The sequence below is a fragment of the Triticum aestivum genome, chromosome 7B (genome assembly GCF_018294505.1).
Source record: "Triticum aestivum cultivar Chinese Spring chromosome 7B, IWGSC CS RefSeq v2.1, whole genome shotgun sequence".
In the NCBI taxonomy this organism is placed as follows: Eukaryota; Viridiplantae; Streptophyta; class Magnoliopsida; order Poales; family Poaceae; genus Triticum; species Triticum aestivum.
In genome coordinates, this window is record NC_057813.1 from 170,267,365 (window position 1) to 170,339,453 (window position 72,089).

Genomic DNA, 72,089 nt, shown 5'->3' on the forward strand with positions numbered 1-72,089 from the left:
ATGTTCACCATTAATGACTACTCCATCTCACGTGATGATCGGACATGGTTTAGTTTATTTGGATCAGGTATCATTTAGATGACTTGAGGGGTGTCAATCTAAGTGGGAGTTCTTAAGTAATATGATTAATTGAACTTTAATTTATCATGAACTTAGTCCTGATAGTATTTGACAATTATGTGGAGATGAATAGCTCGCGTTGTTGATCCCCTATGTTTTTGATATGTTCCTAGAGAAAACTAAGTTGAAAGATGAAAGTAGCTATGATGCGGACTAGGTCCATGATCTGAGGTTTATCCTCATTGCTGCACAGAAGAATTATGTCTTTCATGCATCGCTAGGTGACAGACCTGTTGCATGAGCTGATGGAGACGTTATGAATGTTTGACAAGCTCGGTATGATGACTACTTTAGTGCACCATGCTTTACAACTTAGAACCAAGACTTCAAAAATGTTTTGAACGCCACAGAGCATATGAGATGTTCCAAGAGATAAAATTGGTATTTCAGACTCATGCCCGTGTCGAGAGGTATGAGACCTCTGACTAGTACTTCGCCTAAAAGATGAAGGAGAATAACTCAGCTAGTGAGAATGTGCTCAGAATGTCTGGGTACTACAATCACTTGAATCAAGTGGGAGTTAATCTTCCAGATAAGATAGTGATTGATAGAGTTCTCTAGTAACCATCACCAAGTTATTGGAACTTCGTGATGAACTATAATATGCAAGGGATGACGAAAGCGATTCTCGAGCTCTTCATGATGCTGAAATCAATGAAGGTAGAAATCAAGAAAAAGCATCAAGTGTTGATGATTAAACAAGAACACTAGTTTCAAGAAAAGGGCAAAGGGAAAGAAAGGGAACTTCAAGAAGAATGGGAAGCAAGTTGTCACTCCCGTGAAGAAGCCCAAAGCTGGACCTAAGCCTGAAACTGAGTGCTTCTACTACAAAGGAAATGGTCACTGAAAGCGAAACTACGCCAAATATTTGATGGATAAGAAGGATGGCAAAGTGAACAAAGGTATATTACTAGTGCTCATAGTAGCCCCTGGGTATATCATGCCTGTTCGATTGCTAAGTTAGTAACTCAAAATAGGAGTTGCAGAATAAATGGAGACTAGTTGAGGGTGAAGTGACGATGTGTGTTGGAAGTGGTTCCAAGATTGATATGATCATCATCACACACTCCCTATAGTTTTAGGATTAGTGTTGAACCTAAACAAATGTTATTTGGTGTTTGCGTTGAGCATGAACAAGATAGGATCGTGTTTATTGCAATACAGTTATTCACTTAAGACAGAGAATAATTGTTGTTCAGTTTACATGAATGAAACCTTCTATGGTCATACACCCAATGTGGATGGTTTATTGAATCTCGATCGTAGTGATACACATAATCATAATATTGATGCCAAACGATGCAAAGTTAATAGCAATAGTGCAACATACTTGTGGCATTGTCGTTTAGGTCATATTGGTGTAAAACGCATGAAGAAACTCCATGCAGATGGGCTTTTGGAATCACTTGATTATGAATCATTTGATACTTGCGAACCGTGCCTTATGGGCAAGATGACTAAAACTCCGTTCTCTAGAACAATGGAACAAGCCAATGACTTATTGGAAATAATACATACCGATGTATGCGATCCGATGAGTGTTGAGGCTCGTAGTGGGTATCGTTATTTTCTCACCTTCACAGATGATTTAAGCAGATATGGGTATGTCTACTTAATGAAACACAAGTCTGAAACATTTGAAAAGTTCAAACAATTTCAGAGTGAAGTGGAGAATCATCGTAACAAGAAAATAAAGTTTCTACGATCTGATTGTGGAGGTGAATATTTGAGTTACGAGTTTGTCCTTCATTTAAAACAATGTGGAATAGTTTCACAACTCACGCCACCTGGAACACCACAGCGTAATGGTGTGTCCGAACGTCATAACCGCACTTTATTAGATATGGTGCGATCTATGATGTCTCTTACCGATTTACCACTATCGTTTTGGGGTTATGCATTAGAGATAGTTGCATTCACATTAAACATGGCACCAACAAAGTCCGTTGAGACGACACTGTCTGAACTGTGGTTTGGCAACAAACCTAAGTTGTCATTTCTTAAAGTTTGGGGATGCGATGCTTATGTCAAAAGGCTTCAGCCTGATAAGCTCAAACCCAAATCGAAAAAGTGCATCTTCATAGGATACCCAAAGGAGACAATTGGGTACACCTTCTACCACAGATCCGAAGGCAATATTGTTGTTGCTAAGAATAGAACCTTTCTAGAGAAGGAGTTTCTCTCGAAACAAGTGAGTGGGAGGAAAGTAGAACTTGATGAGGTAGTTGTACCTTCTCTCAATTTGGAAAGTAGCTCATCCAAGAAATCCATTCCCGTGATGCCTACACCAACTTGAGAGGAAACTAATGATAATGATCATGAAACTTCAGATCAAGTTGCTACAGAACCTCGTAGGTCAACCAGAGTACGATCCGCACCAGAGTGGTACGGTAATCCTGTTCTGGAAGTCATGTTACTTGACCATGACGAACCTACGAACTATGAAGAAGATATGATGAGCCCAGATTCTGAAAAATGGCTTGAGACCATGAAATCTGAAATAGGATCCATGTATAAGAACAAAGTGTGGACTTTGGTGGACTTGTCCGATGATCGGCAAGCCATTGAGAATAAATGGATCTTCAAGAAGAAGACGAACGTTGATGGTAGTGTTACTATCTACAAAGCTCGACTAGTCGCAAAAGGGTTTTTCGACAAGTTCAAGGTGTTGACTACAATGAGATTTTCTCAACCGTAGCGATGCTTAAGTCCGTTCGAATCATGTTAGCAATTGCCATATTTTGTGAAATATGGCAAATGGATGTCAAAACTGCATTCCTTAAATGGATGTCTCTAAGGAGAGTTGTATATGATGCAACCAAAAGGTTTTGTCGATCCTAAAGGTACTAACAAAGTGTGCAAGCTCCAGCAATCCATCTATGGACTGGTGCAAGCATCTCAGAGTTGGAACATACGCTTTAATGAGTTGTTCAAAGCATATAGTTTTACACAGACTTGCGATGAAGCCTGTATTTACAAGAAAGTGAGTGGGAGCACGACAACCTTCCTGATAATTATATGTGAATGACATATTATTGATCAGAAATGATGTAGAATTTTCTGGAAAGCATGAAGGAGAGTTTGAAAGGAGTTTTTTCAAAGAAAAACCTCGGTGAAGCTGCTTACATATTGGGCATCAAGATCTATAGAGATAGATCAAGACGCTTGATAAGATTTTTCAATGAGTACATACCTTGACAAGATTTTGTTGTAGTTCAAAATGAAACAGTCAAAGAAGGAGTTTTTACCTGTGTTGCAAGGTGTAAAGTTGAGTAAGACTCAAAACCTGACCACAACAGAAAATAGAAAGAGAATGAAAGTCATTCCCTATGCCTCAGCCATAGGTTCTATAAAGTATGCTATGCTGTGTACTAGACCTATTGTGTACCTTATCATGAGTTTGGCAAGGGGGTACGATACTGATCCAGGAGTGGATCACTGGACAACGGTCAAAGTTATCCTTAGTTACCTAAGAGGACTAAGGAAATATTTCTCGGTTATGGAGATGTAAAGAGTTTGTTGTAAAGAGTTACGTCGATGCAAGCTTTTACACCGATCCAGATGACTCTGAGTCTCAATCTGGATACATATTGAAAGTGGGAGCAATTAGCTAAAGTAGCTCCGTGCAGAGCATTGTAGACATAGAAATTTGCAAAATACATACGGATCTGAATGTGGCAGCACGTTGACTAAACTTCTCCCACAAGAAAAACATGATCACACCTTAGTACTCTTTGGGTGTTAATCACATGGCGATGTGAACTAGATTATTGACTCTAGTAAACCCTTTGGGTGTTGGTCACATGGCGATGTGAACTATGGGTGTAATCACATAACGATGTGATGTATTGGCGTTAAATCACATGGCGATGTGAACTAGATTGTTGACTCTAGTGCAAGTGGGAGACTGAAGGAAATATGCCCTAGAGGCAATAATAAAGTTGTTATTTTATATTTCCTTATATCATGATGAATGTTTATTATTCATGCTAGAATTGTATTAACCGGAAACTTGATACATGTTTGAATACATAGACAAAACACTGTGTCCCTAGTATGCCTCTACTTGACTAGCTCATTGATCAAAGATGGTTAAGATTCCTAGCCATAGACATGTGTTGTCATTTGATGAACGAGATCACATCATTAGGAGAATGATGTGATGGACAAGACCCATTCGTTAGCTTAGCATAATGATCGTTCAGTTTTATTGCTATTGCTTTCTTCATATCAAATAAATATTCCTCCGACAATGAGATTATGCAACTCCCGGACACCAGAGGAATGCCTTATGTGCTATCAGACGTCACAACGTAACTAGGTGATTATAAAGATGCTCTATAGGTCTCTCCGAAGGTGTTTGTTGGGTTGGCATAGATCGAGATTAGGATTTGTCACTCCGAGTATCAGAGAGGTATCTCTGGGCCCTCTCAGTAATGCACATCATATGAAGCCTTGCAAGCAATGTGAATAATGAGTTAGTTACGGGGTGATGCATTACAGAATGAGTAAAGATACTTGCTGGTAACGAGATTGAACTAGGTATGAAGATATCGACGATCGAATCTTGGGCAAGTAACATACCGATGACAAAGGGAATAACGTATGTTGACATTGCGGTTCGACCGGTAAAGATCTTCATAGAATATGTGGGAACCAATATGAGCATCCAGGTTCCGCTATTGGTTATTGATCGGAGAGGTGTCTCGGTCATGTCTACATAGTTCTCGAACCCATAGGGTCCGCACGCTTAACGTTTGATGACGATATGTATTAAATGAGTTATGTGTTTTGGTGAATGAAGGTTGTTCGGAGTCCCGGATGAGATCACAGACATGACGAGGAGTCTTGAAATGGTTGAGAGGTAAAGATTGATATATTGGAAGGAAGTATTCGGATACCAGAAGGGTTTCGGAGTGCACCGGGTACATACCGGAGTACCGGAGGGGTTACCGGGGGAAGGATATGGGCATATGGGCCATATGAGGGAGGCTAACCAGCCCACAAGGGGCTGGTGCGCGCCCCACAAGGAAGGGATCCGAATTGGAGTGGGGAAGGGGGCGGCGCCTCCCTTTCCTTCTCCTTCTCCCTCTCCTTTCCCCTTTCCCTCTCCGGTAAAAGGAAGGGAGGGTCCGAATTGGACTTGGAGTCCTAGTAGGACTCCTTCCCACTTGGGGGTGCTCCCTAGGCCGGCCTCCTCGCCTCTCCCTCCTTTATATACGGGGGCATGGGGGCACCTCTAGGCACATCAATTGTTTAGCCGTGTGCGGTGCCCCCCTCCACCGTTTACTCCTCCGATCATATTGTCGTAGTGCTTAGGCGAAGCCCTGCGCGGATCACTTCATCAACACCGTCATCACGCCGTCATGCTGACGAAACTGATCGACTCCTTCGTACCTCTACTGGATCAAGAGTTCGAGGGACGTCATCAAGCTGAACGTGTGCAGAACTCGGAGGTGCCATACGTTCGGTACTTGATCGGTTGATTCGAGAAGACGTTCCACTACATCAACAACATTAAGTTAACACTTCCGCTTTTAGTCTATGAGGGCACATGGACACACTTTCCCCCTCTCGTTGCTATGCATCTCCTAGATAGATCTTGCGTGAGCGTAGGATTTTTTTTAAAATTGCATGCTACATCTCCCAACAATTTTACTACAAACTCTAGGGCTGTTTGTGACACTTATAGGAATAGCTCAATGGATTGATCGGAAAGAATAACTTTGAGCTGGTTTCGTACCCTACACGCAATTTCATCTTATGTTGTCTGTGATAGGAACTTTGGAGTGACTCTTTGTCGCATGTTGAGGGATTGTCATTTGATTTAATTATGTTATCATTGTTGAGAGAACTTGCACTAGTGAAAGTATGAACCCTAGGCCTTGTTTTCAAGCATTGCAATACCGTTTTTGCTCACTTTTGTTACTAGTGACCTTGCTGTTTTTATATTTTCATATTACAAAAACCTATATCTACTATCCATATTAAACTTGTATCACCATCTCTTCGCCGAACTAGTGCACCTATACAATTTACCATTGTATTGGGTATGTTGAGGACACAAGAGACGCTTTGTTATTTGGTTGCAAGGTTGTTCGGGAGATACCATCTTCATCCTACGCCTCCCACGGATTGATAAACCTTCGGTTATCCACTTGAGGGAAAATTGCTACTGTCCTACAAAACTCTGTGCTTGGAGGCCCAACACGAGTCTACAAGAAGAAAGTTGTGTAGTAGACATCAGGCTACTCTCCCACCGAGTGCCAAAGTACCATTGACCGTCTTAATTGTCAGTTGGGTTCCTTCCCCACGACTTACCTAGGGTACCCATTAGTGATTCTTGGATGACCGTGGCGGATTTGCGGCCAACCGTGAATAAGCTCCAACATTGTATCGAGCCATGGCATGGCAGGTGGTTGTCTAAGGCAACACGGACGGTCCTCATCAACTCGTCCTCGTCCAGACTACTCCTATTCATCATGAGCTTCTACAGCCTGCCGGAGATGCTCCGTCATGAGATCGCCAAGGTACAGGCGAGATTCTTCTGGGTCGGTGAGGGTGATAAGCAGAAATACCATATGTTTCACTGGCCCGACATTGGCAAAATACATGACCAGGGCGGGCTTGGCATCATGTCCTCCAAGCGCATGAACATTGCTTTGCTGACCCGCTGGCTATGGCGGATTGCGAATGGGAAGGGCGGCCTTTGGCTCGTCATCATTCGAAACAAATACCTCTGAGGCTAGCCGCTCGCCTTTTGTCAGCACTCTAGCGGCTCTCAGTTTTGGCAATCCGTCATACAGTTCCTCCCGACCCTCCGCATCGGGACCTCCATTGCGGTTCGATCCAGAGCATCCACCCTGCTCTGGTTCGACCAGTGGGCTGGGGATCTCCCTTTTGTGGCCCGATTCCCGGACTTGTTCTCCATTGTTGTGGAGCCTAGGATCTCTGTCGAGGTGGACCTTATTGATTTAGGGCGCCTCGCGTTATGGAGGCCTTTTGGTCCTCCGGATCACATCGCCTAGCACGAACTGCTTGAGTGAATCGCCCTCCATGAGCCACATGTCGATCAAGCGAGCGACCGCATTTCTCGGCATTTAGAGCTGTCGGGTGGCTTCTCCACCAAATCCCTATACCAGGCCATCGCGGCCACGCCTGGACCTGAGCCTCTTGGGCTAATTTGGTCCATCCGACTGCCACTAAAGATTCAGATCTTCTTGTAGCAGTGGATCCGAGGCCGGGTGCCTTCCGTTATGGAGGTGCTCAAACGGAATGGCCTGGTGATGGGATTTGCCCTTTATGTGGGACGAACGAAGACTCAACCACATCTTTTTCTTTTGCGTGTCCGCTCAATTCCTATGGAGTTGCCTCCACTAAGTGGTGAGTGGTCGTTGATGTCACAACAACTTCCCAGATCTCTTCGCCGAGCTCCAGGCCTCGCCACAGTCGGTCCGCCACATTAGGTGGCTGACTATTGGGGTCCTGGCTTGGACGCTTTGGACGATCCGCAATAAGCTTGTGATACAGCATGTGCCTCTTCGACGTGCTACTGATGTGGTGTTCAAAATGTGTGGCTATTTGCAGCTTTGGCGGCCGCTTAGCCGCCCTCGGGACCGAGATGCCATCAACATCATCATTGTCGATCTTCCCACAATGGCTCTCCATTTGGCGCTGCCGCTCCCTCCTCCACCACTAGAGCCGGATTAACTTCTTCACCTACATCACCGCCGCCTTTGTTTCTTTTTTTCTCGGCTTGTTGAGCTGTGTCCTCAGCAAAACTTTTTCGTACTTCGTGTTGTGCTACCTTGTGTGCGGATGTGTGTGTGTTTGTGCGGTGTGAACTCTTGTTGGACCTTTTGGCTTGGTGGTTTGCTTTATATATATAAAGCGGGACAAAAGACTTTTTTGCTATGTGATTCTTAATATATGTTCTTTGTCATTTCCGCAAAAAGAATAAAACACTAGCATTCTTGTGTGTGTGCGCGAAGGTCATCATGATTAGGTTGGAGTCTCTTGAGGTTATCCATTTGTGTTCTAGTATTCGCAAGCCTTCTCTGGCCTACATTTTGGCGCTCTGTTGAACGTGGTGATATAAGAGATGAGGGATAGGCCAAACGGCCGTTTGTTTTCTCATATTATTTGTCCTTAAGCTAGAGACAGTTCTATCGGGCACTACACATTTCCGTTAGTTCTTTAGTCCGTCAGTACAAAGTACTTCACAACTGTACTCTAACAGGAACTATTATTTATGGTGTGTCGATCTGTCCAAGAAATATACAGATGTGTGGGTCTGTCAGCGACCAAACTACGGGGCTTTGCAATTGTCACATGGGTTAACATGTGTTCGTTCGGAGTTTACAACGACATTCCTCCCTGTCTAGGACAGCAGAGGACATTCACATTTTCTTTTACTAAAATACTCCAAGATTACTGAGTAATTCTGTAAGAAGCGGCCGGATTATGTCTTGAGAATTAAGACATTAGGACAGTCATATTGCAGCGAAAGAAGGGGATTATGAACAGAGCAAAATAAGATGTGAGAACAAATGTAAGAATATTAATAAAATTACAATTAATTGTATGAGCGTCGGTTTGATCAAATTGCTCCGAGGGTTAGTTTTCTAAGATCAATGAGCAAACGGTCGGTCAATGGTTATACTTGTGAGGCAGAGGCCCAGAGGCAGCACCGAGCCATGCTCACGGCATGCGGTTGGTGGATGCAAGGGAAGAAGATTTCAACAGTTTCAAGGATTTAATTATAGTTTTATCTTTTTGTATTGGCGTTTTTGTAAAGACTTGTGATTTTTAATATATCGTCATCAACCTTTTCACAAAAAATAAAGAGTTTAAAATCTACCTCATGAGGGTTGATCACTTGGGTCATCTTCCTCCTCACCTAGATGTGCTCTCGTCCTTCGTGGTGCTATGGTCTTTCTACGCACGTGGCATATAAAGAACAAAAATCACAATTTGTACTCGGGAGTAGCTACATTCTGGACCCTCTAAAGTGTACCTAGTTGTAACATCACCCAAAATCGACATGTTAGTACACCCTTTTTATTCATCCAAGAAAACAACTAGAAGGTTGAGACGTCTAAACTTGAAAGCACAATGGTGCCTAATTAACACCAAAAGTTGGTACTATTAGTCAAAATTTTGGATAATCTTTGCTAGCTAACCAACCAAGGATACATTCTTCTCATTTTGTAAACAGAATGCACGTGGGAGAGGCAAAGAGAAGAGGACTTCTCATTCTTGCATTTTTTCGAGAAAGGAGGAAGCCCCCCAACCACCTCATTGAGTGATGACCTAGACATATTCTTGCACACATTTTTGTTGCTACATGTAGCAAACGGACGGTAGAGAAGTACATTTATTTTAAAGTGTGCGTGCACCTATTAGCATGACATGACAATTCAGTAATGGGGATAAATGTGATCAATGTTGGCGAATTCTTGAGATATTTCTTATTGAAAAGTACGCATTTACATGTTCGGAAGTGTAAAGTCTGCATGTTGTTACAACGAGGACATTTTTTTGAAGCAACACACATGGTGTTCGAAACCTTAGCATTAAAACGTCACAAAAATCAAGCCTCACAACATTTTTTTCTCTAAAATGCGTCTTGTTTATATGAGTAGTCTATTATTCCTGTTAAGCCAGGATGTCACACGATCTTTATTGAAAACACTTAAAATATTTATGTTCCTATCAAATTGCCTTTTTTCATAAAATGTTTCTCCTTTTTCCATTTAAGCCAATTTATCTGAATCTTTTCCTGGTTATTCAAATTTATACTTTTCCCGTCTTCTAAAAGTTCCTTCTATTATCCTAAACATACTCGCCTGCGTTAGACCAGTTAAACTGAAAAACAATTTTCAGCCATAGTATCTCTTAAAATAGGGCAACCAATGGAGCTATTGCAATATTGATGCATTTAGTTATTTCATTAGTCGGTATATTTTGAATGAGCATCTAGTGGAAAGATAAATATCACATTTCACACTATTAAATGAGATGAGTAATTACGGTGGTACCGACTGTGGTGCAAAACAAAATTAAACTCCTCAATTTAACCAAAAGCATTTGTGTAGAAGCCAGGTAAATAAATGCAACTATGCAGAATAGTCAAAGGGTGCCCTATATTTCAATAAATATCTAGTTGTTGCTTATTTATTTACCATCAGAAGAGGTTTGGAGAAGGAGCTAACCACAGCCAAATTTGAAAGGCTCATGGCTTTTGAAGTCTCATAGGCTAAGATACCAAGTAATTAGACTAGTTAAGAATATGAAATAGTAGTAACTATGAATGCACATCCATGTTTGACTAAAATAACACAAATTCATTTTCCCTAACATTTACACATTTTTTAAAACATATTTGCTTACCTTGAATAATGTTGATGTGGAAGAAAACTAGAAGGAACGTCTAGTTCATGCTTTTCGAGCGAATACTAATATTAGAATAAACATGTTTAACCCATGGCAGAGTTTCAGGTTAAAGCACACATTCAGTTCAAAATCTAGAACACAAAAGGCAGCAAAAAAATTGAACACGGTACAAGCAGATGCTCACATACACACACATACACTCACATAGACTCACCCCTATGAACGCACACACGCACACCCTACCTCTATGAGCACCTCTGAAATATCAAGCCGACACTACATCTTGAGATTGACAAAGTCACCATATATACATCATAGTCGATGGGAACATCTCCTTTCACTAAACGAACATCGTCGAAATGTCAGAAGTAAATTCAGGAAAATGTGAGCATGAGTACCAAGTCTAGAACTTGACCCCTGATGGGCAGGTTCCACCACAAGGAACCTAACCATCGGAGGTACGCTCGGTTTGCAAAAAAACCAACAGTTGCACACAAAATGAAAAGAGAAAATAACTAGAGACAATAAGTATAATCAAATAGGCTATACATATATGGGTGACTGCGTGAGGTTGTAACGTTCATTTACACCTTTAAATATATGTTTAATGTTTTTCGTTGACGGAAGCGGTGCTGAAATTAAATGTGTTTCGTGGTAAATTGGAAGTTTTGATATGGGCTTTCTCAAAAATAAAGCTTTGCTATTAATTTAATTATGAAATCATGATATCTAATCAACAGCGAGAACGATATATTACCATGCCAAATCGTAATTTTCTGAGAAATTCGTCTAACCGCCTTGGTAAATATAGCAATACTGTACAAAGTAAGGCTGGTTAAAAAATAACAATAAATATGATACAAGGTAAGGGATAATGTAGGAGCAGTACACACAAGGAAAGAGCAAAATCATACATTCATAAACAAATGGAAAGATACAAGTAAAATCTACTCTACTAGACAACACACGTTTTACCCACCCCCAAAGAGCTGGGCAACACAGTCAGGACATGCACAATAGTAGCAGCAGCGCCAACAACCAAACTGGCCAGCCCAAGAACCCCTCCCCCTCCCCCACCCCCACCCCACGCACACGCCCACGACTCTACCTCTCCCCTCCATTCTCGCATCCCCCGTCCATCCCCTACTCCCTTCAGTAACATCCAAATTTCCAATTTGGAATGTTATACTTAGATCATTCATGCATATCATATTTTATTGCATTTCGTTTCGCGATCCTCGAAATTCTAAGCAACTCAAGGACCCACGAAGAGAGTTGGGGATTTCATCGTCTCCATATTTGAATTTCCTCAAATATCAAAACCAGGATCATTTTGGTCTTAATTATTTTTTCCCTTCAAAAATATTTCATATAAAAAAATATGAGAGGAGATAATATGACTTCTCCAAAATAAATGAAATATTCGAGGAAAATATTAAAATCAAATAAATAGTTGTATTTGGATTTTATTGCAATTTTATTTGAATTAGAAAAATTGCACGTTTTCAAAATTGCATTTTTAGGCCAAAAAATGTTCATCTTGTTCTAAATATTTTATTTAGACGGTGAAAATTTGTTTTGGCATTTTTAGATTTTTTTTATTTTATTTTCTAGGATTTGTTTTGTTCGGCGAGATCAATTTTAAAAAAATGTTCGCGCGCCCGACTGGGCCAACGGCCCAGCCGAGCCGGGCCGGCCTCGCCCAGCGCCGCCGCCTCGCCCCGCCGTGCAGCCGCTGGACTCGGGGAGTCCGACCCCGAGTCGACGTCGCCGTCGCCCCCTTGCCCAAGTCGGCCACCCTCCCCGCCTCCTATAAATACCGCCGCCCCGCCGCCTCTCCGCCACCCACCACCGCGCAGCACCGCACCCGCAACCGTCGCCGCCCGACGTCGCCGTCGCCCCCTCGCTGCCCTGTCGCCCAAGCCGAGCCCCGCCGGAGCCTCGCTGAAGGTAGAAACCGCCGCCACCGCCATTTCTTTTTTTTTTGAAAAAACGCGCGTTTTTTTAGAAACCTAGATTTTTTTTATTTTTTTATTTTTTTTATATTAGATCGGTTCGGTTTTCTCGGTTTACCTAAATAGCGGACGTCTGTCCGTACGTTCGTTTTAACGAACGGTGTTCACCCGTTAGCCGCAGACAGCGAACATTCGTTCGTTAGCCTGTTTGTGAGTTTTCTTTTTCCAAGGTTTTTCCGTGATTATTTTCAATCGCGATTTCTGCCCAGATTTTCGTTTTAGTTTATATTTTCACTCGTTTATCAGAATCAGGCGATTTAAGCGCCTAGATCTTCGTCTCGAAGCCCTATTTCTGTTTAACCAACTTGAACAAGATTTTGGTACTGTAAAATTGACCTTAGTCCAGATTAGTAAACGGATCTTGTTTTTTCGCAGTTTGAGTTTCGTTGTTTGGTTTGTTTTGATTCTTTTTGCAAACCGGAGTTCTTAAGTTGAACTTTCTGGTTAGTTCTCTTATTTGAGTTTTACCCGTGCTTCTAGTTGAGTGCTCATTGTATGCTTGTTTGTTTGTGATAGAGTACCCGTAGTGCGAAGCGTGCTACTACGAGTCGCTAGGTTTCACGGATCATCAGCAAGGCAAGTAACACTTTGATCATACCCCTTTACTACCCAGTTTTTATCGCATTAGATCAACCCTCAACATTGCATGGTTAGGATCTGTTTAACATGTGGGTTTTGGAAAGTAGATGATGAGGTAGAACCTATTGCCATGTTTACTTATCAAACTTTTGGGAGTTACTTCTACGTTATGCTTATATTGCTATGCTATCCTCGTAGACGTGGTTTGGTTTGAGTGATTCATGACAGATGTGAGTGTTGTTACTTAAGGTTAACTTAAGGCGGCTACTTAAATACACATCTCGGTGGATTGCTTGAGGCACCCTGGAGTACCCAGTGGTTGTCAGGGCACCTAGAGAATCCAGTGTTGTCCTAGGATATCCCGGAGTACCCGTGTGATCATCCTACGGTCCGCCACCCAGGCTCAAAGGGATCATAAGATTATTCATGCTAGAAACTTCCGTGTGCAGCCACAAGCTATTATGGTCTCTAGCATAGTTGAGTGTGTTGCAAGACCTCTTTCAGTGGTGGGCTAGCAGATGTAGGGGAAAGTAGGTGTAACTGTCCACCCAGAGTAAAGAGTTATTCTTTCAGAAAGACTGTGTCTCGTTTCTCCGATCATGGATGTATTCGAGTCTTGCGGGGAAGAGTGCACAAACCTCTGCAGAGTGTACAAACTAATCATGGTTAGCCGTGTCCCCGGTTATGGACATTTTGAGTATCTAGTTCTTGGATTATCATGTTGATCTCATCACTCTAAATATAATTTGATTGGGTTTAATGATGATGTTTAATTGAGATTGAGTTGGAGGAACCTTCTCAATGTTTAACAACCGCCATGACAGTTAAATAAATTTATTCCTTTGTTGTACGGGAAAATTGGCTTTATGCAAAACTGTAACCATAGATATTTCCACCAGCCATATATGCATGTAGTGATAGCAATTATTCTGTTCATTATTCTATGTGTTACATTGCCAACATATTCCATGTGTTGACCCGTTTCGGGCTGCAACGTTTCATGTTGCAGACTTTTCAGACGACGAGTAAGGTGCCATAGGTCGTTGTCTTTCACTCAGCTATGCAGTTGGAGTTGTTGGACTCATTTTATCTTCCAAGCCTTCCACTGTTATTGTTTTTAGATGGCCTTAAGCCATATTATTGTAATAAGTTCTCTTTTGAGACATTCGATGTAATAAGTGTGTGATTGCTACTCTGTTATAAATCCTCGAGTACTGTGTGTGTCAGCATTACCGATCCAGGGATGACACTGATGCACATAGATCAGACTGTTTGAGGTCTGGTCGCTACACCTTCTCCCTTCCATTTGGCCCCCTCCCTCTCTCTCTTGGTCGACAAAGCTTCGAAGTTTCCTCCTTCCCCTATCCCAAGCCTTCCGCTTCCATGTCAATGTCTTGGATCCGTTCGCCGCGCAACAAAGAAACCGCGTGCGTGCGCGTTGGTTCGGTCCGGTCTCGTCCCGCCCTTGTTCCTTCCTTGCCGGCCGCTGCTTTGCGCGCATTGCTGACGAAGAGATAGAGGGAGGGGGTAAAATGAAAGAGACGGAGAGATGTCGGTTCAATTAGGTCCCGACCCGCCCTTCCTTCACATTATTAAATTAGATGAGCAATTACGCTGGTACCAATTGTGGTGCAAAACAAAACAAAACTCCTCAATTTTACCAAAGCATTTGTGTGGAAGCCAAGTGAATAAGTGCAGCTATGCAGAATAATCAAACAACGCTCTATTTTCATCTGATCTAGTTGTTGCTTGCTTGTTTATCATATATGACACTAATATAACTACAGAGAGACAATTTTAGAGATTTGAAGAAGGAGCTAATGGGAGCCAAATTTGAAAAGCTCATGGTTCTTGAAGTCTCATAGGCTAAGATGCCAAGTAACTAGCCTAATTAAGAATATGAAAATGGTGGTAACTACGAATGCACATGCATATTTAACTAAAATAGCGAACATTCATTTCCCCTAACATTTACACATTATTGTTTTTACATATTAGCTTACTTTGAACATCGCTGGTATGGAAGAAACTAGAAGGAGCTTGTAGTTCATGCTTTTCATGAAAATACTAATATTAGAACAAACATGCTTAGCCCATGGTAGAGTTTTCAGATTAAAGTACACATTCCATTCAAAATATAGAACACAAAAAACAACATTTTTTTAACAGAGTACAGTCGCAGATGCTAACATTCATGCACAAAGACTCATCCCTATGAACGCACACACGCACACCCTACCCCTATGAGCACCTCCAAGATACCGAGTCGAACACAATATCTTGAGACTGACGAAGTCACCATAGGCTACCCCTATGAGCACCTCCAAGATACCGAGTCGAACACAACATCTTGAGATTGACGAAGTCACCATAGGCTACCCCTATGAGCACCCCCAAGATACCGAGCCGAACACAACATCTTGAGATTGACGAAGTCACCATAGGCTACCCCTACGCGCACCTCCAAGATACCGAGCCGAACACAATATCTTGAGACTGAAGAAGTCACCATATGTTACTCCTATGAGCACCTCCAAGATACCGAGCCAAACACAACTTCTTGAAATTGACAAAGTCACCATAGGCTACCCCTACAAGCACCTCCAAGATACCGAGCCGAACACAACATCTTGAAATTTACGAAGTCACCATAGGCTACCCCTACGAGCACCTTCAAGATATCAAGCCGAACACAACATCTTGAGATTGACGAAGTCACCATAGGCTACCCCTACGAGCACCTCCAAGATACCGAGCTGAACACAACATCTTAAGATTGACGAAGTCACCATAGGCTGCCCCTGCGAGCACCTCCAAGATACCGAGCCAAACACAACATCTTGAATTGGCAAAGTCACCATAGGCTATCCCTATGAGCACCTCCAAGATATCGAGTCGAACACAACATCTTGAGATTGACAAAATCATCATAGATGCCTCATTGTTGGTGGGAACGTCTCCTCTCACTGAACAAACATGGTAGGAAAGTCTGAAATAAATCAAGAAATATGTGAGCATCAATGCCAAGTCTAGGATTTAAACCCTGGTGGACACGTTCCATCACAAGGAACCTAACCATCTGAGCTACACTCAGTTTGCGAAAAACTAACAATTGCACACAAAATGAAATTAGAAAAAACTATAGAGAATAAGTATAATCAATGGGCTATAAATATACAAGTGACTACGCGAGGTTGTAACGTTCGTTTACGCCTTTAAATGTATGTTTACGGTTTTTCGTTGAGGGAAGGGGTTATGAAAGTAAATGTGTTTCATGGTGAACATGAAGTTTCGATGCTATGGATTTTCTTAAAAAGAGAAGATTTGATTTTTTTTATGCAATCATGATATCTAATCAACACGGAGGAACGATATATTGCCATGCCAAACCGTAATCTCCTGAGAGATTCATTAAACCGCCGTGGTAAATATAGCAATACCTAATATACAAGGCAAGGTTTGTTCAAAAGAATAACAATGTAAGTATACAAGGTAAGGAATAATGTAGGAGTAGTACACACAAGGAAAGGAAAGAGTAAAATCATTTCATAAATGGAAAGATACAAGTAAAATCCACATCTTACTACCGGACAGCACACGTTTTACCCACCCCCAAAGGGCAAAGCGCCAGGCAGCACACAGTCACGACAGGCACAGCAGTAGCAGCAGCGGCGCCAACAACCAAACCGGCCAGCCCAAGAACCCCTCCCCCACCCCGCGCACACGCACACGCACACGCCCACGACTCTGCCTCTCTCTCCCCACCTCCGTTCTCTCATCCCCCGTCCGTCCCCTACTCCTCCACCCTTCTCCCTTCTTCCATTTGACCCCGCTCCCCCGTCTCTTCCTCGGCAAAGCTTCGAATTTTCCTCCCTCCCCCTATCCCAAGCCTTCCGCTTCCGTGTCCGCGTCCCGTCTTGGATTCGTCCGCCGCGCAACAAAGAAACCGCGTGCGTGCGTTCGTGCGCGTCGGTTCGGTCCCGTCCCGCCCTTGTTCCTTCCTTGCCGGCCGCTGCTTCGCGCGCATTGCCGCCCCTCCCCCACCCGCCGGATTCCTCCGCCCAATAAGTTGCTTTCCCGGGGACGTTTCTCGGAGGACGGACGGACGGACAGAAACAAGAAACGCCCGCTGCCTCGCCGCATGGATCAGGGTCCCCCGCGCTGCCGCCTGGAGCTGGGATTCCGGGACGCGGGAGTTCAGGGGCGGAGGGGGTTCCGGCCGGACGCCGCCGTCGCCGCGCCGCGGCAGGGCGGGATCTCGGAGCTCTGTTGAGGCGTTCCCGGTCAGGTGATTTAGTCCAGTGCTGTCCAGTTCCTCGTGTGGCTGCCTCGCCTGCTTTTTTTAGGTAGGTGGGGGCGGTGGAGCCTTTCTTGGTGGGTGGGAGCGCGCCCCGAATTTATTGCGAGGCGTTTCTTGGGTTCACACCTGAAATCTGACTTCTTCTCGCTCAGAGGGGGGGGGGGGGGGGTCCAGTGATTTGTTCCTGATTCATTCACTGGTCCTTGAGGGCTGAATTTTCAGATTCAGCTCAGTAAGTTTGAGGCCAAAAGTTCAGTAATCTCGGCAGTAACCAAGAGAGCTGAGCCTGGTGAGCCCTGGGCAGTACTAGTCTGGTGTGGTGATCTGGTTCTTGTGTCAAAATGGCACGGGTAAGGAGGAGGCTGGAGAAGCTGAAGCTGAGCACGTTGTACAGCTTCGCGCTCTGCGCCAAGGGCGCCACCGAAGATCACTCCAAGATTGGCACGGCGGGGTTCTCCCGAGTCGTCTACGTCAATGATCCAGACAAGCATGAAGAGGAGGGCTTCAGTTACCCAAGAAATGAGGTGTCCACTACCAAGTACTCGTTGGTCACCTTCGTGCCCAAGTCCCTCTTTGAGCAGTTCCGGAGGGTGGCCAACTTCTACTTCCTCGTCTCAGGGATCCTCACTTTGACCCCACTCGCGCCCTACTCGGCGGTAAGCGCGCTACTGCCATTGTCGTTCGTGATTACGGCGACCATGTTGAAAGAGGGGGTTGAGGATTGGAGGAGGAAACAACAGGTATCGTTTCTGTTATCTTCTGTTCAAATCCTACCACAAATGAATCATATTTAACGAGCTTTCTTTCGACTCATGAATAGTATGTTGTGATTCACAAGAACTTAACATGCCTGCACATAATCTGACCTTTCCACTGGTTTCATGAACTGCTTAACAAGGACGTACGGGTTTTCCTTTTTCTTGATGATGAGGTGTTTTTTTTATTCAGTTGCATATCTGGGCTTGCATCTTGAAAGGATTTTTTTGTATGATAAGACAAAGTAGGGAGGAACCTAAATCTACTGGAGCTTTCTTTCTGGATCAACCAATAAAAGGTCGTAAATCGACAGGAAGTAAAAAAATATGGTCTTTTACTATTAAACTGTTAATTTTGAAGTATGTAAGAAACCACAAATAACTGAAGGTCAGATCACTATCACAAAAGAAGTAAAGGAGTATGGATACGTTGGATGTTAACATAATATGCGATGCTTTTTATTTTTACCTTTTTAGGGTAATATTATGTGTCACTTAGTTAAAACCAACCTATGAGCTTCCTATCTGAACAATGCCATGAACTATGTCACAAATTACTTTCGTCTCAGCACATTAAATTTTCAGTTATTTCACTTTGCATGAGATCTAATCATACAATGTCATTGTGAGTTTTACTGGGTCTGTTCTATCCTAGGCAGCTGATAAACTATTTTAGGAAGAATTTATAATCTCGGTTGTAGAACATGGTTTCGTTGTATCAACTTTTTTTCTGTGAATAGATAAATGCCAGTTTTTCTGGATATTAGGGTAGACCATAGCTAAATTTGTTATGAATTTCCATTCATCGACGCGATACACATCTTTGTGATGGACTAGTTGCACAAATATTAATCTTTAAATTTTGCTGCTTTATCTCTACCATTTAGTTGGTTTGTATGTCTATGCATATTCACATGAAGTTAATATATGCAATTCTTCATTCAGGACATTGAGCTCAACAATCGAATAGTAAAAGTACATAGAGGGAATGGCAGTTTTGAAGAGACAAAATGGAAGTATATCAAAATTGGAGATGTGATAAAGGTGGAGAAGGATAATTTCTTTCCTGCTGACTTGATTCTACTTTCATCTAACTATCCGGATGGAATCTGCTATGTAGAGACTATGAACCTTGATGGTGAAACAAATTTGAAAATTAAACAAGCTCTTGAGGTGACATCGGATTTACAAGAGGATGGTGATTTCACAAACCTTAGACAAATAATCAAATGCGAAGATCCGAATGCGAATCTTTATTCTTTTGTTGGTACTATGGATTATAAAGGCATGCAGCATCCTCTGTCACCCCAACAACTCCTTCTTCGGGACTCAAAGCTCCGGAACACTGATTACATATATGGGGCTGTCATCTTCACAGGTCACGATACAAAAGTGATGCAAAATGCAACTGAGCCACCATCTAAAAGAAGCAAGATTGAGAAGAAAATGGATTACATCATTTACCTGCTGCTGTGTTTTTTACTTGGAATTGCTTTACTTGGTTCAGTCTTTTTTGGTATATGGACTAAAGCTGACTTAAGGAATGGTGAGCTAAAACGGTGGTATCTTCGCCCAGATGATTCGACCGTCTTCTATGACCCGAAACGAGCACCTCTGGCATCCTTTTGTCATCTGTTGACAGCCTTAATGTTGTACAACTACTTTATCCCAATTTCTCTGTACATATCCATTGAGATGGTCAAGATCTTACAGGCTGTATTCATCAACCAGGACATTGACATGTATGATGAAGAATCAGATAAGCCAACTCATGCTCGAACCTCAAATCTAAACGAAGAACTAGGTCAAGTTGACACAATTCTCTCTGATAAGACTGGAACCTTGACCTGCAACATGATGGAGTTTATCAAGTGTTCGATTGCTGGCACTGCATATGGTCAGTCTGTCACAGAAGTTGAGAAAGCTATGGCCCTGAGGAAAGGGGTGCCGCTAGGTGACGAGATAGAAGCTGGAGGGCACAAGGAGAAACAAATCGAGGAGAGTCCTCATGTCAAAGGTTTTAATTTGAAGGATCCACGTATAATGGATGGAAATTGGATACATGAACCTAATAAAGATATAATCAGGGATTTTTTCCGTCTGCTAGCCATCTGTCATACATGCATACCTGAAGTAGATGAAACTGATAAAGTTTCATACGAAGCTGAGTCTCCTGATGAAGCTGCATTTGTTATCGCAGCAAGAGAATTAGGGTTTGAGTTTTACAAGAGGACACAGACAAGTATAGTTATTCGTGAACGCGATCCTAACCAGAATGTTGCAGATTATCAGTATAGGTATGCAAATTTCTTTTTTTCATTAAAGGGTATTGTTTATTACGTAAATTTGACTTTTAGCACCCTCATACAGAAAATATGAGCTCCTAAATGTCTTGGAATTCAGTAGCTCACGAAGACGGATGTCTGTAATAGTGAAGGAACCAGAGGGGAGGATATTACTGTTTAGCAAGGGCGCTGATAGGTAAGTACTCCACATGTTCTAAATTTCGGTGTCGTTTCACAATTAACGGGCGAACTTGTGTATGCCTATGGCTTCTTATCTGTCTTCTCCATGTGAACAGTGTGATGTTCACGAGGCTTGCACCAGATGGAAGAGAATTTGAGGAAGAGACTAAAAGGCACATAAACGAGTATTCTGATTCTGGTCTAAGAACATTAGTTCTCGCATACCGCGTCTTGGATGAGAAAGAGTACAAGAACTTCGCTGAAAAATTCAGGACTGCCAAAATATCTGGAAGTGTCGACAGAGATGAACAAATTGGGGAGGCTGCTGATAGCATTGAGCGGGACTTGATTCTTCTTGGTGCTACTGCTGTTGAAGACAAGCTCCAGAAAGGGGTATGTTTTTTATGAGAAGGCTATGCTTTACAGTCTAATTCATTTTAAATATTGAATTGTCATTTTTCATTTGCGTGGATGTGCATTTGTAATCAGGTACCAGAATGCATTGACAAGCTTGCACAAGCAGGAATTAAGATATGGGTGTTGACGGGTGACAAAATGGAGACAGCTATCAATATTGGGTACTTACTGTATTTTTGCATGGAAATGGTCTTTTTAGTATGACTGGATTCTAGAAGTTCAAGCTGACTATTTCTTTTTCTGATTTATCATTCATGTGCTTCTTCAGCTTTGCATGTAGCCTACTTAGACAAGGAATGACACAGATAATCATCGCCCTGGAAGCACCTGACATCATTGCATTGGAGAAAAACGGAGACAAAGATTCCATTGCCAAGGTGAATAAATGACTGATGCATCTACTGAATCACTGCCTATGTAATTGTTATTTTTAGATGAGTATATTCACAACAATCACTCGTAAATGTTTACCAAAAGGAGTTAACAAAACAGGCATCTAACATTTAGAATTCTACTCTGTACATTCAAAACTGCAATAGTTACTTTCTATTTGTTGGCTCTTCAGGCATCAAAGCGAAGTGTTATGGGTCAGATAGAGGATGGAATAAAACAAGTCCCAACCTTGGGGCAGTCCAGCACGGAATCTTTTGCGCTGATAATTGATGGTAAATCATTAACTTATGCTTTGGAAGATGATGTCAAGTTTAAGTTCTTGGATCTTGCTGTCAAGTGTGCATCAGTCATATGTTGTCGATCTTCACCGAAGCAGAAGGCATTGGTGAGCTTTTTTCTTGTTTTGGAAGTCATATTTATCTTTTCTATTTATTTTCCGAGTGTTATTTCTGAAAGCATACATGCAGAGTTATTAATCTGTCGCAACTATTGCAGGTTACAAGGCTTGTTAAACATTCACATAAAGTTACCTTAGCAATTGGTGATGGGGCAAATGATGTTGGCATGCTTCAGGAAGCTGACATAGGGGTTGGGATTAGTGGTGTTGAAGGGATGCAGGTTGCTTATTTTGATGCTTTGTAAATTTTTGTGAATGTGCTTGTGATCACTAGAATCTTTTTTAATTGTTAGTTGTTTCTCTTCACAATGTCTTAGGCTGTCATGGCAAGTGATATTGCCATCGCCCAGTTCCGCTTTCTGGAACGGTTGCTTTTGGTGCATGGACATTGGTGTTACCGACGTATTTCAGTGATGGTATACTCTATGTTCCTTTGCACAAATAATCAACTTTCAAAATTCAAGTATTATGTTGATATTCTCTTTCTGATGCAGATATGCTATTTCTTCTACAAGAATGTGACTTTTGGAGTCACCATCTTTCTGTATGAAGCGTTTGCATCCTTTTCAGGGAAGCCAGCTTATAATGATTGGTTCTTGTCACTGTATAATGTATTTTTCACCTCCCTTCCTGTCATTGCGTTGGGCGTATTTGATCAGGATGTTTCTTCACGGCTGTGTTTACAGGTACGTCTATGCAAACCCGTTTGAAAAAGACGCAATCTTTCGTGATAGCAGATCGAATTAGGGAAAGTCCATCTCAAATTCCAAATTCTCTTGAAACATGTTCTACTTCATCTTTATGAGAAAGTACAGTGTCTATGTCACTCTACTCCATATACTCCCTCTGTTCCTAAATATATCAAAACGTCATATATTTAGGAACGGAGGGAGTAGAAGCTGCATGGTTATGTTTTGTTTAAGACAAGTTCAAAATTTTACATGTTTTGTATACTTGCTCCATTTGATTAGGTAAAAGTTTGATGATTTCATGCAGTATTTGCTTTTCATATATTCAATAATTTCCTACTTAATTTAAGCAGTCCTCTTGCCCAAAAGGGCAAAAGGCGTCTCAAGGCTCAGTTATCCTATTCATGCCGTTTTAAGTTCCCTTTTCACTGTTTTCTTGGACAAATAAAGATATCATTCTATCTTTCATACTGCACAGAATGCAGAAGCTATGCACATTAATTTCAACTCCATTGACCTAGCTGTTTTTAAGAAAGTGCCTGTTTGCATGTTACTTGACAGTATCCGGAGCTATACCAAGAAGGTGTGCAGAATGTATTATTCAGCTGGCGTCGGATACTTGGCTGGATGTTTAATGGTGTCGTGAATGCCATCTTAATATTTTTCTTCTGCACTACCGCCCTGAAGGACCAAGCATTTCGTCAAGATGGCCAAGTTGCGGGCTTGGATGCCCTAGGTGCTACCATGTACACTTGTGTCGTATGGGTCGTCAACTGCCAAATGGCCCTCTCGGTGAACTACTTCACCATAATCCAGCACATATTCATATGGGGTAGCATTGCTGTGTGGTACATCTTCCTCATGGTTTATGGTGCTATAGACCCAAAGTACTCCAAGACAGCATACATGGTCTTCATTGAACAGTTGGCCCCAGCGCTATCATATTGGTTGGTGACACTTTTCGTGGTGACGGCCACACTCGTCCCGTACTTCTGCTATGCCGCGATTCAGATCCGTTTCTTTCCAATGTTCCATAACAAGATTCAGTGGAAAAGGTACTTGGGGAAGGCCGAAGACCCGGAGGTGGCAAGGCAGCTATCGTCACGGCACCGGACATCATCGCACCCAAGGATGGTTGGGATATCTGCTCGTCGCGACGGCAAGGCCATGCAAGTTAAAAAGGGAACTGATGTAGAGGTTGAAGGATGACATTCTCTCAGTAGATTTTGTGTTTTGTACAGATTATAGAATGTCATCTCCTGAAAGATGACAGAAGATGGACTGGCTAGAACTTGTGAATATTCTTGGATTGTTGCTTCTATGGTTCCATGCAGTTCTTCCAGTTCAGAGGATAGAGCTAGACCACAGAATTTCGTAGATAGGCCACAAGAGGAACAAGAGAAGACCTGCTGTAAAGTTCATTTAGCTTTAAGGCTGTGTGTGTGTGTGTGTGTGTGTGTGTGTGTGTGTGTGTGTGTTTCCCCCCCTTCTCTTTTGCTCTTACCCCTGTTTATGCTTGTGCTCTGATGGCAGAATTTCACCTTGTTTCATGGCTTTTGCGTTTTGCCACGTAACTGTTGTTCCTCTGTTTTACTGTAAACTAATAATGCTATGGTTTATATATAATGAGATGATTGCACTGCATTTCGCAGAAACAGATTCTTTCAGTGCTTAAATGCAACCGTCTGATATGGAAGTGTTTGAAGACAACCTCATGATATTTTACAACTGATCTACCATGACACTATATATTCTTTGCTGCGACAAGAAAAGAGAACATTAAGTGTGACAATAAATTAATAAGCGGTAGGATTTCAGGCACCTCATTTGCTTTGATGGCAGGAAATTTCCATGTTAATTCGGATGAAAGGAATACATCCACAAAATCTCTTCACTAATAAAGAGAAAAGGAGATTCTGCTAATTAGTAGAAGAAATTAATTATTATGATGTTACAATCGTGTATAGTATCTTTTTCTTTATTGGTCTCTCCTATCATACTAACCTGCAAACAGCAGCAAAGAGAAGAGCGGGAGACTGAGGCGGACCGATCATTCACGGCTCAGGCAACGGCATCGCCGGCGGCGGCTTGGCCTCCTCCTCGGCCGGCCTGACCGGCCGCCGAGGCGCCCGCCACCACCAGCATCGCCGGCGGCCGGCGAGCCTGGTGCAGTCGTACCACTCGTCAGGCCCCTGCGCGTGCGCCGCGCACACCCGGCCGAAGAAGCAGGACAGGGCGGTGAGCAGCAGCACGGCCGCGAGCACCCCGACGAACGGGCCGACGGAGCCCCGCTGGTGGGCCGCGGCCGCCCCGCCGGACACCTGGTATTCCGGCAACGGTATCGCCGTCGTCCCCGCCGGCGTGGCGGTCGCCATTGCAGAACGGAGATACGGTGGTGGTGGTGGAGCAGTGGCGAGCACTTCTGCACTTGTTGGACTTGGACGGGGCGAGGGGAGCATGGGTGGAGTGCAAGGAATGGAATGGGCGAAAGCGTCACTTGCTTTCGAAACTTGTATACAGAGGATAGTGCCGGACGTTCGAGGGGGAGAGGATAGGAAAATAATAAAGGCCAGGAGAAAAGAAGGAAAGGGCTGAGGGCTGGCTTTGTGGAAGATTTAAGTGGACGCCAACATGGAAAAGAATGGAGGAGAAAGCAAAGAGTATGTTACTAGATGGTGTATGTATCCGCAGAAAAGAGATAGGAACTGTTCTCTTGTGATGCTGATCTGATCATCTACTAATGATTGTGGAGCATGCCGGGAAGAACCTCCCTCTTTGGATGTATGGCCATGGATTTGAAGGATAAAGAAACATGAGAGGAAAAAATAAAGGAAAAAGGAGTACTTGTTAACAGTTGAAGTTGCTTTGCTTGTAAACGTTGCCACTCTTGATCCTTCCAAAGCACTGCTTTTGACAGAATTTAAGCTAATGGTATCTCATTCAAATATGAATTATTCTTCCCCTTGGTTTTTTGAAGCTAATGGAGTATCATCTTCAGATGTGGATTATTGATGAGTGACAGATGTACTACATCCCGTTTCTTTGTTGGCTTGTCCACAATGTTTGTGTCTTTCTTGCTCGGCCTGGAAGACGGCATGGTACGTATTTGTCTGATTGGCGGGGTAGGGACGCTGCCTGCACGATTGGCATTTTTGAAGCTTTCTCGCCATGGGATGGGGTATCCTAAGGCGTAAAAAGCTGACTCAGAGAGGTCATCATGTTGTTTGCTTAACGGGCAAGGTTACTCGCCTTTGTTCAGCTCCCCAGCTTCTTACATCATTTCTCAACTTACGGTGCTGTACGTCAGCTTTAAAAAGTACTCCTCATGCACTAACATGTACTCCCTCCGTTCTAAATATAAGTCTTTTTAGAGATTTCCAATGGACTACCACATACGGATATATATATAGACATGTTATAGAATATAGATTCACCCATTTTGCTCCGTATGTAGTCATTTATTGAAATTTCTAGAAAGACCTATCCGTTCCTAAATATAAGTTTTTTTAAGAGATTCCACTATAGACTACTCCCTCCGTTTCAAAATAGATGACTCAACTTTGTACTAAGTTGAGTCATCTATTTTGAAATGGAGGGAGTACATACGAAGCAAAATAAGTGAATCTACACTCTCAACTATGTCTATATACATCCGTATATAGTCCATATTGAAATCTCTACCAAGACTTATATTTAGGCTACAAAGACTTATATTTAGGAACAGAGGAAGTAGCATCCTCATGCACTAAATGAATTTATATTTCTTATAAGTCATAATACAAAAATGTATCCGAGTCAGCAACAGCGATTGTGATATGATCATGGGCGAAGAAGCCCTTGCTCCAACACCAACAAATGTCCTTTCGACAGCTATGAAAACCAATCACAGTCGTACATTTTTTTGTACCCCCTCTGTAAACTAATATAAGTGATCTAAATGCTCTTCTATTAGTTTAGGAGGGAGTAAAATATAATCTACTCCCTCCGTTCCATAAAGTAAGTGTCAAAAAACATCTTACCTTATGGGACAGAGAAGTAACATGCAAGATTATATGTCCAAAGGTTATGACATGGAGTAAATAAATATATAGATGAATATCCCATCAACCATCCCCTTCGTCGAGTAAATGATGCTCTTGTCACATTCACATATATATGGCCGCAGTGCTCCACATGGCAAGAAACACTGTTTTCTTCTACTCACAACTGTTGGAACCCACATGAAAGATGAGGAGGAAACTAAGAAAGATGTATATAGAATAATGAGAATATGAGACATCGGGAAGGAAGCAACCATTATTCGTAAGATCTAGCAGGCTTTAGCCCGTCACTTCTCTCCAGACTGTCCAAATATCACTTACCGATCTAGTTGCTCCGTCGCAAGAAATGCACGATCTTCTCTTCCTAGGTTGTGAGAGTTACTACAATTTCAGCCCCAACCGTTGAAAAGTGCCAACCCTTTGGTTGTATAAGTTTCTTCCTTCATACTCGGGCAGATAAACTGCTCCTTCAAACTCTTCTTTTGTTTTTTTGGAATAAACTCCTTTAAACTGGAGCCAATAAGTTGCTCAATTGGATGGTGCTTTGGTTGGTGTTAATTGCGACAGATCCTTCCACAACATGTTGAGACCTTGTATTGTTCAACTTATACATCCAATATACTCTTTGCACATATTGAATGAATGCTATATTGCAGTTATTTAAGAGACATCATTACCTAAATTTTATGATTCATTACATTTTTGTTACTGATGAAACTATTGAGAACTAGGAAATCATTGAAACATGTGCTAAAGTAACTAAAACAAGAAATAAATAATGAAAGCAAATATAGATGATGAAAACAATGAGAAAGAGCACTAATGTACGGCCCATTCCTCCTTTTCTTTGTGTAAGGTTGCCTCCATTATGGGGGTAAAGTTAATAAAAAAGGGGAGATTGTCGACAAACTGGAAAGGCAACTTCAGTATTATTTTTATTGGAAATATGCCCTAGAAGCAATACTAAATGTTACTTTTATTTTTATATTGATAATTGAAAGGGCTAGTTATCGACTAGAGGGGGGGGGGTGAATAGGCGATTTTTATGAAAGTCTTCAAAACATTGGAGTTTCAAAGACAAACAATAGAAATGACACTATTCGTATGCAGCAGAAGGTAGACTACCCTAGACAAGCCATAGTCAAGTATTCAATGAAGTGAAAGCACGAAGACTATTAGCAACTAGGTAGTGAGGATCAGGATGGAAGATAGTATGAAGTTAATCAGGACAAGTAGTCACACAGTGAAGTCAAACAGATAATGCAAGCAGGCAATGACTTCACGAAGACAAACGGTAAGTAAAGAGAGGTGAGAGATAGAACTAGTGGCTTCGGGAGGACAGAGATTTGTTCAACCAGTTCCAGTTGCCGTGACAACTGTACGTCTGGTAAGGGAGGCTGAGATTCAACTCAGAAGACTGCGTCTTCACCTTATTCCCCTTGAGCTAAGGACTCTCAGTCCCCGTCCAATCACTCTGGTAAGTCTTCAAGGTAGACTTCCAAACCTTCACGGACTTCCATCACTGGCAATCCACAATGACTCTTGGATGCTCAGAACGCGACGCCTAACCGGCTGGAGGATTCACAGTCCTCAAGTGTAACAAGTCTTTAGATCACGCGGACAGAAAGACTTCAGTGATGTCAAACACTCTTTGGGCTCTGGGTGGTTTGGGCTTTGTCCTCGCAAGGATTCTCTCTCAAAAGCTTCGGAGGTGGATTGCTCTCAAACGACAAAAGCCGTGTACTAACTCTGAGCAGCCACCAATTTATGGTGTAGGGGGTGGGCTATTTATAGCTACTGGGCAACCCGACCTGATTTGTCCGAAATGACCCTGGGTCACTAAGGAACTGACAGTGTCTCAACAGTCAGATTTCAAACACATGCGGCAGCTTGACTTGGGCTACAAGTAAAGCTGACTCATCCGACTCTGGATAAGATTTGCTCTCATTGTCTTCGCTCGAAGACATAGGATTTGGTTGAGCATCACTTCAGTCACTCTGACTTTGTTCACTTGGACCCCACTTAACAGTACGGTGGTTCCTATGACTCAACAAAAAAGAAAAGGAAACACTAAAACAACTAAGTCTTCGTGCTCCATAGTCTTCACGCGATGTCTTCTCATGTCATAGTCTTCAACATGAATAGCTTCACAAATCACATTGTCTTCAATGTCTTCACACATTTTTAGGGCTCATCTCCGTTAGGTAAACCGAATCAATGAGGGACTACTACCTGTGTTATCCTGCAATTCTCACAAACACATTAGTCCCTCAACCAGGTTTGTCGTCAATACTCCAAAACCAACTAGGGGTGGCACTAGATGCACTTACAATCTCCCTCTTTTTGGTGATTGATGACAAACTGGTTGAAGTTTTCAACGGGGATAAAAGTATGTGAAATTGTAAAGGATTAAGATATTGTCTTCATAGGTGGCAAAAAGGCTCCCCCTGAAGATGTGCATATAAATGTACTTGTGGAGATCCTCTTCACCATATGAAGACAATACATCATGCATGAACAGATATACGGGAATAATGACATGCATAATGAAAAATGGACGTCTGAGGAATGACTTCATGCGGGATTTATCATCGCATCACAGAATAGCAGAAAAAGTAGCAGGCGACCATCAAGTTTAAGTGTTACAACTCAAAGAACCAAATGTATCAAAAGCGAGAGTTGTAAACACTAGGCAAAAGTATAGCAACCACCCATATGGACCCGCTTGAAGACTATCAACATATGCTTCTCCCCTTTTTGTCAGCAAGGACCAAAAAGGTTTGAAGACATTGTCTCTACTCGTTCCCATGAGGAGTAGGTAAGGCTGCAGGGTTGTCGTTGAGGTTAGGTGGTGAAGACGAACTTGGTGCAGTGTCGATACGCGCCGAAGTTGGAGGTGGTGAAGTAGCATCATCGGCGTTATCAAGGACTCTGGCATTAACATTTGCCGCGGAGGAGGAGTACTCTGAATCTTCAAGGGACGGAGTTCGACGCAAGACAACATTCCTGGGAGGAGTGGAGTCGAACTTGAATCTCTCTATGAAGCCATCGTCTTGAAGATCAGCTTCAGCACTGAGCAATGTCAAACTCTTCCAAGACCGCCGACAGGTTTCATGAGTGACAAAGGCATTCTTGGTGGCAAGGTTGCGAATGCGATTAATATCCACCAAGAGGCTTTGCATCTAACGCTTTAGCCAGTAATGATGCTTGTCGTGTTTCTGATGCAAGGCCACGAGAAGCTCTCGGTCATTGAGCACACGAGATCGCTTCCGAGGCCTTGGAGAAATGGTGCTTTCTGTGGCTTCAGTACGTGCACGGCGAGTATTTCCAGCCAACGGATAAACACAAGAAGCAGCCTAAACACCTTAAACATGCTGAGAGAAACTCTGGCGATCGACATTGTGAAGATAAATTGCTTCCTTGGCAGGCTCTAGGTAAATGGCTTCGATGGACATATCAACCTCTGGTAGAAATATGAGATGGTTGTGTGCAGAGGGCTGATAGTCAACAACAGAGTGAAGCTTGATCAGTCGTTTAACCCATGAAGCATAGAATTTCAGACCAAATATGTCAGAGCCAGATGCAGCAAATTGGTGAATGAAGAAATGCTGAGCATTGAAGTTGATGCCATTGAGAATATAGAAGATCAATGTCTTCATTGCGCCTTCTAGCTTTGCTGAGGAAGAATGTCCTTTGATGGGCCATAGAGTTCGCCTGATAATGTGATAGATGGTGCGGGGAAAATACTCTAGGTCTTCAACGAAGAATTCCTTGGGATATTCAGCATCCTGCAGCAGTGGTTTCATCATACTCAGCATTTTGCTCATATTGGGCTCTGGCTTCTGAAAGATGCTTTCCAACGCATTGCTGTGATGCTGACAACCAGGTTCATAGAGTTCACCTGGAGTGGACAGGCCAGTAAGCTCAATGAGATCAAGAGCTTTGGCTTCATGGTGTACATTGCCTGTCATCCACTCAAGGACCCATGTCTTCGGATTCCTGTTGTAGCCGCGAATGTGGAGAGTTGCATAGAATTGCAGCAGAAGTTCTTCATTCCAATTCTCCTTATCTGTCACAAACTGGAGAAGGCCTGCATCTCTGAAACAGTCTGGGGCTTCTTCTAAGCAGGGCAGGCCAGCAATGGCTTCGGAATCCAGACGCATATGAGGAAATATGCGCCCTTGATTGTATAGAACACAAGAGTAATAGCTGCGCTATGGATAACTCCAGAACCGACCAGATGATATTCTTGGCTTGGAATATGGGTTCTTGGCTCTATCGAAGAAGGTGTTATGTGCAATGAAGCCATTGACATTGAATGATCCTGGTGTAGATGCAGTACCTGGAAACCTTGGCAGCCTCGGCTTTGGCTTCTGAACCTATGGCCTGTGCTCCACATGATAATCAAACTGTGGTCCGGGAGCAGGCGGAGGAACCAGAATTGGCCATCTGACAGTGACAATCTCGCCTTGATAAAATGTTTACTCAATAGTGTGTGGCCTTGGTGGCAGAACAGGAGCAGTGGCATTAGCAAGGGCGTCAGGCTGCACATTTTTTGCAGGTGCATCATTGGCTTCATGCATGGTATTCATTGCAGGCACCACATTATCTTCAGCCATGACAACGTCATTGGCTTCAGTGGTGTTATTGGTGGCCGCCTCAGGATTTTCAACCTCCACTTGAGTAGCTGGAGGGTCAGGCACAGACACGTTCTCCTCGAGAACAACTTCTTGGTTGGTAGGGGGTGTAGCAACACGTTCTTCTTCTTGTCTTTCATCGGCTGATGCAGCCAGTATGTCTTCAGCAACATTGGCTTCTGACACGGGAACCATCACAGAAGGATTTTCTTCAGGGAACACTTGTCATGCCACTGTGCTGGATTGGTTTGAATCATCTTCTGGGATGGTTGTCATGGAGACCAATGGCCTGAGGCCTTTGCAAAGCCATTGGAACACGGGCGACGCTTTTGGTGATGGTGTGGTCTCCATGTAATTGTCGTCATTCACCACTGGGCTGGTGACACGCGCTGATGGAGTGCAGGGTGTACTTGGTGAGTCTTGACTTGGAGTTGATGGTTGGGGGTGATCAACCCATGAGGCATCCTGAGAGATTGGCGTCAAAGGACGACCAATACTGATGAGTTCGCTGGTCGTGAGAACATGCGATGATACCGTTGTGCGCTCGATCTGAGGAAGGACTTCATCATCAACTACATTATCTTGGGGACCAATGTCTTCAGCCGTGATGGGGTCAACGGCTGGAACTTCTTCAGCTTCAGGAGCCTCTCTGGAAGCAGGCTCATGAACTATCAACTGACGCTCTTGGTGTTCGGATGCATGACGAGCAAAAGCGATGGGCTCGACAACGAGGGGCTCTGTGGAAGCACCCCGATCTTTCTTCTTGGTCTTTCTTTTCTTGGTGGGTGGTGCATTGTCAGAGGTGTTCTTGAGTTTGCGCTTTCTGGCTTCGGCTTCAGCTGCCCTGGTTTTCTTCTGTTCTGAAGCCACTGTGGTGACCTTAGGCTTCGAGCCTGTCATGCTGGCAGGGAAGACAATGTGTGGTTCTTCCCGCCTTGGTGCTTCAGCTTGGGCCACACCAGGCTTCTTCCTCTTGGCAGCCAGCTTGGGGTCTATGCCTGGACGCCCAAGTACCTTGCGCTTCTCAGCTTCATTGTAAGCTTGAACACACTTGGCAGCAAAATTCTTCATGCGCTCGCGTGAACCTTTGGCTTCTTCGCACTTCTTGCGAAATGCCTCCTTGAGGTCATGCAACATCAGCTTGAAGTTTTGAACATCAGCCACACTAAGCTTGGCCACATGCTTCTTGAATTGGTCTTTCTCAAAATCAATTTTGTTCTTCAGTTCAACTATCCGCTGAGCCAGAGCCAGCTCAGGAGCAATGGCGCCTTGAAAGGCGACGCTGATGCTAATTGGGAGCTGAAGATCATCAAAGCTGAGATTGGGGTTGTGAAACCATTCATTAATGAAGTTATCCATAATGTTTACGTCGAAGAGGGGCAGATCATTGAAGATCTTCGCCTCTTGCTTGCTCTTTATCAGCTGCTCAAGAGCATCATCTCCACACTCATCATCTGATGACAGATCAATAGCTTTGGTTTCGTTCCTCAGAACGGCAGCAGGTGTCAGGGCTTGACCAGAACTTTGGATATTTTTCTTCTGTGTCCTCTCTTGCTTCTTGGAGATGCGAGAGAGATCTTCAGAATTGTTACTTGGAGAAGGAGGGGCAGTTGCCAATGGCTTCACTCGAGAAGCTTTTGGTGCAGCAGTAGGTTTTGAAGCCATAGATTTCTTTTGCTCTTGTGGCTTAGGAGGAGGAGCTGGTGCATCATCAGAGTCATCATCATCACTAGAGTGATCCACATTTGCACCTTGGACGACAATGTGAGTGATGAGGCCTTCGAGGTTGTAGAAGGGGCCGATTCTGTTTTCATTGGCTTCACAGGTGCCATCTTCCCGAGGAGCAGACGGACCTGGGTTGAAGTCAAGTCCATATGCCTTCTTGTTCTTCACAACAGAGTGTTTCGCGAACTTGAAGTTGCACTTGAACAGATTGTCTTCGTGACACCACGGTAGAGAAGAAGGGTTAACATTCTCTGGCTGCGGTCCGCGAACCAGGCACGGATAGAAGCCTTTATCAATAGCTTCAGTCTTGGACCTGGGAGGAAGATTCTTGTATAGGATATCTCCCAGGGTCGCTTGATGGCATTCTTCTCGGCATACTCTTCAGTGAGAAATCTGTACTTGAACCATTCCTCTGCTCAATATCTTCGAATCCATTGGATTCAATTCTTGCATTCTCTATAGGTTTCTTCGGGGTCTGTTTTGTACAGTTCGTGCAAATCTGGTGGCAAATCTTTGGAAGTATTCCCACAGTGATGTCTGCCACCCTTTCTTGCTGACTTCTCAGTAGCCATGAAGCTTAACCTGAAAGGCTTCAGAACTTGCAAAGGCTTCCGACGGCTGGTTAGACAAGAACTGGCTTCAGGAGAATTCATGTGACTCTGTAAGAATTCTGCAAACGAATGCAGACTATGAGAACCAAGGGATTCTCCCACGGACATGTACCTGTGACAGCATTAGAGGTGCGAGTGAAGGGGAAGAAGTCATATGCATTCTCAAAAGATTTTGAAGATAAATCAGTTTGAAGACATTGACCTCATAACGCAAAGATATTCACTTATTTGTTGTGAGTTGGTTCCAGATTTGTACGAATCCAAGAATAAGTACAAGTGAGGAATCTAACTTGTATAGAAGCATAAGTGAATAGACTAGGCATAATATGAGATGCAGAATGGGATAGATTCAACTTGGAAGTATAGAACCCACTTTTGGTAAAGAAGGATGAATCTATCAGATCAAAAAGATGGTAAAAAGTAGGTTTTAATTACCACACGATGAACTGCTAGACAGAGCAAAGTTGGAGGCTGAGCAGTTCGATCTCCCGTGCCCTAACTTGGCGACGGAAGACACCTACGGAGGCGGCGAAGAAGAGGAGGTCCGCGGCCGGCGTGAGGACGGCGTCGGAGAAGTCGCGGCAGCTAAGCGCTTCATCACCGACGTCGTCGAGAGCTAGCGGAGGCGGTAGGGTTTGCGAGAGTTGGCGAGGTGGAAGAAGGATTTTTTTTTGACCATGATGTGATGGGTATTTATAAGGAAAGGGACGACACAACGCAATTACGCAGGTGCCCCTAGCGGTTCACATTTGAAGGGCACGTGGCAAGCATGCAACACCTTGGAAGTTGTGGTTGGAAATATGCCCTAGAGGCAATAATAAATAAGTTATTATTATATTTCTTTGTTCATGATAATAGTCTTTTATTCATGCTATAACTGTATTATCCGGAAATCGTAATACACGTGTGAATACATAGACCACAATATGTCCCTGGTGAGCCTCTAGTTGACTAGCTCGTTGTGATCAACGGATAGTCATGGTTTCCTGACTATGGACATTGGATGTCGTTGATAACGGGATCACATCATTAGGAGAATGATGTGATGGACAAGACCCAATCCTAAGCCTAGCACAAAAGGTCGTGTAGTTCATTTGCTAGAGCTTTGCCAATGTCAAGTATCTCTTCCTTTGACCATGAGAGCGTGTAACTCCTGGATACCGTAGGAGTGCTTTGGGTGTATCAAACGTCACAACGTAACTGGGTGACTATAAAGGTGCACTACAGGTATCTCCGAAAGTATCTATTGTTTTATGCAGATCGAGACTGGGATTTGTCACTCCGTGTAAACGGAGAGGTATCTCTGGGCCCACTCGGCAGGACATCATCACATGCGCAATGTGACCAAGGAGTTGATCACGGGATGATGTGTTACGGAACGAGTAAAGTGACTTGCCGGTAACGAGATTGAACAAGGTATTGGATACCGACGATCGAATCTCGGGCAAGTAACATACCGATAGACAAAGGGAATTAAATACGGGATTGATTAAGTCCTTGACATCGTGGTTCATCCGATGAGATCATCGTGGAACATGTGGGAGCCATCATGGGTATCCAGATCCCGCTGTTGGTTATTGACCGGAGAACGTCTCGGTCATGTCTACATGTCTCCCGAACCCGTAGGGTCTACACACTTAAGGTTCGATGACGCTAGGGTTATAAAGGAAGCTTGTATGTGGTTACCGAATGTTGTTCGGAGTCCCGGATGAGATCCCGGACGTCACGAGGAGTTCCGGAATGGTCCGGAGGTAAAGATCTATATATGGGAAGTCCTGTTTTGGTCACCGGAAAAGTTTCGGGCGATATCGGTATTGTACCGGGACCACCGGGAGGGTCTCGGGGTCCACCAAGTGGGGCCACCTGCCCCAGAAGGCTGCGTGGGCCAAGTGTGGGAGGGGACCAGCCCCTAGGAGGGCTGGTGCGCCCCCCACAAGGAGTCCAAGGCGCAAGAGAGAGTGGGAGGGGGCAAACCCTAGTCTAGATGGGCCTTAAGGCCCATATTGGTGCGCCTCCCTCTCCTCTCCCCCCCTTGGCCGCCTCCCCTTTGCCATCTAGGGCTGGCCACACCCCTTGGGGGTGGGAAACCCTAAAGGGGGCGCAGCCCCCCTTCCCCCTATATATAGATGAGTTTTGGGGCTGCCATACACATGAGTTCTCTCCCTCTTGGTGCAGCCCTACCTCTCTCCCTACTCCTCCTCTCCCATGGTGCTTGGCGAAGCCCTGCGGGATTGCCACGCTCCTCCACCACCACCACGCCATTGTGCTGCTGTTGGATGGAGTCTTCCTCAACCTCTCCCTCTCTCCTTGTTGGATCAAGGCGTGGGAGACGTCACCGGGCTGTACGTGTGTTGAACGCGGAGGTGCCGTGCGTTCGGCACTTGATCATCGGTGATTTGAATCACGACGAGTACGACTCCATCAACCCCGTTCACTTGAACGCTTCCGCTTAGCGATCTACAAGGGTATGTAGATGCACTCTCCTTCTACTCGTAGCTGGTTTCTCCATAGATAGATCTTGGTGACACGTAGGAAAATTTTGAATTTCTGCTACGTTCCCCAACAGTGGCATCATGAGCTAGGTCTATTGCGTAGATTCTTTGCACGAGTAGAACACAAAGTAGTTGTGGGCGTTGATTTTGTTCATTATGCTTACCGTTACTAGTCAAATCTTGTTTCGACGGTATTGTGGGATGAAGCGGCCCGGACCGACCTTACACGTACTCTTACGTGAGACAGGTTCCACCGATTGACATGCACTTGGTGCATAAGGTGGCTAGCGGGTGCCAGTCTCTCCCACTTTAGTCGGAACGGATTCGATGAAAAGGGTCCTTATGAAGGGTAAATAGCAATTGGCATATCACGTTGTGGTTTTGCGTAGGTAAGAAACGTTCTTGCTAGAAACCCATAGCAGCCATGTAAAACATGCAAACAACAATTAGAGGACGTCTAACTTGTTTTTGCAGGGTATGCTTTGTGATGTGATATGGCCAAAAGGATGTGATGAATGATATATGTGATGTATGAGATTGATCATGTTCTTGTAATAGGATTCACGACTTGCATGTCGATGAGTATGACAACCGGCAGGAGCCATAGGAGTTGTCTTTATTTTTTGTATGACCTGCGTGTCATTGAAGAACGCCATGTAACTTACTTTACTTTATTGCTAAACGCGTTAGCCATAGAAGTAGAAGTAGTTGTTGGCGTGACAACTTCATGAAGACACGATGATGGAGATCATGATGATGGAGATCATGATGATGGAGATCATGGTGTCATGCCGGTGACAAGATGATCATGGAGCCCCGAAGATGGAGATCAATGGAGCTATATGATATTGGCCATATCATGTCACAACTATATAATTGCATGTGATGTTTATTATGTTTATGCATCTTGTTTACTTAGGACGACGGTAGTAAATAAGATGACCCCTTACAAAATTTCAAGAAGTGTTCTCCCCTAACTGTGCACCGTTGCTACAGTTCGTCGCTTCTAAGCACCACGTGATGATCGGGTGTGATGGATTCTTACGTTCACATACAACGGGTGTAAGACAGTTTTACACAGCGAAAACACTTAGGGTTAACTTGACGAGCCTAGCATGTGAAGACATGGCCTCGGAACACGGAGACCGAAAGGTCGAGCATGAGTCGTATAGTAGATACGATCAACATGAAGATGTTCACCGATGATGACTAGTCTGTCTCACGTGATGATCGGACATGGCCTAGTTGACTCGGATCATGTGATCACTTAGATGACCAGAGGGATGTCTATCTAAGTGGGAGTTCATAAGATGAACTTAATTATCCTGAACATAGTCAAAAGACCTTTTGCAAATTATGTCGTAGCTCGCGCTATAGTTCTACTGTTTAGATATGTTCCTAGAGAAAACTATAGTTGAAAGTTGATAGTAGCGATTATGCGATCAGTAGAAAGCTTATGTCCTTAATGCACCGCTCAGTGTGCTGAACCCCAAACGTCGTTTGTGGATGTTGTGAACATTGGACATACACGTCTTGATAACTACGTGATAGTTCAGTTAAACGGTTTAGAGTTGAGGCACGAAAGACGTTTTCGAAACATCGCGAAACATATGAGATGCTTCGAGGGCTGAAATTGGGATTTCAGGCTCGTGCCCATGTCAAGAGGTATGAGACCTCCGACAATTTTCTTAGCCTACAAACTAAGGGAGAAAAGCTCAATCGTTGAGCTTGTGCTCAGATTGTCTGAGTGCAACAATCACTTGAATCGAGTGGGAGTTGATCTTCCAAATGAGATAGTGATGTTTCCCCAAAGTCATTGCCACCAAGCTGCTAGAGCTTCGTGATGAACTATAACATATCAAGGATAGAGATGATGATCCTTGAGGTATTCGCGTTGTTTGACATCGCGAAAGTAGGAATCAAGAAGGAGCATCAATTGTTGATGGTTGATGAAACCACTAGTTTCAAGAAGGGTAAGGGAAAGAAGGGATACTTCATGAAACGGCAAATCAGCTGCTGCACCAATGAAGAAACCCGAGGTTGAACCCAAACCCGAGACTAAGTGCTTCTGTAATAAGGGGAACAACCACTGGAGCAAGATTACCCTAGATACTTGGTAGATGAGAAGGCTGGCAAGGTCGATAGAAGTATATTGGATATACATTATGTTAATGTGTACTTTACTAGTACTCCTAGTAGCACCAGGGTATTAGATACCGGTTCGGTTGCTAAGTGTTAGTAACTCGAAATAAAAGCTACGGAATAAAACGGAGACTAGCTAAAGGTGAGCTGACGATACGTGTTGGAAGTGTTTCCAAGTTTGATGTGATCAAACATCACACGCTCCCTCTACCATCAAGATTAGTATTAAACCTGAATAAGTGCTCTTGCACCTAAAGGAATGGTTTATTGAATTTTGATCGTAGGGATACACATTTTCATGCCAAAAGATATAAGATAGTAATGATAGTACCACCTACTTGTGGCACTGCTATGTAAGTCATAATGGTATAAAATGCATGAAGAAGCTCCATGTTGATGGATCTTTGGACTCACTCATTTTTTGAAAAAGTTTGAGACATGCGAACCATGTCTATTGGTATATATGCATGAAGAAACTCCATGCAAATGGACCGTTTGAACTCACTTGATTTTGAATCACTTGAGATATGCAAATCATACCACATGGGCAAGATGACTGAAAAGCCTCGTTTTCAGTAAGATGGAACAAGATAGCAACTTATTGGAAGTAACACATTTTGATGTGTCCAATCCAATGAGTGCTGAGGCATGCAGTGAATATCGTTATGATCTTACTTCACAGATGATTCGAGTAGATGTTGAGAATATTTACTTGATGAAACACAAGTCTGAATTATTGAATGGTTCAAGTAATTTCAGAGTGAAGTAGAAGATCATTGTGACAAGAGGATAAAATGTCTATGATATGATCATAGAGATGAATATCTGAGTTACGAGTTTTGGCACGCAATTAAGACATTGTGGAAATTGTTTTACAATTAATACCGCCTGGAACACCATAGAGTGATGGTGTGTCCGAACATCATAGTTGCACCCTATTGGATATGGTGCGTACCATGATGTCTCTTATCGAATTACCACTATCGTTCATGGGTTAGGCATTAGAGACAACCACATTCACTTTAAATAGGGCACCACGTATTTCCGTTGAGATGACACCGTATGAACTATGGTTTAGAGAAACCTAAGCTGTCATTTCTTAAAGGTTTGGGGCTGCGACGCTTATGCGAAAAAGTTTCAGGATTAAGCTCGAACCCAAAGCGGATAAAATACATCTTCATAGGACACCCAAAACAGTTGGGTATACCTCCTAATTCAGATCCGAAAGCAATATGAATTGTTTCTAGAATCGGGTCCTTTCTCGAGGAAAGGTTTCTCTCGAAAGAGTTGAGTGGGAGGATGGTGGAGACTTGATGAGGTTATTGAACCGTCTCTTCAACTAGTGTGTGGCAGGGCACAGGAAGTTGTTCCTGTGGCACCTACACCAATTGAAGTGGAAGCTTATGATATTGATCATGAAACTTCGGATCAAGTCACTACCAAACCTCGTGGGATGACAAGGATGCGTACTACTTCAGAGTGGTACGTAATCCTGTCTTGGAAGTCATGTTGCTGGACAACAATGAACCTACGAGCTATGGAGAAGCGATGGTAGGCCCGGATTCCGATAAATGGCTTGAGGCCATAAAATCCGAGAGAGGATCCATGTATGAAAACAAAGTGTAGACTTTGGCAGAATGGCTCGATGGTCGTAAGGCTAATGAGTACAGATGGATTTCAAAAGGAAGACGGATAATGATGGTAAATGTCACCATCTATGAAGCTCGACTTGTGGCGAAGTGTTTTCCGACAAGTTCAAGGAGTTGACTACGATGGGATTTTCTCACTCGTAGCGATGCTTAAAGTCCGTCGGAATCATGTTAGCATTAGCTGCATTTATGAAATCTGGCAGATGGATGTCAAGACAAGTTTCCTTACTAGTTTTCGTAAGGAAAGGTTGTATGCAATACAATCAGAAAAGTTTTGTCGATCCTAAGGATGCTAAAAGGTATGCTAGCTCCAGCGATCCTTTTAAGGACTGGAGTAAGCATCTCGGAGTTGGAATGTACGCTTTGATGAGATGATCAAAGATTTTGGATTTATACAAAGTTTATAAGAAACTTGTATTTCCAAAGAAGTGAGTGGGAGCACTATAGAATTTCTGATGAGTATATGTTGTTGACATATTGATGATCAGAGATGATGTAGAATTTCTAGAAAGCATATAGGGTTATTTTGAAAGTGTTTTTCAATGGAAAGCCTGGATTAAGCTACTTGAACATTGAGCATCAAGATCTATAAGGATAGATCAAAATGCTTAATAATACTTCCAAATGAGCACATACCTTGACATGATCTTGAAGGTGTTCAAGATGGACCAGTCAAAGAAGGAGTTCTTGCCTGAGTTGTAAGGTACGAAGTTAAGACTTAAAGCTCGACCACGGCAGAATAGAGAGAAAGGACGAAGGTCGTCCCCTATGCTTAAGACGTAGGCTCTTCAGTATGCTATGCTGTGTATCGCACCTGAAGTGTGCCTTGCCATGAGACAGTCAAGGGGTACAAAAGTGATCCAAGAATGGCTCACAGGACAGCGGTCAAAGTTATCCTTAGTAACTAGTGGACTAAGGAATTTTCTCGATTATGGAGGTGGTAAAAGAGTTCGTCGTAAAGGTTACGACGATGCAAGCTTGACACCTATCCGGATAGTTCTGAGTAGAGAGACCGGATACATATAATGGAGCAATAATTTAGGATAGCTCCAAGTAGAACAGTTGTTTGGAATAGCTCCAAATAGAGCGTGGTAGCTGCATCTAGGAGATGACATAGAGATTTGTAAAGCACACACGGATCTGAAAGGTTCAGACCCGTTGACTAAAACCTCTCTCACAAGCAACATGATCAAACATAAAACTCATTGAGTGTTAATCACATAGTGATGTGAACTAGACTACTGACTCTAGTAAACTCTTGGGTATTAGTCACATGGCGATGTGACCTGTGAGTGTTAATCACATGGCGATGTGAACTAGATTATTGACTCTAGTGCAAGTGGGAGACTGTTGGAAATATGCCCTAGAGGCAATAATAAATAAGTTATTATTATATTTCTTTGTTCATGATAATAGTCTTTTATTCATGCTATAACTGTATTATCCGGAAATCGTAATACACGTGTGAATACATAGACCACAATATGTCCCTGGTGAGCCTCTAGTTGACTAGCTCGTTGTGATCAACGGATAGTCATGGTTTCCTGACTATGGACATTGGATGTCGTTGATAACGGGATCACATCATTAGGAGAATGATGTGATGGACAAGACCCAATCCTAAGCCTAGCACAAAAGGTCGTGTAGTTCATTTGCTAGAGCTTTGCCAATGTCAAGTATCTCTTCCTTTGACCATGAGAGCGTGTAACTCCTGGATACCGTAGGAGTGCTTTGGGTGTATCAAACGTCACAACGTAACTGGGTGACTATAAAGGTGCACTACAGGTATCTCCGAAAGTATCTATTATTTTATGCGGATCGAGACTGGGATTTGTCACTCCGTGTAAACGGAGAGGTATCTCTGGGCCCACTCGGCAGGACATCATCACATGCGCAATGTGACCAAGGATTTGATCACGGGATGATGTGTTACGGAACGAGTAAAGTGACTTGCCGGTAACGAGATTGAACAAGGTATTGGATACCGACGATCGAATCTCGGGCAAGTAACATACCGATAGACAAAGGGAATTAAATACGGGATTGATTAAGTCCTTGACATCGTGGTTCATCCGATGAGATCATCGTGGAACATGTGGGAGCCATCATGGGTATCCAGATCCCGCTGTTGGTTATTGACCGGAGAACGTCTCGGTCATGTCTACATGTCTCCCGAACCCGTAGGGTCTACACACTTAAGGTTCGATGACGCTAGGGTTATAAAGGAAGCTTGTATGTGGTTACCGAATGTTGTTCGGAGTCCCGGATGAGATCCCGGACGTCACGAGGAGTTCCGGAATGGTCCGGAGGTAAAGATTTATATATGGGAAGTCCTGTTTTGGTCACCGGAAAAGTTTCGGGCGATATCGGTATTGTACCGGGACCACCGGGAGGGTCCCGGGGTCCACCAAGTGGGGCCACCTGCCCCAGAAGGCTGCGTGGGCCAAGTGTGGGAGGGGACCAGTCCCTAGGAGGGCTGGTGCGCCCCCCACAAGGAGTCCAAGGCGCAAGAGAGAGTGGGAGGGGGCAAACCCTAGTCTAGATGGGCCGTAAGGCCCATATTGGTGCGCCTCCCTCTCCTCTCCCCCCCTTGGCCGCCTCCCCTTTGCCATCTAGGGCTGGCCGCACCCCTTGGGGGTGGGAAACCCTAAAGGGGGTGCAGCCCCCCCTTCCCCCTATATATAGATGAGTTTTGGGGCTGCCATACACATGAGTTCTCTCCCTCTTGGTGCAGCCCTACCTCTCTCCCTACTCCTCCTCTCCCATGGTGCTTGGCGAAGCCCTGCGGGATTGCCATGCTCCTCCACCACCACCACGCCATTGTGCTGCTGTTGGATGGAGTCTTCCTCAACCTCTCCCTCTCTCCTTGCTGGATCAAGGCGTGGGAGACGTCACCGGGCTGTACGTGTGTTGAACGCGGAGGTGCCGTGCGTTCGGCACTTGATCATCGGTGATTTGAATCACGACGAGTACGACTCCATCAACCCCGTTCACTTGAACGCTTCCGCTTAGCGATCTACAAGGGTATGTAGATGCACTCTCCTTCTACTCGTAGCTGGTTTCTCCATAGATAGATCTTGGTGACACGTAGGAAAATTTTGAATTTCTGCTACGTTCCCCAACAGTTGTTCCATGTTCCCGCGCACGCCTGGATTGTTGGGGTGGTCGTTCCGAATTCTCCGGCTTTCAGGCAATAAGGATATAGCATTAAAAGTAGATATAAATGTTTGTCAGATTGACTTCAGCTAACAAGGTCCCAGTGAAGACAATCGATAGTTTTCAATGGAATGCATATGATTTGGACAACTAGAGTTGAGGTAGAAGCATAGATAGGTTAGGGTCCGATCACATTCACTTAGATCAAAAGATTCAGCACGAAGCCATAGCTATAAGTGAATGCTGTAGAGGACTGGACACAAACACATATATAACTAGTATACGACCAAATTAACAAGATGAAGATAAATATGAACTTAAGTCAAGGATGAAGATAAATCAAGTACGAAGACTTTGCAAACATAACGCCAAGGGAAACACTTCAAACAAAACTTTGGTGGTGGCGTTACCCACCGTATAGGAAGTATTATACCCAGACACGACGCACAATTATCGTGGCACTCCGAAGTCAAATTCCGCATTAATGTATTCACACTTAGAGTGTATGTCTTCATTGATTGAAGATATACATTACTTCATGTGTTGCACATCTAAGTCATCAAAATGCATAAGTGTTAGGACGTGTGTCCAATCACAAGACATTTGAGGATTCCAAGATATTTAGCTCACACCGCAACTTGCAAAACCTTTTCTCATCCAAGGGCTTTGTGAAGATATCATCCAATTGGTCTTTAGAGTTGACGTGAATGATATCAATATCTTCCTTCATAACATGATCTCTGAGAAAGTGATGACGAATTTCAATGTGCTTTGTCTTCGAGTGCTGAACTGGGTTGTTGGCAATCTTGATGGCACTCTCATTGTCGCAGTAGAGTGGCACATTCTTCAGGTGAATACCATAGTCCTTGAGAGTTTGCTTCATCCAGAGAAGCTGAGCGCAGCAAGATCCAGCAGCAATGTATTCGGATTCATCAGCGGAGAGAGATACACAGTTCTGCTTCTTTAAAGACCAACAGACAAGAGATCGTCCCAGAAAGTGACATGTGCCAGATGTGGACTTGTGGTCAACCTTTTCAGCAGCATAATCAGCATATGAGAATCCAACTAGATCAAACTCTGAGCCCTTTGGATACCATAATCCTAGTGTTGGGGTGTAAGCCAAATATCAAAGAATTCGCTTCACAGCTAAGTGATGCGATTCCTTTGGTGCCGCTTGGAATCGGGCACACATGCAAACACTAAGCATTATATCTGGTCTCGATGCACATAAATAAAGCAAAGAACCAATCATGGAGCGGTATACCTTTTGATCGAACTCTTTACCATTGGCGTCAGGACCCAGATGACTTTTGGTTGGCATTAGTGTCGTGTATCCTTTGCAGTCTTGCATTCCAAACTTCTTCAGTCAATCTTTGAGGTATTTTTCTTGAGATATGAAGATGTCGTTGTGTTGCTGACGGATTTGGAGACCCAGAAAGAACTTCAACTCGCCCATCATGGACATCTGATATTGCTCTTGCATCATGTGACCAAACTCATCACTCTATTTCTTGTTGGTGCAGCCGAAGATAATGTCATCCACATAGATTTGGTAGACAAATAGTTCACCATCGTATGTCTTCGTGAAGAGTGTAGGATCTAATGAACCAGGTTTGAAGCCTTTGCTCTTCAGGAAGTCTTTGAGCGTGTCATACTAAGCAGGAGGGGCTTGTTTGAGGCCATACAGTGCCTTGTTGAGCTTGTATACCATATCAGGATGTTTTGGATCTTCAAAGCCAGGAGGTTGTGCGACATATACTTCTTCTATCTTTCCATTGAGAAAAGCACTCTTCACATCCATTTGATATAGAAGGATGTTGTGATGATTTGCATAGGCTAGCAGTATGCGAATGGCTTCAAGCCTTGCCACCAGAGCAAATGTTTCATCGAAGTCAATCCCTTCTACTTGAGTGTAACCTTGTGCAACGAGACGAGCCTTGTTTCTGACAACTTGACCATGCTCATCTTACTTGTTGCGATATATCCATTTGGTGCCAATGATATTGTGCTTCCGAGGATCAGGACGCTTGACCAATTCCCACACATTGTTCAACTCGAACTGTTGAAGCTCTTCTTGCATAGCTTGAATCCATTCAGGTTCCATGAAGGCTTCAGCTACTTTCTTGGGTTCCAAGATTGAGACGAATGCAAAATGCCCACAGAAATTGGTTAGCTGTGTTGCCCTTTGAGTAGCTCTTGAACAAGTGAGTGGACCAGGTGCATTGATGCTATCAATTATCTTCTCAATCTGTACTTCATTTTCAACATGAGGATGAACAGGACGAAGATTTTGCTCATGCTGATCAATGTCGTCATTTGGGGGATTGTCTTGAGGCTGAGCATTGTCTTCAGGTTGATTAGGTGCAAAAATGATCAGTTCCTCTTCAGTCTGATTCTCAGATGGTATGATCTCTCCAATTCCCATTTGCTTGATTGACTCACTAGGGGGTAATTCATCGAGCACATTTGGCAGGTGCTCTCTTTGCGAGCCGTTAGTCTCATCGAACCGCACATCCACAGTTTAACCACTTTATAGTGAAAGAGGTTGAAGACTCTGTAGGAGTGTGAATCCTTTCCGTAACCAAGCATAAAACCTTCATGTGCTTTCGGTGCAAATTTTGAAGTATGATGTGGATCCTTGATCCAGCACCTAGCACCAAATACTCTAAGGTAACTTACATTTGGCTTCTTACCAGTTAGGAGCTCATAGGATGTTTTCTTCAGAAGCTTGTGAAGATAAACACGGTTGATGACGTGGCATGCAGTGTCAATGGCTTCAGGCCAGAACTTTCGTGGACTCTTGTACTCATCAAGCATCGTTCGGGCCATCTCAATAAGGGTTCTGTTCTTGCGCTCCGTGATGCCATTCTGCTGAGGTGTGTAGGGAGTAGAGAACTCATGAGTTATACCCAAAGTATCCAGATAAAAGTCGAGGCCGGTGTTCTTGAACTCAGTGCCGTTGTCGCTTCTAATGTTCTTGATCTTGACGCCATAGTTCGTCATGGCACGATTGGCAAAGCGTCTGAAGACATCCTGCACTTCAGTCTTGTAGAGGATTATATGCACCCAAGTATATCTAGAGTAATCATCAACAATGACAAAGCCATAGAGGCAAGGAGTGGCATTGAGAGTAGAGTAGTGAGTAGGGCCAAATAAGTCCATGTGTAGCAGCTCGAAGGGTTGAGATGTAGTCATGATTGTCTTCGAGGGATGCTTGGCCCTGGTCATCTTTCCAGCTTCGCAGGCACCACACATATGATCCTTCTTGAACTTGACGCCTTCGATGCCCATGACATGCTTCTTCTTCGCGAGAGTGTGCAAGTTCCTCATGCCAGCATGTCCTAGCCTTTGATGCCAAAGCCAACACTATGAAGCTTTTGCTAGAAGACATACGGCCATCTGCGGTCCTGCTGAGAAATCTACCATATACAGATCATCTTTTCGATACCCTTCAAAGACTAGAGACTTGTCAGATTCCATCAGTACAAGGCAACAATATTTTCCAAATAGCAAAATCATGTTTAAGTCACAAAGCATTGAGACAGACATTTAGTTGAAACCAAGGGATTCAACAAGCATCACTTTATCCATGTGCTGATCCCTTGATATTGCAACTCTACCTAGACCCAATACCTTGCTTTTACCAGTGTCAGCAAATGTGATGTGACTCTTGTCTGATGGACGTAGCGATGAATCCATCAGAAGACTTCGATCGCCAGTCATGTGGTTAGTGCATCCACTGTCCATCATCCATTCTGAAGTACGAGGTGTCGTCGACTATAGTGCAGTTTGGGGGATAGGCTTCACCAAGCGAGTTGTGAAGCAGAAACATTTGACGAACAAGTGGAACATGAAAATTCAGATCTTGGTTAGGATAGATAGGATGAGTGTCAAGGAATCCCGGAACAAAATACATAGTAAGACCATTCGGGCATTTTATCTTGCGCCCCACAAGATGTTTAAGGTCCCCAGCATTAGCATTGGACGCCTTAGATTTCTGGCTGGAGACCTTTCCCTGCAAAAGAGAGTTAAGTTTTCTTTACCACCCACATTTTCAGGGGTGGCTTAGAAGCAATGAGTCTAAGTGCAGCATCTGAGAACTTAGGCTTTGGAGCCCTAGTAAATAGCCTTGCAGGAGGTGAATAATACTCATAGGAATAAGCAAAAAAGTTCTTAGTTCTATGAACATAGCGGTTTGAGGAAACACGCTCGTATTCATGGGTATGAGTATGATTTTCCTGCAAAACATTGATGTTAGGGTGAATCAGATGAGTCCTTGGTCTGTGTGAAGCTTTTGGACCATATGAAGCCTTTGGTATGGGGTTTGTCTTCTTCACAGGTGGTGTCATGATGACATTCATTGGAAGATTCTTAAGACAACTTTTGGGTACCCATATCTTCTTCATAGGTGGCCCATTCCTGCAGTTAGTACCAATATACCGGGCAAATACTTCACCATTCTGATTCTTAAACAATTTATAGTTTGCATCAAAGGATTCATCAATGATAATAGGGTTAGCACAAGTGAAACCAGATAAGGTGGATGGATCTACTGAAGGTTCCTTTGCAGCAACCCATGTGGTTTTGGGGTACTGCTCAGCCTTCCAGTACGACCCATCAACATTCATTTTCCTCTCGAACCCAACACCCTCTTTCCTAGGGTTTCGGATCAGAATCTGCTTTTTGAGGACATCACATAATGTCTGATGCCCTTTGAGACTTTTGTATATCCCTGTATCAAGCAGTGTCTTCAACCTAGCATTCTCATCAGTAATAGTAGTGGTATCCTCAGCAGAGGGGTTAGTTACCACATCAGCAGTTGAAGATATTGCAACAGTAGTAGCAGTAGAACATTCAGCAACAGAGGCAACATTATCACGCTCAATGCATTTTAGACATGGTGGTTCAAATTCTTCCTGAGCGGAACTGATCTGTTGAGCGCGAAGTGACTCGTTCTCCTTTTGAAGATCTTCATGAGCCGATCTAAATTTCTCAAGTTCCTGCTTCCTCTGAAGATAATCATAGGAAAGTTTTTCATGAGAAGTTGAGAGCGATTCATGTCGACCTTCAAGTTCCTGGTACTTAACATGAAGATTTTTTATGTCTTCAATTAAGGACTGAGACTTGGTCATTTCCACGTCTAACAGGTCATCACTTTTGTCTAACAGTTTTTGAGTGTGTTCCATAGCTTTCTGTCGTTTAGTTGCAATTTTAGCAAGTGTTTTGTAACTAGGTTTGGATTCACCATCAGAGTCATCTTCACTTGATGTTTGAAAGTAAGCATCGCGTGAGTTTACCTTGGCACCACGTGCCATGAAGCAGTAGGTGGGAGCCGAGTCGTCCTTGTCATTATCATCAACGTTGGTGACGGAGCCATTGTCTTCAGTGTTGAAGATGGACTTGGTGACGTAGGCTGTAGCTAGAGCCAGACTCGCAACACTAGAGTCGGACTCCTCCTCACACTCCACATGTGCCTCCTCAGAAGCAGACTCCTCCTCTGAATCCATCTCCTTGCCAACAAAAGCACGAGCCTTGCCAGATGAGCTCTTCTTGTGTGATGAAGACTTCGAAGAAGATTTGGAAGAAGACTTTGAGGATTTCTTCTTCTTCTTCTTGTCATCAGAATCATATTCTTTGCTCTTCTTCTTCTTCTTCTTCTTCTCATCGTCCCACTGTGGACACTCAGAGATGTAGTGACCAGGTTTCTTACACTTGTGGCAGTTTCTCTTCTTGTGGTCATGGGTGGAAGCTTCATCATTCCTTGAGCTGGATCGTGAAGAATTTCTGAAGCCTTTCTTCTTGGTGAATTTCTGGAACTTCTTCACAAGCATAGCAAGCTCCTTTCCAATGTATTCAGGATCACCAGAACTGCAGTCAGATTCTTCTTTAGATGAGGAAACAGCAGCCTTTGCCTTCAAAGTGTGAGTTCGGCCATAGTTGGGGCCATAGATATCTCGTTTCTCAGATAGCTGGTACTCATGTGTGTTGAGCCTCTCAAGTATGTCAGATGGATCGAGAGTCTTGAAGTCAGGCGTTCTTGTATCATCAGGGCTAAGGTGTCAAATGAGTTGTCAAGTGATCTCAGTAGTGTCTTCACTATTTCATGCTTCGTGATCTCAGTGGCGCCGAGTGCTTGGAGCTCATTTGTGATATTAGTGAGGCGATCAAATGTGAGCTGGACCTTCTCATTGTCGTGTCTCTTGAAGCGGTTGAAGAGGTTGCGGAGAGTACTGATCTGTTGATCTCGCTGAGTTGGGACGCCTTCATTGACCTTGGAGAGCCAGTCCCAAACTAGCTTCGATGTTTCCAGAGCACTCACACGACCATACTGTCCTTTGGTCAAATGACCACAGATGATGTTCTTGGCTGTAGAGTCCAGTTGAATGAACTTCTTGACATCAGCAGGGGTGACACCTTCACCAGTCTTGAGAACGCCGTTCTTGACAACATACCACAGATCGACATCAATGGCTTCAATATGCATGCGCATTCTATTCTTCCAGTAGGGATATTCAGTGCCATCAAAGATGGGGCACGCAGCGGAGACTTTGATTATCCCTGCAGTCAACATAGCTAAAACTCCAGGTGTTTAAACCGAATCACACATAACAAGGGAGTACCTTGCTCTGATTCCAATTGAAAGGGCTAGTTATCGACTAGAGGGGGGGTGGTGAATAGGCGATTTTTTTGAAAGTCTTCAAAACATGGGAGTTTCGAAGACAAACAATAGAAATGACACTATTCGTATGCAGCGGAAGGTAGACTACCCTAGACAAGCCATAGTCAAGTATTCAATGAAGTGAAAGCACGAAGACTATTAGCGACTAGGTAGTGAGGATCAGGATGGAAGATAGTATGAAGCCAATCAGGACAAGTAGTCACACAGTGAAGTCAAACAGATAATGCAAGAAGGCAATGACTTCACGAAGACAAACTGTAAGTAAAGAGAAGTGAGTGATAGAACCAGTAGCTTTGGGAGGACAAAGATTTGTTCGACCAGTTCCAGTTGTTGTGACAACTGTACGTCTGGTTAGGGAGGATGAGATTCAACTCAGAAGATGCATCTTCACCTTATTCCCCTTGAGCTAAGGACTCTCAGTCCCCGCCTAATCACTCTGGTAAGTCTTCAAGGTAAAATTCCAAACCTTCACAGACTTCGTTCACCGGCAATCCACAATGACTCTTGGATGCTTAGAACGCGGCGCCTGACCGGCTGGAGGATTCACAGTCCGCAAGTGTAACAAGTCTTCAGATCACGCAGACAGAAAGACTTCAGTGATGCCAAACTGTGACGCCCGGATATTTAGGCTACAATAATTCCACGCTAATGATGCCACGTTACCTCGGTTACTGTTGTTAATCTCACGATGGTTCAAAAACGATTCAAATTCAAATTTAAAATCAAGTCAAACAATTAAAGTTTTCAAAAGTCAAAACTAAAATGTTCTTAATGTGACAAATAAATCATGGATATTATTGGTGGAGTAACAACATCTTTATAAAATATTTAAATACCCTAAAGTGATTAAAACAACATCAAAACAATTAGTTATACTCCTAATATATTATACCAAATACTAAACTATTTTTATTCTGAGATAAAACTTCTTAGAACACTGGATTATTTTGACACACTATTTTTGGAGCTATTTTTATATTTTACTAAACCAAAAATAAAGTGCAACTAAAATAAAACAGAAAAGAATAAAAAAACAAAACTAGCAAAAAAAAGAGAAAGAGACCCCCCCACTGGGCCAGTCGGCCCAGCTGCTAGCCAGGCCGGCCCAGGCCGCCCCCCACACTCCCCCATAACCCCCTGGGCGGCCGAACCCTAGCCCACGTCCCCACTCACCCGCACCCTACTCGCTCTCTCCCCCTCCCCCCGATCCAGTTCTTGATCGGGATCGGGCCGACGACCGCGCCCCGAAGCCGGCGTCCCACCCCGTCGCCGCACTCTAACTGCCCCGACGCGCCCCGACGCTACTCGCCGTCCCCGGCTCCACCTCGTCGCTGCCGCATCGCCATCCCCTGGAGGACGACCTCGCCGGACATCCCTGACGGCCTTCTTCCCCTGCGTCGTCGTCGTCCCCGACCCCCTCCACGAGCCCCGCTGCCCCGTCCCTACAAATCCCAGTGAGGCCACAGCCTCCGCCCTCCTCCTTCCCCTGTCCCCGTGCCGTCCGTGCCTCTCTCGGTGCGCCACCGCGCGCACACGCGCCCGCGTGCCGGAGCTCACGCTCTGGGCAGCACGCGCTCACCCCGCGCACTGCGGCGTTCTGCTCGCTCCCTGGACTTCGGTCGGGGACGAGCCCCGCCGTTGCCACCATGCGCCCACGCCCCCGCTCCCTTGGCCTCGTCCACAGCCCCTCAGTGCGCTGCCCAGCATCGCCGCCGTTCGTCGACCTGCCGCCGCCCGCCGGCGCCGCTCGTGGTTGTGCTCCGGCAAGCCACCCGCCCGCAGCCCCGCAACCAGTCGGGTGCCCCCCTCGAGGGCCAGCGCCCGTTCGGGCTGCCAACGCCCGTGCCCGCTAAGGCCCCTAGGGCCTATGACATGTGGGGTCCCAACCCCAGAACGTATTTAAAAAAAGCGATAAAAATAAAAATAAAATTAATTAATTAATTAATTAAAGAACTAATTAACTTAATTAATTTTGGTTAACTAAACTAAACAACTATTTAAACTAATTAAACATTAGTTATCTAATTAACCTGGTTAGTCAATTAGCTAATTAATTATTCAATGACAATGCCCCCCTAATTAGTACTAATTAGGTTAATTAATATGTCTAATTAAAATGTGTCACTGACCAGTGGGACCCACTGGTCAGGTTGACCAGTCAACCCTATTGACTGCTGACGTCAGCATGACATCATGCTGGTGTCATAAATACATTTTTGAATTAAATTAAATAATTAATTAAATTCCTGAAATTATTAAAATCTTTAGAAAATCATATCTTTTAATCCGTAACTCAGATTAAATTATTTTCAACATGAAAGTTGCTCTGCACGACGAGAAGATTTCGGATATGCAACCCGTTCGTCCGCCACACCCCCCTAACCTATCGAACTCGCAACTTTCCCCCTCTGGTTCATCTGTCTGAAAACGTGAAACACCGGGGATACTTTCCCGGATGTTTCCCCCCTTCACCGGTATCACCTCCTACTGCGTTAGGTCACCTCTAGCACCGCGTGTTACCATGCTACGCTTTGTGATACTTTGATTGCTTAGTTATTTATTGTGTTCCCCCTCTGTTACTTCTTTCCGGTAGACCCCAAGACTGCCGACGACCCCCCCAGTTTGACTACGGAGTTGACGACCCCTCCTTGCCAGAGCAACCAGGCAAGCCCCCCCTGATCACCAGATATCGCCTATTCTCCTCTATACTGCTTGCATTAGAGTAGTATAGCATGTTACTGCTTTCTGTTAATCCTATTCTGATGCATAGCCTGAGATTGTTGCTACATCTGTTGATACCTTACCTGCAATCCTAAATACTTAGTATAGGATGCTAGTTTATCATCTGTGGCCCTACATTCTTGTCAGTCTGCCTTGCTATACTATTGGGCCGTGATCACTCGGGAGGTGATCATGGGTATATACTATACATATATACATACTATATAGCCGTTATCATGGGAGCGTGTTGGGTTATGTGGTGCACCCCTGCAGGGAAGTTAATCTATTCGAATAGCCGTTATCTTCGGTAACAGGACGACTTGGAGTTGTACCTTGACCTTATGACAACTAGAACCGGATACTTAATAAAACACACCCTTCCAAGTGCCAGATACAACCCGGTGATCGCTTTTCCACAGGGCGACGAGGGGAGGATCGCCGGGTAGGATTATGCTAAGTGATGCTACTTGGAGGACTTCAATCTACTCTCTTCTACATGCTGCAAGATGGAGGCTGCCAGAAGCGTAGTCTTCGATAGGACTAGCTATCCCCCTCTTATTCTGGCATTATGCAGTTCAGTCCACTCATATTGCCTCCTTACACATATACCCATGCATATGTAGTGTAGCTCCTTGCTTGCGAGTACTTTGGATGAGTACTCACGGTTGCTTTGCTCCCTCTTTTCCCCCGTTTTCCTCTTCTTCTCGGATGCCGCAACCAGACGTCGGAGCCCAGGAGCCAGATGCCACCGTCGACGACGACTGCTACACTGGAGGTGCCTACTACTACGTGCAGGCTGCTGATGACGACCAGGAGTAGTTAGGAGGATCCCAGGCAGGAGGCCTGCGCCTCTTTCGATCTGTATCCCAGTTTGTGCTAGCCATCTTATGGCAACTTGTTTAACTTATGTCTGTACTCAGATATTGTGGCTTCCGATGACTCGTCTATGATCGAGCACTTGTATTCGAGCCCTTGAGGCCCCTGGCTCGTATTATGATGCTTGTATGACTTATTTTATTTTTAGAGTTGTGTTGTGATATCTTCCCGTGAGTCCTTGATCTTGATCGTACACGTTTGCGTGTATGATTAGTGTACGATTGAATAGGGGGCACCACAAGTTGGTATCAGAGCCAACTGCCTGTAGGAATCCCCCTTCCACACTCCTTGGCCGAAGTCGAGTCTAGATGTTGCAAAAACTTTTACTAACATGGTTGTGTGTCTTACGGGCACACGTCACCATTGGGTGGTAGTAGGATCTTTTACTCCTCGACCTATACTCTGGGACTCTGACATCTCTTCTATTCGGGTTAAACAATTTTACTAACTCGGACTCTAGGTTCTCGATAATACTCTCTACCGGAGAGCCCCTTCAGTCCAAATGATCGCCAGCTGCACCAGAAGATTTCGAAGATACTCTCCGATTTTCTCTCGAGACCTTGTGCCCGTTGCTTTTGCAATTCCCTTCCACCGAAATATCCCTATGGATAAATACTTACACCTGTCGTGCTTACTTTTATTCCCAGTCGATCTTTTTATTACAAGATACCCCGAGAATATTTTGTGCCTACTGCCTTGCAGTTCTTTGCCACCTGAATACCCCTAAGAAAAATTTCTCGCACTTTTCGAGTATCCGCTCATCCCCAGTTGTTCAGATGTTTCACGAAAGTCTTTGAAATACTATTCGATCTTCCGAAAATCTTGAGCATCCTATTGCTCTTGAAATTCTTGATTGCTTGCATTATGGTTAATCCCATAAGTCTAGTAATCTTGTTGACATCCATTGTCATTGTCATTTTGAGTCCGTTGATTCGATTTGTTGTGAATGCTCGCAATCCTCAAACAGATCCTAGAATTCATCCTTCCGGCTCAGACGTCGTTTTAATCATGAGTTGGTTCTCGCCAATTAAATTGTCGTCGATTGTGCCCCTAAGTCTATTGAACTTATCCATCCTTGATCAGAGCGTCTGCTTCTGATCCTTCACTTTGTAAATCATAATTCCTTAGCAATTGAGCTCTAAGTTATTCAGTTGTTTCTATAATCCAATGTTATTTGCCTTGCTTCTTCCTCTGGTTGTGTGCCGATACTCACCCCAGATCCTTTGTTGGATTTTATGCGACAATGTCCTTCATATTCAATAACCTTGAGCCTTTCCTAGGATGTATACCGCCTTTGGTAAATTGTATCCCCTGCTTTGTCAACCATGCTCTGCTATCGAGCTTGTGTTATTTACTCCTGAAGTTTGTGGTATATGTTCCTAAGAGGCCCCGATGGGTTGGACATATGCCTTCTCTAAACTGTGTGAACCCGGAAACTACTACGGGTCATACTCTACTAGTGTTGTGTCAGATAAAATTTCAACACACAATTTCGTTGAAGGCAAGAAGTGAATGGAAGGTTATACATTGAAGAAGTGGGAGTCGACCTTGAACTTGTGTTCATGCCCATGGACACGATGTAGATCCTATCATGGAAGCTTCTTGTAATAATAACTATTGCCTTGATATAATATCATCTGGTATCTGTGAATTGATCCTTTGCAATCATGGTTCCGACCATATTTTCTACTTGATCCCATTTCTCAAGCAAGTGAAAACACTTGTCTTCTGCGGATCAATACATCTCCGCAACCCCTATGTCAATCTTCCTTCGAGCAATACCCTCTAGTATCTCGAGAATATCAACGAACTGTGTTGCTTCATATGAGTCTTCATCTATTATTGCTTCTCACCGATTTCAGATTTCCCCCGAGTTTTGAGTTATTTCACTCGAGAACACCGGTAAGGGAATCGATTCCGCACTTCGATTCAATAACTCTAAGTAATTTTCATTGCTTACGAGTTTAATAATCCTTCAAGTCATTCCTAGCCTGATCGGCTATATCATTGTGCTAATTTTTAACTGTGCTACCGGGTCCTTCTTCTCGGAGCACAAATTTCGACGGTGAGCTAATCTTACAATCGATCTTCCTCGTCATATCGTTTGTCCTTGAACAGCAAGCTTGATTTCGAGTTTGTGTCATACCCATGGTCCCAATGACTTTTGGCTTCATCATTTCCGTTGACTTGATGTCATCACCGATCAGTTGCATCTTCTCGAAACCTCTCGACAAATGTGTCGTGATCATCATCAACATTCTGAGGTCTTCCAAGATATCCATCGAATTCTTGATGAGAAATAGCATCCTTTGCCCTCGATGGTTTGGGTTATCATCCACAACATTATTGCATTCCCTCCAACACAAAAATTGTTCCTGTTTTGTGTTGTACCTTGAGTTCCTTGTTATCCAACTTATGTTATGATTCTACCGTGGAGTATTACCATCTTTGATGTCAAGAATGTTGTGAGGATTGCTCCACCTCTTAAGAATTCTTGCTATAGTGTTACTTCTCATAATCACCATTCTTTCTTGGTCCTCGCGTTGATCCCAACCGGGGTACCAACGAGTGAACGGTGCTGTTTGGATTCTGCCTATCTAGCAACCCTATTGCTTTGAAGTTAATGGTCGTCCATTCATTCTTAGACTATTGATTATTGAATCACCATTCTGACATTGGTTGTGCAGCCCAACCCATATTTCGGGCGCACCTTTCAACCAATGTTTAATTGTGTATGTTTTCCTCAAACATGCTTCATTATATCATTTGATCTGACAAATGCTATCTCCTTATCCACATAATTGAGGAGATGCATCTTTTTGGATGCCTCGTTGAATTATCGTTGAGTCCATCAGCCACCTCATCATCCTCTTCTTGCTTTAATGATGAACTCTTGTTTTGGAACTCGCTTCCATAGTTCATTTCCCGAGAATTTTGCAATGTCATTTCGTCTATTTGTGTTGCACCTTTTCTTCTTGGACATCCCGAGTCTGAGGTATCATGACACCAATTGGATCTGAATCTCGGTCAGATATGATGGTTGGGACAACTTTCCAGGAGTTATGATGATGGTTCTTAGATGACCCGGTAAGATGATGTCATGCCTAGCACCCCCTGGCTGGAGGACCTATCATAATAATTTCTTTTGCAAGGATAACCATTCTTCCTAGAGGAAATTGTAAGACTTATTTTATAAGTTGCTCCTGATGGATCATTTGTGTATCCAAAGTCCGGCCCTTGATTGAAACACCATATCATGGCTACCTCGAAGCATGACTATGATACCCCGCTCTTCAACAAGAACATTGGAGGCGCGATGCTAAATGTTTCTTGTCAGTTATCCAAACACCGTTATATGGGTAACATCTTGATTCATCCTTGCCTCTTATCTGAATGGTTGGGTACTTGCTCTCCTACCCTGTATGCCATATTCTGCTTGTACATGGGAAGGATATACTCCTAATAATTGTGTGTAATCACAATTTTCCTTTCCATCGTTCTATTTAATCTGATAATCGCGTTTTCCTTTCCATTCTTGACTTAACTAAGCAGAGATAATTCCCTATTTAGGTAGGCACCTTGTTGTACCATTCTGTCTGTAAGATCATGTTACTATTGTTGATGACATTCTGGTAGCCACCGATGGATGAGAACCTTGCCTATTGGTCCGCCTCGTTCAACGAGCAGGAAAATGGTTCTCTTCGTCCCTCGTCCTTGATACCAACGTTGTTGCCAACATAGCTGACAAGTTATTCACTGACATGCCTCCCTGTCGCGGCTGTGCAAGATGTCACCACCCTTCCTATTTTCAACCCACATGGTGGGCCCATAACCCACAGGTCCACTGGATCGAAACTTGACTCTTCTTTATAACCCGGATTCTAATGTATCATTTGCACCTGGCTTCGTATGTGATTCGTGAGCTGAATGCTATACGATTATTCATCCTGGAATCAGACACCATGTTATTCTCGTTGTTCAAACCCCCCCATTCCAGCTTTTGTCTAGTCATCGAATGATTGCCTACCCGTTTGAAATTTTGGTACCATCGTATATTGCACTAAACGAATTCACTGAAATACAACTCGTGGGGTACCTTGTGTATTTCCCATTGAGTTCACCGTCAGATGCCCAACTTTGTGGAGATGCGTTCTTCCGGAGTTTTTCCCCTTGGTCGCGTTCGTAGGACGATGGAGATCCCGAAGAAAGGATGACAAATTGATCATGGTGAATTGAAGCAGAGAAATGAAGACATCAACGAAAGGGATCAACCTCTTCGAAAGGGCAGCCAAGACCAAGAAGACTCGTTAGGTTTTTTTCCCCGCTACCAACACCTTCCCCCCTTACTCCACCGCTTAAATCTCGGGACGAGATTTCTTGTAGTGGAGAAGAATTGTGATGCCCAGATATTTAGGCTACAGTAATTCCACGCTAATGATGCCACGTCACCTCGGTTACTGTTGTTAATCTCGCGATGGTTCAAAAACGATTCAAATTCAAATTTAAAATCAAGTCAAACAATTAAAGTTTTCAAAAGTCAAAACTAAAATGTTCTTAATGTGAGAAATAAATCATGGATATTATTGGTGGAGTAACAACATCTTTATAAAATATTTAAATACCCTAAAGTGATTAAAACAACATCAAAACAATTAGTTATACTCCTAATATATTTTACCAAATACAAAACTATTTTTATTCTGAGGTAAAACTTCTTAGAACACTGGATTATTTTGACACACTATTTTTGGAGCTATTTTTATATTTTACTAAACCAAAAATAAAGTGCAACTAAAATAAAACAAAAAAGAATAAAAAAACAAAACTAGCAAAAAAAGAGAAAGAGACCCCCCCACTGGGCCAGTCGGCCCAGCTGCTAGCCAGGCCGGCCCAGGCCGCCCCCGACACTCCCCCATAACCCCCTGGGCGACCGAACCCTAGCCCACGTCCCCACTCACCCGCACCCCACTCGCTCTCTCCCCCTCCCTCCGATCCAGTTCTGGATCGGGATCGGGCCGACGACCGCGCCCCGATGCCGGCGTCCCACCCCGTCGCCGCACTCCAACTGCCCCGATGCGCCCTGACGCTGCTCGCCGTCCCCGGCTCCACCTCATCGACGCCGCATCGCCATCCCCTGGAGGACGACCTCGCCGGACGTCCCCGACGGCCTGCTTCCCCTGCGTCGTCGTCGTCCCCGACCCCCTCCACGAGCCCCGCTGCCGCGTCCCTACAAATCCCGGTGAGGCCACGGCCTCCGCCCTTCTCCTTCCCCTGTCCCCGCGCCGTTCGTGCCTCTCTCGGTGCGCCACCGAGCGCACACGCGCCCGCTTGCCAGAGCTCACGCTCTGGGCAGCACACGCTTACCCCGCGCACTCCGGCGTTCTGCTCGCTTCCTGGACTTCGGTCGGGGCCGAGCCCCGCCGCTGCCACCGTGCGCCCACGCCCCCGCTCCCTTGGCCTCGTCCGCAGCCCCCCGGTGCGCTGCCCAGCATCGCCGCCATTCGTCGACCTGCCGCCGCCCGCCGGTGCCGCTCGTGGCTGTGCTCCGGCGAGCCACCTGCCCGCAGCCCCGCAACCAGTCGGGTGCCCCCCTCGAGGGCCAGCGCCCGTTCGGGCTGCCAACGCCCGTGCCCGCTAAGGCCCCTAGGGCCTATGACATGTGGGGTCCCAACCCCAGAACGTATTAAAAAAGCGATAAAAATAAAAATAAAATTAATTAATTAATTAATTAAAGAACTAATTAACTTAATTAGTTTTGGTTAACTAAACTAAACAACTATTTAAACTAATTAAACATTAGTTATCTAATTAACCTGGTTAGTCAATTAGCTAATTAATTATTCATTGACAGTGCCCCCCCTAATTAGTACTAATTAGGTTAACTAAGATGTCTAATTAAAATGTGTCACTGACCAGTGGGACCCACTGGTCAGGTTGACCAGTCAACCCTGTTGGCTGCTGACGTCAGCATGACATCATGCCGATGTCATAAATATATTTTCGAATTAAATTAAATAATTAATTAAATTCCAGAAATTATGAAAATCTTTAGAAAATCATATCTTTTAATCCGTAACTCGGATTAAATTATTTTCAACATGAAAGTTGCTCATCACGACGAGAAGATTTCGGATACGCAACCCGTTCGTCCGCCACACCCCCCTAACCTATCGAACTCGCAACTTTCCCCCTCCGGTTCATCTGTCTGAAAACGTGAAACACCGGGGATACTTTCCCGGATGTTTCCCCCCTTCACCGGTATCACCTCCTACTGTGTTAGGTCACCTCTAGCACCGCCTATTACCATGCTACGCTTTGTGATACTTTGATTGCTTAGTTATTTATTGTGTTCCCCCTCCATTACTTCTTTCCGGTAGACCCCGAGACTGCCGACGACCCCCCCCCCCAGTTCGACTACGGAGTTGACGACCCCTCCTTGCCAGAGCAACCAGGCAAGCCCCCCCCCCCTTGATCACCAGATATCGCCTATTCTCCTCTATACTGCTTGCATTAGAGTAGTGTAGCATGTTACTGCATTCCCTTAATCCTATTTTGATGCATAGCCTGACATTGTTGCTACATCTGTTGATACCTTACATGCAATCCTAAATACTTAGTATAGGATGCTAGTTTATCATCTGTGGCCCTACATTCTTGTCAGTCTGCCTTGCTATACTATTGGGTCGTGATCACTCGGGAGGTGATCATGGGTATATACTATACATATATACATACTATACAGGTGGTGACTAAAGTCGGGTCAGCTTGTTGAGTACTCGCACGTGATTCTGATGTGGGGGCTGGAAGGACAGGTGGCTCCATCCCGGTAGAGGTGGGCCTGGGTTCCCGACGGCCCCCGACTGTTACTTTGTGGCGGAGCGACGGGCAGGTTGAGACCACCTAGGCGAGAGGTGGGCCTGGCCCTGGTCGGCGTCCGCGGTTGCTTCATAATAACACGCTTAACGAGATCTTGGTATTTGATCTGAGTCTGGCCATTTGGTCTATACTCACTAACCAACTACGTGGGAAAGATATGGGCACTCGACGTCATGGTATCAGCCGAAGCCTTCTAGACGTCAGCGACAGAGCGGCGCGCGCCGGATTGGAACGTAAGCCTGCTCTTGTATTAAGGGGGCTAGTTCTGCTTTCGGCCGCCCATGCAACGTGCAGGTGTGCAATGGGCGATGGGCCCAGACCCCTACGCCACAGGAGTTAGACCGGCGTGCTGACCTCTCTGTTAGGCCTAGGTGGGGCTGCGACGTGTCGATCTTCCGAGGCCGGGCATGACCCAGGAAAGTGTGTCCGGCCAAATGGGATCGAGCGTGTTGGGTTATGTGGTGCACCCCTGCAGGGAAGTTAATCTATTCGAATAGCCGTTATCTTCGGTAACAGGACGACTTGGAGTTGTACCTTGACCTTATGACAACTAGAACCGGATACTTAATAAAACACACCCCTCCAAGTGCCAGATACAACCCGGTGATCGCTTTTCCACAGGGCGACGAGGGGAGGATCGCCGGGTAGGATTATGCTATGCGATGCTACTTGGAGGACTTCAATCTACTCTCTTCTACATGCTGCAAGATGGAGGCTGCCAGAAGCGTAGTCTTCGATAGGACTAGCTATCCCCCTCTTATTCTGGCATTCTGCAGTTCAATCCACTCATATTGCCTCCTTACACATATACCCATGCATATGTAGTGTAGCTCCTTGCTTGCGAGTACTTTGGATGAGTACTCATGGTTGCTTTGCTCCCTCTTTTCCCCCGTTTTCCTCTTCTTCTCGGATGCCGCAACCAGACGTCGGAGCCCAGGAGCCAGACGCCACCGTCGATGACGACTACTACACTGGAGGTGCCTACTACTACGTGCAGGCTGCTGACGACGGCCAGGAGTAGTTAGGAGGATCCCAGGCAGGAGGCATGCGCCTCTTTCGATCTGTATCCCAGTTTGTGCTAGCCATCTTATGACAACTTGTTTAACTTATGTCTGTACTCAGATATTGTGGCTTCCGCTGACTCGTCTATGATCGAGCACTTGTATTCGAGCCCTCGAGGCCCCTGGCTCATATTATGATGCTTGTATGACTTATTTTATTTTTAGAGTTGTGTTGTGATATCTTCCCGTGAGTCCTTGATCTTGATCGTACACGTTTGCGTGTATGATTAGTGTACGATTGAATTGGGGGCATCACAAGTTGGTATCAGAGCCAACTGCCTGTAGGAATCCCCCTTCCACACTCCTTGGCCGAAGTCGAGTCTAGACGTTGCAAAAACTTTTACTAACATGACTCTGTGTCTTACGGGCACACGTCGCCATTGGGTGGTAGTAGGATCTTTTATTCCTCGACCTATACTCTGGGACTCTGACATCTCTTCTATTCGGGTTAAACAATTTTACTAACTCGGACTCTAGGTTCTCGATAATACTCTCTCCCGGAGAGCCCCTTCAGTCCAAATGATCGCCAGCTACACCAGAAGATTTCGAAGATACTCTCCAATTTTCTCTCGAGACCTTGTGCCCGTTGCTTTTGCAATTCCCTTCCACCAAAATATCCCTATGGATAAATACTTACACCTGTCGTGCTTACTTTTATTCCTAGTCGGTCTTTTTATTACAAGATACCCCGAGAATATTTTGTGCCTACTGCCTTGTAGTTCTTTGCCACCTGAATACCCCTAAGAAAAATTTCTCGCACTTTTCGAGTATCCGCTCAACCCCAGTTGTTCAGATGTTTCACGAAAGTCTTTGAAATACTATTCGATCTTCCGAAAATCTTGAGCATCCTATTGCTCTTGAAATTCTTGATTGCTTGCATTATGGTTAATCCCATAAGTCTAGTAATCTTGTTGACATCCATTGTCATTGTCATTTTGAGTCCGTTGATTCGATTTGTTGTGAATGCTCGCAATCCTCAAACAGATCCTAGAATTCATCCTTCCGGCTCATACGTCGTTTTAATCATGAGTTGGTTCTCGCCAATTAAATTGTCGTCGATTGTGCCCCTAAGTCTATTGAACTTATCCATCCTTGATCAGAGCGTCTGCTTCTGATCCTTCACTTCGTGAACCACCGGTAGGATTGAAAAGAACAAATGAATTAAAATGATAATCAAGGAAAAAGAATCTTGAACGAACCACCGTTAGAATTTGGAAATGATTGACGAAAGAGAATGAATCACCGGGAAGAATTAGAAGAACCAAAATGCTAGAGGGGATTTAGATGCAAAAGAACAAAGAGATCATGAGCTGATTAAAAAACACTTGAACGGAGCACCGGGATAATTGGATAACGGTAGCTCAAATCTGAGGACGAAGAATTCTTCTGAAACGATGGCCTCCGATGAAAAGAAATAGAGAACAACTCCTGAAATACTCCGGATAGGTAAGAAAAGAATATCTGACAGATTGAAATAATTCGAGAGGATGATATGAAGCTCGAACCACGAATATTCGAGAGAATGAACAAGATTTAGAAGGAACTCTTCTTCTATCTTCAAATGACGACGAGAAAACACCACCAAAATTATTGAGATACTCCGAGAGAATGAAAACGAAGAGGTTTGAGCCAACAATGAAAAGAATTTGAACGAGATCTTGGAACAGCATCTGACTGATGAAATCCATTCTTACGTCACGCTTGAGAAGGATTTGAGAATAGCTCCGGAAGAATTAGAAGAGTCAGGTAAGATCCTGGGAAAAGACCTGTGGGTTAGGGCCCACTGAAGAGATAACACCGTTGGAAAAGACTATGAACAGATAGATGAAGCACTGGAACAACTGAAATATTTGAATGAGGTGACAACCACGAATTAATTCAAACACAGACAAATCTCCTGAGATGTCTTGAGCACTCCGGAAGGATAAACTGGCGAGAGGCGAACGAGCAAGGAGAACACTTGAGCCGAGGGAAAGAATAAGATCAACCCAAAAAACATGAATTGAGTCCACTGGAGAAGAGATGCAGAATGACGAACGAGACAAGAATTCACCGGTTGAAATGATATAAGAAGACTGAAGAGGCTCCACACGAATGGAATAGATGGTCGAGAGAGAGTCAGACTCCAGGAAGAAAAAGGGTGGGAGGGCGGGAAAACAAAGGCAACTTGGAAGGGGAAACCGACGAATATCTTGAAGAGAGAAACACCGGTTGAAATCATTGAGGAAAGAAAGCAAAGACTTCACACGAGTAGGATGGATACTCGATTACGGACTCCGGTTCCGAGAAGAAGAAGGGTGGGCGGGTGGGAAAAGAAAAACAACTGAGGATTGAACTCAAAGATGAAGAGGCTCGAGTCGACTTGACGAGAAATTGCACCGGATGAAAAGAGAAGAGAACCAACGATTGGAAAACCAACTGCGTGATCCTAAAGAAAAATTTGAAGGGGAAGAGAAGTAATTCAAAACACCTACGTCAAGATTCCTTACCAGAGCGACGAAGGGGCTGAGGAGTAAAAAGAATTCCTACTCTCCGATATAACTAGACTCCGAAAAACAGTTTTCTTCTAGACTCAACAACGGCCAAACTACACGATCAAACAAGGGGCTCCTAGGGTCGGTCGAGGCTCTGATTACCAACTTGTCACGCCCAATATGCGACCCTATCCAAAAGGAACTCGAAGGTCCCACCAAGGATAGACCCGCATATTGAAACGCTTTTGCAAGGTGGATATCATTACATCAACATTACATAATAGATGGGGATACATACAAGAGGCATACAATGCCACATGAATACAACATCACAATACATCATACACAAGATCAACATCCGACTACGGATGAAACACAAACAGAAACTCAAATGACATCCACCCTGCTAGCCCAGGCTGCCGACCTGGAACCTATCCCCTGATCGAAGAAGCAGAAGAAGAACTCAACGCAAAGCAAGCATCGCTCTCGCGTCATGATCATCGCATAACCTGTACCTGCAACTGTTATTGTAGTAATCTGTGAGCCACGAGGACTCAGCAATCCCATTACCATGGGTATCAAGACTAGCAAAGCTTAATAGGAAAGGAAGGGGTAAAGTGGTGAGGCTACAGCAGCGACTAAGCATATATGGTGGCTAACATACACAAATAAGAGCGAGAAGAGAACAAGCGGAACGGTCGTGAAGCTAGCAATGATCAAGAAGTGATCCTGAACTCCTACTTACGTCAAACATAACCCAGAAACCGTGTTCACTTCCCGGACTCCGCCGAGAAGAGACCATCACGGCTACACACGCGGTTGATGCGTTTTAATTCGGATCTGGTGTCAAGTTATCTACAACCGGACATTAACAAATTCCCATCTGCCTATAACCACAGGCACGGCTTTCAAAAGATTATACCCTGCAGGGGTGTCCCAACTTAGCCCATGACAAGCTCTCGCGATCAACGAAGGAATAGACCTTCTCCTAGGAAGACCCGATCAGACTCGGAATCCCGGTTTACAAGACATTTCGACAATTGTAAAACAAGACCAGCAAAACCGCCCGATGCGCCGACAATCCCGATAGGAGCTGCACATATCTCGTTCTCAGGGCAACACCGGATGAACACTACGTACAACTAAAACCAGACCTCGAGTTTCCCCGAGGTGGCGCTGCAAGTGGCTCTGGTTCGGACCAACACTTAGACAAGCACTGGCCCGGGGGGGCTATAATAAAGATGACCCTCGAGAGAGCGACTCCCAAGGGAAAAGTAGGTGGTGGTGAGGCAAATGGTAAAACCAAGGTTGGGCCTTGCTGAAGGAGTTTTATTCAAAGCAAACTGTCAAGGGGGTCCCATAAATCACCCGACCGCGTAAGGAACGCAAAATCCAAGAACATAACACCGGTATGACGGAAACTAGGGCGGCAAGAGTGGAACAAAACACCAGGCAAAAGGCCGAGCCTTCCACCCTTTACCAAATATATAGATGCATTAATAATATAAGAGATATTGTGATATCCCAACCAAAATCCTGTCCACCATGGAGAAATCTTCAACTTCACCTGCAACTAGCAACGCTATAAGAGGGGCTGAGCAAAGCGGTAACATAGCCAATCAATGGTTTGCATAGGAAAGGTGTTAAAGGTTAGAGGTTCATGGCAATATGGGAGGCTCGATAAACATGTGATAGGTAGCGCAGCAAAGCGATAGAACGAAGCAACTAGCATAGCAATGATAGTAGTGAGATCCAGGGTAGCGGTCATCTTGCCTGAAATCCCGCAAGGAAGAAGAACGAGTCCATAAAGAAGACGAACGGATGAAGCCGAACCAACCGTAGACGAACGAATCCTCACGATCGCAACGAAACAGGAACTATCGAGAAGAAACACACAACATAGTAAACACACCACACATGAACAAGGCATGATGCACAACAAGCATGATGCATGACAAGACTACATGAAGCTACTCATGGCAAGAGATGATGCAAACAAGAGCAACACATCAAGGCAAGTTTAAATGAGGCCGGGAACAACATATAACAATTTCGGTAATCCCTCGTATGCCTATTTCGAAATTGGTCCAGATCTGAATAAACCTTATGTTCAAGTTGTTAAACATCAAGTTAAAAGGCACCAAGATGATCTACACGAAATTCTAGTCAAGTTACATATAAAGTTCATTTAGTTCGGAGCTACGGCCTAGAAGATATGAGCAAAACAAGTTAAACATGGCATTGATGCAAAATGCATACAAACATCAAACAAACACACCAAAACAAAGATGCGACATGATAATATGAAACTACATGCAAAATCAAGCAAGTTTCATATAAAGCACACTCAAAACGGAGCAACGGTTCAACACACACACATGAAACAAGTTTAAAGGACAAGTTGTGCAAAACAACAACTAGGCATATTGCAAGCATCAAAACAATATGCTACAGCACCCAAACATGAGAACAAAAGGCATGGACATGATGTACAGGTAAATCATTACAAAACATGAACACTGAGCTATCTCCAGAAACAACTAGAACATGCTCAAACACACATGGTAAGATTGCAAGTAATGACAATTTCAGACTTTGCAGAAAATAACATCACGATGCAATGTTTAGAGCTATTAAACAACATGTTACAGGAACTTATCATGGCAAACAAAGGCATGGCATGAATCTACTAATAGCATAGATCAAAAGTCCCTTACTAACCATAAGCCAAAAAGGATCAGAAAATATGATGGCACCCACGTAAACATGGCAAGTTATAATACAGATTCATACATGGCAGAAACAGAATTATGAAGGCATGTAAATGAGCTTGTGCAACTCACTACAGAGCAAAACATGGCATGGCAAGGCAATCAACAGTAAGAAGACATGTTTGTGAAGCTAAGAATGGCAACAGCAAGGTCATAGGGTGCATGGATCACTAGCAAAACACATGGTAACAACTGAACTTAATGTAAACAGGCTGACAGCAACATTATGAAGCAACTTTAGAGCAAGATATGGACAAGCTACGGCAAGCTATAAATGCAACCAGGGGCATGTATGGTTAGAGGATGACATGTAGATCAAAACATATTTAGTGATCATCTCCATATTATGTATAGAATGATTAGTAGCAACATGTTTATATAGCATCACGAAATAACAGATTCAGCCTAGCAAAACAGCAACATCATGTACCCTACTTAACAAGTTTGAATCACTCACCACAAGTCATTGTATGACAAGATAAGCAAAGCATTATCAAGAAGACATGTTTGTGAAACAAACCAAGTCAAGAATAAGTTTATAGCATGCAAGGATCAACTATAGCAACCTTGGCAAAATTGAATAACATGTAAACAATCTGCCAGGAAACATTTTGAAGCAAAAGTAGAGCACTCAAATGACATGCTAGACTACTCCATAATTGCAAACAAGGCCATGAATGGATAGACAGTAACCACATGTTCAAAACACCCTTACCGAAGTATCTCAAAATATGCATGGATCTCTCTGTAGCATCAAGTTTACATGGCATCAAAATAACAGCAGAACAGGGACTAAAAACAGCAATATCACGATGCCTAGTTTGCATGCTTGTGCTAGTCACCACATTGATCACAAAAATACATGGTAAGCACCTCTGTAAAGAAGACATGGCATAGATCAAAACACATGAAGACATCAACCTCATAGGATGCACACATCAATCATGGCAAAAATGACAAAAGAGCTCGTTCTGTTAACAGACAGCAGAAAACATCATGAAGCACTCTTACAACGATGATTCAGGCATCAAGATGACCTCAAATGAATATGACGCAATGGAATGAAATGATGTACTCATTGAGATGAACAATTTGACATATTACACGCACGAAACGGAGCTACGGATGCAGAGATATAGCATGACGAACATGACATGATGATACTAGAATATGGGGACTTAGCAGAAATTTATACCCCACGAAAAACGTGGACGAGGATGTTCCGGGACGAGGGGATCCAGGACGGGGGCGCCGTTTGGATCGGGGGAGTGGTGGATCTCATCCCACTCCCCAGATCCGGCGACGATGTGGCGGCTCCGGCGAGCTCCGGCTCCGGCCGGAGCGGAGGAGGACGGCGAGGGACGGCGAGGTCCGGCTGCGAAGGACGCCGGCATGGGGCGGCACGCGAGCTCCGGCGAGGCACGGCCGGACCGCGGAGGGGCGGGGCCGCGAGGCACGGCGGGATGGAGGCGGCGGAGGAGCTCTTGCTCCGGCGAGGCGCGCAGAGGGAGCTGTGGCGGCGGGGCGCTCCGGCGCCTGGCGAGGCGCACGGAGGGCGCGGAGGCGGCGCCGGCGGTGGGGCGCAGCGCCGGCGGGGCGCACGGCGGCGGGGGCGGCGGCTGGCGAAGGAGAGGCGCCGGGCGGCGGCGGAGCGCGCCGGCGGGAGGGCGCGGGAGACGGGCGCGGGCGGCGGCCAGCCGGCCTGCGCGGGCCCGCGACGGGCTCGGGCGGGCCGCGGCGGCGGCGCGTGGCGGCGGGCCACGTGGCAGATCCAGATTGGGCAGGGGCGGCGGCGCGATGACGTGGCGGCGGCTGATTCGCCGGGGCGACGTGGCTGAGGGCGGCGGACATGTCCGGCGCCGTCCGGACATGTCCGGCGCGCGGAGGAAGACGAGGCTAGGGTTTCATCTGCGCGAAAAATCCGGGAGGGGCACATATTTATAGGTAGAGGGAGCTAGGAGAGTCCAAATGAGGAGCGGTTTTCGCCCACACGATCGTGATCGAACGACCGAGAGCATGGAGGGGAGTTAGATGGGTTTTGGGCCACTTTGGAAGAGGTGTTGGGCTGCAAAGAAAGAGGGGCTTTACGGTTACCCGGTTAACCGTTGGAGTACCAAACGACCTCCGAATGGCACGAAACTTGACAGGCGGTCTACTGGTGATGTACCAAGGCCGCTTGGCAAGACTCGGTCCATTCCGAGAAAGTTTAACACCCACTCACGAAAAGAGAGAAGAGGGGAACGCCGGAGGACATAGGAGCGCCGGATTGCAAAACGGACAACGGGAAAAATGCTCGGATGCATGAGACGAACACGTATGCAGAATAAAATGCACATGATGACATGATAAAATGCAACACACAAGCAAATGACATGGCAACAACGACGGATAACTGGCAGACACCTGGCGCATCGGATCCGGGGCGTTACAGCTCCATAGTCTTCACGTGATGTCTTCTCATGTCATAGTCTTCAACGTGAATAGCTTCACAGATCACATTGTCAATGTCTTCACACATTTTTAGGGGTCATCTCCGGTAGGTAAACCGAATCAATGAGGGACTACTACCTGTATTATCCTGCAATTCTCACAAACACATTAGTCCCTCAACCAAGTTTGTCGTCAGTACTCCAAAACCAACTAGGGGTGGCACTAGATGCACTTACAATAATTAATGTTTATTTTTTGTGTGCTATAATTGTAATGATTCTTGAATATGAGTTTCAGAAGAAAAAAAACTCAGTTGCATTTGTGAAAACATAAACACAAAATAAGCTTCTAGTCTTGTCTCTAAGACTAGCTCATGTGTTGCATAATGATCTTTATTTTCTTATCACAGGGCATTGTTAAAGTCACAAGGATGCCGACAACAATGAGTGCACATTATTATCAGAACAATGGTGTTGAATAGACCCAATCAAATGATATACTACGAGAACACATTGTCACATTGATATTAGTATTATCAAAGAAGTGTTAACGTACACTCACTTTCTTAGACCATGAGAGTATCGAGCGCCTTCATGCCAGATGGTGAACTTCGGGGTTCGTCAAATGTTACTCGTAACAGGGTAATTATAATAACAACTTTCGGATACATCGAAAAAATGTGTCAAGGCACTTGATAACTCAAGATTGAGATTTGCTCCAACAACATGTACTTGGAAAATGTTTTTTCATATAGCACAATCCTAGATGCTCACTTACACGCACATACCATCTATATGAACACCGCATGCACACCCTACCACTATTAGCACCTTCGAGATACTGAGCCGACACAATATCTTGAGATTTGACAAAGTCACCACATGTCTTGTAGTCGATGAAAACCTCTACTCCCACTGAACGAACATCGTCGAAAAGCCTAGAATGAATCCTAGAAAAGGCGAGCACCAGCGCCAAGTCTAAGACTGAATCGTTCCACCACAAGGAGCCTAACCATTTGAGTTAGGCCCAGTTCGTTGTACTCGGAAAATGTTACCGTGTATTCAAAAAACTGTTTAAAAATATGTATTTAAAAAATATACATCATGTATTTGAAAAATATCCAACATGTATAAAAAATATATATTTTATGTGTTCACTAAAAATATACGTTGTGTACTGAGAAAAATTATAAATGTCTTAACAAAAAGAAAACCAATAAAAAAGTAGAAAAACAAAAATAAATAAAGTATAACAAAGAAATGAAGAAACCCAAATAAAACCAGTGAAAAAAAAATGAAGAATACACAAAGAAAGCCTGTGAAAAAACCCAATAAAAAAATAAGCAGAAGCAGAGCAAATTTACAGCGACACGAGCAACAGCTGGCGGCTTGCGCTAATGGGTCATCCTGACAGTGGCCCGTTGTAGGCGATTCCTAATAGGAATCGGAAAGGATGAGGCATAGCTCTCGCGCTCCCTGGATTTGGTAACCTCAAATCTGGGGACTAACTAACGAACTGTTATCATTGCGGGGCTCCTAAGGTCATTTTTTTCCAGACCAGGAGTGCATCAAGGGGTGTGCCTAGCCGACGCCACATGTGGCATGCCGAACCAGGGCCGGTCCTGAGGGGGGGCGGAAGGGGCGGCCGCCCCGGGCCCCCAACATCCCAGGGGCCCCTCCCCAGCCAGGTGTATATACTAGCCCAAAGTGCAGATCGTGAAAAAAATTCCCTGGTCCAGCAAGCAGCCCGCGTCCTTCATGGCATCCGGACGCTCTTCTCTTAATAGGAAAACAATGACGTAGATAGCTCAGTACACGGGGCCTGCCCTGTTTTCGTTTTGATCGCCACAATTTTCTCCAACAAGATCGCTGCAATCATTTTTTTTCTAACAACGTTGCTACTACTATCGTAAAAAAAAGATCGCTACTTATCCCTAATTCCACCAGACCCAGCGCTCCGATCGCGAGTGCCCATGCTCGGACGCCGACGAACTCCTCTCGCGAGACTCCAGTCTCCATGCGCCGGACGCACACGGGCATGCACGGCCAGACCGCATGGGCGCATGGCCGAGCGCCTCCCGCCTCCCGCCAGACGCCGGTTCATTCCACATCGTGTCATGGTCAAGCCCCAGATTATCGATCAACGGATGTGAATCCAAGGTGTATCGTATTACCGTGCTGAAATTCAGCCATTTGTGAGGTATACATGCTTGTAATCATACTTACAAATTATATCACTTCTGTTAAACTAATTAATTGGACCAATGGTGAAGCTGCTTTTACTTTAAGTAAATTGTAGAACTTTAGTGCTGAAAGTTTCTTAGATTGGAATGAGATATTTTCATAGGATTTTTTGCGGTATTTTGGCACAAATTTATTTTCAATAGATTTGAGTTTACAGCCCTTACAAATTGTCTTATGTGATTGCATGTATATTCACTCCCATCATTGCAAATTCAAGAGCTTTAAACTCTTGTGCAATTAAAAAAGTCATTTAATCTATATTATGTACTTCCTATTTTTGTCTTCGTGCATTTTACGATCCAAAGTTCAAAAAATTATTTTAGAGATTTACTTATGAATTATGTGCCGTGACATGATTGTATAGTCATATGCAATCCACATATTATTACGAGTATTAATAAGCCCAAAATTTTACTTTCGCCCCGGGCCCTCAAAATCTTAGGACCGGCCCTGTGCCGAACGCTGCCCCTTAATTTTATCTTTTTATTTTTATGTATGTGTTTCTGGGTTTTAGAGTTTTGTTGGCATTTTGTTTTTTGCCTGGTTTTTTCTAGGTTTTAAAGATTTCTTGTGCGAAGCACATCTTTGCTTCTTGAAAAAATATATGCCGTGCTTCTTGTGGAATCACATGTAGTGCTTTTGATGGAAAAGTTATGTGTGCTTCTCGCGAAAACAACTTTGTGCTAAGTGTAAGCACATATTTGCTTCTGCCAGAAGCACGGTTTTTTTTTTGGCCAAAGGCACTGCTTATGCTTTCACGAGAAGCACATATTTGCTTCCACGAGATGCATAACCGTGCTTCTACTAAAAATAAAAAAGCACGGCTTGTGCTTCTACAAGTAGCACATCATGTGCTTTCAGAAAAATGTAAAAACCGAAAGAAAGAAAAGCATGTCCCGTCCTTTAAAAAAACGCAACCATTCGGGCTGAATTTTTTCTTTCTTTTTTGGCATCGTTTTTGTTTTTTTTCAGTTTTATTTT

The 72,089-nt window shown here is 44.2% G+C and overlaps 2 protein-coding genes across 3 annotated transcripts; one reads left to right on the forward strand and one right to left on the reverse strand.

Moving 5' to 3' along the window:
• Nucleotides 1-15,658: 15,658 nt before the first annotated feature.
• LOC123159186 (uncharacterized) lies at nucleotides 15,659-25,354 on the reverse strand. The gene is made up of 2 exons (XM_044577015.1): nucleotides 24,530-25,354; nucleotides 15,659-16,098 (listed from the first exon to the last, which is right to left on the reverse strand). The coding sequence occupies exon 1, from the start codon at nucleotides 24,982-24,984 to the stop codon at nucleotides 24,580-24,582; it is 405 nt and encodes a 134-aa protein (XP_044432950.1). The 5' UTR covers nucleotides 24,985-25,354; the 3' UTR covers nucleotides 15,659-16,098; nucleotides 24,530-24,579.
• Nucleotides 16,833-24,180, forward strand: LOC123159185 (putative phospholipid-transporting ATPase 9). 2 transcript variants are annotated; one of them, XM_044577014.1, is made up of 12 exons: nucleotides 17,861-18,149; nucleotides 19,110-19,208; nucleotides 19,285-20,461; nucleotides 20,535-20,645; nucleotides 20,746-21,022; nucleotides 21,119-21,207; nucleotides 21,315-21,423; nucleotides 21,612-21,824; nucleotides 21,935-22,057; nucleotides 22,154-22,252; nucleotides 22,331-22,522; nucleotides 23,087-24,180. In XM_044577014.1, the coding sequence occupies exons 2-12, from the start codon at nucleotides 19,175-19,177 to the stop codon at nucleotides 23,732-23,734; spliced, it is 3,072 nt and encodes a 1,023-aa protein (XP_044432949.1). In that variant the 5' UTR covers nucleotides 17,861-18,149; nucleotides 19,110-19,174; the 3' UTR covers nucleotides 23,735-24,180. The 2 variants fall into 2 exon arrangements, with proteins under 2 accessions (XP_044432948.1, XP_044432949.1); XM_044577013.1 differs by having other exon boundaries at nucleotides 16,833-18,149; nucleotides 19,110-20,461.
• Nucleotides 25,355-72,089: the final 46,735 nt, after the last annotated feature.

What these genes read in the sequence shown, in the direction of transcription:
- LOC123159185 (XM_044577013.1), top strand. Translation starts at nt 17,751, where the DNA reads ATGGCACGGGTAAGGAGGAGGCTGGAGAAGCTGAAGCTGAGCACGTTG. An exon ending in GAGACAGCTATCAATATTGG is followed by an intron (nt 21,208 to 21,314) that starts GTACTTACTGTA and finishes GTGCTTCTTCAG; the next exon opens with CTTTGCATGTAGCCTACTTA. An exon ending in ACCGACGTATTTCAGTGATG is followed by an intron (nt 22,253 to 22,330) that starts GTATACTCTATG and finishes TTTCTGATGCAG; the next exon opens with ATATGCTATTTCTTCTACAA.
- LOC123159186 (XM_044577015.1), bottom strand. Translation starts at nt 24,984, where the DNA reads ATGCTCCCCTCGCCCCGTCCAAGTCCAACAAGTGCAGAAGTGCTCGCC.